Raw genomic sequence first — 72,089 nt, 5'->3', positions numbered from 1 at the left:
CCAGGGTCACGCCAAGGCTCTTTGCACTCTGGGAGGAGGACACAACGGAGTTGTCAACCGTGATGGCGAGATCATGGAACGGGCAGTCCTTCCCTGGGAGGAAGAGCAGCTCCGTCTTGCCGAGGTTCAGCTTGAGGTGGTGATCCGTCATCCACACTGATATGTCTGCCAGACATGCAGAGATGCGATTCGCCACCTGGTTATCAGAAGGGGGAAAGGAGAAGATTAGTTGTGTGTCGTCTGTGTAGCAATGATAGGAGAGGCCATGTGAGGATATGACAGAGCCAAGTGACTTGGTGTATAGCGAGAATAGGAGAGGGCCTAGAACTAAGCCCTGGGGGACACCAGTGGTGAGAGCACGTGGTGCGGAGACAGATTCTCGCCACGCCACTTGGTAGGAGCGACCGGTCAGGTAGGACGCAATCCAAGAGTGAGCCGCGCCGGAGATGCCCAACTTGGAGAGGGTGGAGAGGAGGATCTGATGGTTCACAGTATCAAAGGCAGCAGACAGGTCTAGAAGGACAAGAGCAGAGGAGAGAGAGTTAGCTTTAGCAGTGCGGAGAGCCTCCGTGACACAGAGAAGAGCAGTCTCAGTTGAATGACCAGTCTTGAAACCTGACTGGTTTGGATCAAGAAGGTCATTCTGAGAGAGATAGCAAGACAGTTGGCTAAAGACGGCACGCTCAAGAGTTTTGGAGAGAAAAGAAAGAAGGGATACTGGTCTGTAGTTGTTGACATCGGAGGGATCGAGTGTAGGTTTTTTGAGAAAGGGTGCAACTCTCGCTCTCTTGAAGACGGAAGGGACATAGCCAGCGGTCAAGGATGAGTTGATGAGCAAGGTGAGGTAAGGGAGAAGGTCACCGGAGATGGTCTGGAGAAGAGAGGAGGGGATAGGGTCAAGCGGGCAGGTTATTGGGCGGCCGGCCATCACAAGTCGCAAGATTTCATCTGGAGAGAGAGGGGAGAAAGAAGTCAAAGCATAGGGTAGGGCAGTGTGAGCAGGACCAGCAGTGTCATTTGACTTAACAAACGAGGATCGGATGTCGTCAACCTTCTTTTCAAAATGGTTGACGAAGTCATCCACAGAGAGGGAGGAGGGGGGGAAGGGGAGGAGGATTCAGCAGGGAGAAGGTGGCAAAGAGCTTCCTAGGGTTAGAGGCAGATGCTTGGAATTTAGAGTGGTAGAAAGTGGCTTTAGCAGCAGAAACAGAGGAAGAAAATGTAGAGAGGAGGGAGTGAAAAGATGCCAGGTCCGCAGGGAGTCTAGTTTTCCTCCATTTCCGCTCGGCTGCCCGGAGCCCTTTTCTGTGAGCTCGCAATGAGTCGTCAAGCCACGGAGCATGAGGGGAGGACCGAGCCGGCCGGGAGGATAGGGGACATAGAGATTCAAAGGATGCAGAAGGGAGGAGAGGAGGGTTGAGGAGGCAGAATCAGGAGATTGGAGGGAGAAGGATTGAGCAGAGGGAAGAGATGATAGGATGGAAGAGGAGAGAGTAGCGGGAGAGAGAGAGTGAAGGTTGCGACGGCGCATTACCATCTGAGTAGGGGCAGAGTGAGTAGTGTTGGAGGAGAGCGAGAGAGAAAAGGATACAAAGTAGTGGTCGGAGACATGGAGGGGAGTTGCAGTGAGAATAGTAGAAGAACAGCATCTAGTAAAGATGAGGTCAAGCGTGTTGCCTGCCTTGTGAGTAGGGGGGACGGTGAGAGGGTGAGGTCAAAAGAGGAGAGGAGTGGAAAGAAGGAGGCAGAGAGAAATGAGTCAAAGGTAGACGTAGGGAGGTTAAAGTCACCCAGAACTGTGAGGGGTGAGCCATCCTCAGGAAAGGAACTTATCAAGGCGTCAAGCTCATTGATGAACTCTCCAAGGGAACCTGGAGGGCGATAAATGACAAGGATGTTAAGCTTGAATGGGCTAGTGACTGTGACAGCATGGAATTCAAATGAGGAGATAGACAGGTGGGTCAGGGGGAAAAGAGAGAATGTCCACTTGGGAGAAATGAGGATTCCTGTGCCACCACCCCGCTGACCAGATGCTCTCGGGGTATTCGAGAACACATGGTCAGACGAGGAGAGAGCAGTAGGAGTGTGTTTAACTGTGGGCTGTCTGTATACAAAAGTAATTGTCTTGTTTTGATGTTATTGTTTAGGTAATGAAACTATGCATAGCCAGCAATGTGCCACAATGTTTTCATAAGTTATTACATTTCCACAATAGAACAACAACAGTGCTTATTTGCAGCGCTGCGGAAAGCCAACACAATAAATATATTGGCTACAGTATTCCAGTAGCTGTAGCCTAAGTATGGGTAGCTGTAGCCTAATATGGCGACCGGAGGAGTGGGTGTATGGAAAGCAAATAAGCTAATTGGGAAGATTTGTTGCCACTGATTGCGTTGCTGATTGGGCTGCAAAATGAGTCGATAAGCCTGACACCAGTGCTCCCGTTTCCACTAGATATCACAGCCACAAAGTCAAAATGCCTGCCGACTTCCTACTTGGTATCAGGGTCGTGTAGCTATTTCAAGTAGGATAGCAGCCTACACAAGAAATAACTAATATTGAAAACCATAGATGTCACCTTGATACATACATACAGTCTACTACTCAATGGGGAGGGCATGTACAGCAACAACACTGGGACACAGTGCCTTTCGCTCCCGCTTGGCAAGCACTACTGTTCGGCAACAGCGTGGAAAGTAGCTACCTAGTCGTCAAGATAAGGGTGACAATCACCGTAAGCACACGCATACAACGCATGAAGCAACAGTACACCCATCATCAGTACTTTTATTTGAAAAATAAACAATGGTCAGTTTTACAACTGAAAATGTACAATTATTTGTTTAAAACTAACAGTGAAATACGACACAGACTCATCCTCTGGCTTCAAAACAGAAGTCCAAACTCTCACAGTACGGTAGCTCAATGAACGGTAGTTGCGTGGTAAGAAACTGCAGAAAAAAAACACAGCTTAATCAAAACCATCTAACCTTCGACACACACATTCCTTTCGATACACCCACTCCTTTCCACACGCCCACTATTTCCCTTTCTACACACCCACTCCTTTCCACACGCCCACTGCTTTCATTTAAACACACCCACTTGCCCATACTCCGGTCGCCATATTGGGCTGCAGCTACCCCTTTCTCGTTCTCTGAGATCATTCACTCTTGACAGTAATGAAATAAACGTCATCTGGCTACCACCATAGAGGTACTATATTTAGGGCTACCACCTCTTCACTCCCTCTGTCAAGGGGTGCTGAAGGTGGGTGTGGTGCAGGAATCAAGCGCAGGACGCAGAAGCTCAGTCCAAAAGACTTTAGTGAAATATTCACGTAGTAAATGAGCACAATAAGCCCGGAGGCGAAATAACGGCGCACACAGGCGTCAAACAAACGGCGCACTAACATGTGCGAAAACCTCTCCAAACACTGGAGGGAAGTACGTAGCTCAAACACCAAAACAGAAGAGCAATCACCCACAAACACAGACACACACAACGAGAACTAAATAGGACACTAACGAGGACTAACTAGACACAGGTGTACAACATCAAGACAAAACCAAACGAACATGAAACATAGATCGGTGGCAGCTAGTACTCCGGGGACGACGACCGCCGAAGCCTGCCCGAACCAGGAGGAGGAGCAGCCTCGGCCGAAACCGTGACAGTACCCCCCTTTGACGCGTGGCTCCAGCCGTGCGCCGACCCCGGCCTCGGGGGACGACCAGGAGGACGCGGAGCAGGGCGCGCGGGATGGTCCCGGTGGAACTCCGACAGGAGAGATGGGTCTAGGATGTCCCTCCGCGGCACCCAGCACCGCTCCTCCGGGCCGTACCCCTCCCACTCCACGAGATACTGGAGACCCCCCATCCGGCGTCTTGAGTCCAAGATGGACCGAACGGTGTACGCCGGAGCCCCCTCGATGTCCAGTGGGGGCGGAGGAGTCTCTCCTATCTCACCCTCCTGGAGTGGACCAGCTACCACCGGCCTGAGAAGAGACACATGGAACGAGGGGTTAATTATAATTCTTATATATATAATTCTTATATTCAACAGGTAGATGTAACCTATAACACACCTTGTTCAATCTTCTCAGGACTTTAAAAGGCCCCACAAACCGCCGACCCAGCTTCCGGCAGGGCAGGCGGAGGGGTAGGTTTCTGGTAGAGAGCCAGACTCGATCTCTGGGTGCGTACACCGGCCCCTCACTGCGGTGGAGATCGGCGCTCGCCTTGTGACGACGGATGGCCCGCTGCAGGTGGACGTGGGCAGCGTTCCACGTCTCCTCCGAGCGCCTCATCCAATCATCCACCGCAGGGGCCTCGATCTGGCTCTGCTGCCAAGGTGCCAGAACCGGCTGGTAACCTAACACACATTGGAAGGGGGTTAGGTTGGTAAAGGAGTGGCGGAGAGAGTTCTGGGCCATCTCGGCCCAGGGAATGTACCGAGCCCACTCCTCAGGCCGGTCCTGGCAACACGACCTCAGAAACCTACCCACATCCTGGTTGACACCTTCTACCTGCCGTTACTCTCCGGTTGGTTCCCTGAGGTAAGGCTAACCGAGACCCCCAAACGCTCTTCATACTCGGGAGGTAAACTGGGGGCCTCGATCAGACACTATATCCTCGGGTACCCCGTAATGCCGGAAGACGTGGGTAAATAGGGCCTCTGCGGTTTGTAGGGCAGTAGGCAGACCCGACATAGGGAGAAGACGACAGGCCTTAGAGAACCGGTCCACAACGACCAGGATGGTGGTATTCCCCTGAGAGAGGGGAAGGTCTGTCACAAAATCCACCGAGAGGTGGGACCATGGTCGTTGTGGAACGGGCAGGGGTTGTAACTTACCCCTGGGCAGGTGTCTGGGCGCCTTACACTGGGCGCACACCGAGCAGGAGGAGACATAAACCCTCACATCCCTGGCTAACGTGGGCCACCAGTATTTAGTGCTAAGACAATGCACTGTCCGGCCAATACCCGGATGTCCAGAGGAGGGTGACGTGTGAGCCCAGTAAATGAGTCGATCCCGAATCTCGAGCGGAACGTACTTCCGACCCTCAGGACACTGTGGAGGGCTGGGGTCGGTACGCAACGCTCGCGCGATCTCGGCATCGACCTCCCACACCACCGGTGCCTCAAGACAAGACTCCGGTAGTATGAGAGTAGGGTCAACGGACCTCTCCTCCGTGTCATACCGCCGGGACAGCGCATCTGCCTTACCATTCTGGGACCCAGGGATGTACGTGATTTTAAATACGAACCTGGTGAGAAACATACTCCATCGAGCCTGGCGAGGGTTCAGTCTCCTCGCTGCCCGGATGTACTCCAGGTTCCGATGGTCAGTCAAAATGAGGAAAGGGTGTTGAGCCCCCTCAAGCCAATGCCTCCACACCTTAAGGGCCTGAACTACAGCTAACAGCTCCCTGTCCCCGACGTCATAATTACGCTCCGCCGGGCTGAGCTTTTTTGAGTAAAAAGCACAGGGGCGGAGTTTAGGTGGCGTGCCGGACCGTTGAGAGAGAACGGCCCCTATACCAGCCTCAGACGTGTCCACCTCAACCTGAAAGGGTAATGCGGGATCCGGATGCGCCAGCACCGGAGCCGACGTAAACAGGTCCTTCAGTCTCCTAAAGGCCCTGTCCGCATCAGCTGACCACTGCAGGCGCACCAGACCCCCTTTCAGAAGGGACGTGATGGGAGCTGCCACCTGTCCAAAACCCCGGATAAACCTCCGGTAGTAATTCGCAAAGCCCAAGAACTGCTGCACCTCTTTGACAGTGGTTGGGGTTTGCCAATTACGCACAGCGGACACACGATCCACCTTCATTCTCACCCCTGACGCGGACAACCGATAACCCAAAAAGGAGACCGACTCCTGGAAAAACAGAAATTTCTCTGCCTTGACATATAGGTCGTGCTCCAACAGCCTCCTCAATACACGACGCACCAGGGTTATATGCTCGGCTCGGGTAGACGAGTACACCAGAATGTCATCAATGTACACGACCACCCCTTGCCCCTGCATATCCCGGAAAATGTCATCTACGAAGGATTGGAAGACTGATGGAGCATTCATCAACCCATATGGCATGACGAGATACTCGAAATGACCTGACGTGGTACTAAACGCTGTTTTCCATTCGTCGCCCTCCCTAATGCGCACCAAGTTATACACGCTCCTGAGATCCAGTTTTGTGAAAAACCGCGCTCCATGCAATGACTCCGTCATGGTCGCAATCAGAGGGAGTGGATAACTGTATTTCACAGTAATCTGATTGAGACCACGGTAATCAATGCACGGGCGCAACCCTCCATCTTTTTTCTTCACAAAAAAGAAGCTCGAGGAGGCGGGAGAAGTGGAGGGCCGAATGTATCCCTGTCTCAAAGATTCGGCTATGTAAGTCTCCATAGCTTTTCTCTCCTCTTGAGACAAAGGATACACGTGGCTCCGTGGGAGCGCTGCTCCTGCCTGGAGATCAATCACACAATCCCCCTGTCTATGAGGAGGCAACTGCGTCGCCCTAGTTTTACTAAACACGAGAGCTAAATCCCCATATTCAGGCGGAATGTGCAGTGCGGGCACTTGGTTTGGACTTTCCACCGAAGTCGCCCCCACGGAAACACCCAAACATCGCCCCTCGCACTGAGCAGACCACCCATCGAGAGCCCTCTGTTGCCACGAAATAGCAGGGTTATGGGTGCTTAACCAGGGGAATCCCCAGCACCACTGGGTACGCAGGAGAGTCGATCAGATACAGCTGTATAGTCTCTTCATGACCCCCTGCGCACACATCCTAAGTGTTGCTGTGATCTCCCTAATCAACCCCGACCCCAACGGGCGGCTATCTTAGGCATGAACGGGAAAAGGTTTGTCAACAGGTAGGAGAGGGATCCCTAAATCTAAACAAAACTTTAGATAAACAAAATTCCCAGCTGTGCCTGAATCTACTAGCGCCTTATGCTGGGAATGAGGTGCAACCTGTGGAAAACAAACAGGTATACAAAAGTGCGCAACAGAGAGCTCTGGGTAAGTGGGGCGTCTACTCACCTGGGAGGGCTCCCTAGTGCGTGGCCTGTTGTCTTCTCCCCCGGAGAACCCTCCCCAGCACCTGGCTGCACTGTGCCCTCCACGACCGCACTTGGTGCAGGAGACAGGCCCCCTCGGGCTCCTCCTCCTCCTTTCTCTAGCACCGGCACCCCCGAGCTCCATAGGGCTCGGCTCGGAGGTGCCGGAGGGCGGAATGGACGGACCCCCCTCGGGACGTCCACGAGTGGCCAGCAGGGTGTCCAGACGGATGGACATATCGACCAACTGGTCGAAGGTGAGATTGGTATCCCTGCAGGCCAACTCACGTTGAACGTCCTCCCGTAGGCTACATCGAAAATGGTCGATGAGGGCCCGTTCATTCCACCCTGCGTCCGCCGCTAGAGTCCGGAACTCCAGCGCAAACGCCTGTGCGCTCCTCTTCCCCTGTCTCAGGTGGACTAGATGCTCCCCCGTCGCTTTGCCCTCAGGTGGATGGTCGAACACGGCCTTGAAGCGACGGGAGAACTCGGCGTAGGAGATGATGGTGGCGTCCATCTTCCTCCACTCGGCGTTGGCCCATTCCAACGCCTTGCCCGTGAGACAGGAGATGAGGGCGGAAACGCTCTCGTGTCCCGAGGGCACCGGGTGTACAGTGGCCAGGTAGAGCTCCACCTGCAGGAGGAACCGCTGACACCCGGCAGCTGTTCCGTCATACGCCCTCGGGAGCGAGAGCCGAATCCCCCTGGGTTCCGGACCTGGGACTGGTGGACCGGCCGATGGGGTTGGCAGGGTAGGTGGAGGTGTGGGTACCCCTCTGGCCTCCCATCGGTGCAGGGTGTTGATGACGTCCTGTAGAGCGGTCCCCAGTTGTCGTGTCTGGTCATCCTGGCCGCGGACATGCTCCTCGAGCGACTCAGGCGTGACTGTTGATCCTGCTGATTCCATTCAATTGGTGTGTGATTCTGTCAAGGGGTGCTGAAGGTGGGTGTGGTGCAGGAATCAAGCGCAGGACGCAGAAGCTCAGTCCAAAAGACTTTAGTGAAATATTCACGTAGTAAATGAGCATAATAAGCCCGGAGGCAAAATAACGGCGCACACAGGCGTCAAACAAACGGCGCACTAACATGTGCGAAAACCTCTCCAAACACTGGAGGGAAGTACGTAGCTCAAACACCAAAACAGATAAGCAATCACCCACAAACACAGACACACACAACGAGAACTAAATAGGACACTAACGAGGACTAACTAGACACAGGTGTACAACATCAAGACAAAACCAAACGAACATGAAACATAGATCGGTGGCAGCTAGTACTCCGGGGACGACGACCGCCGAAGCCTTCCCGAACCAGGAGGAGGAGCAGCCTCGGCCGAAACCGTGACACCCTCTTTACACTGTTATTTTTGTTGCCGGTGGAAATCCTACAAACATCCAAAAACTCATCCCTCATTCATTGAATTGTTCCATGCATTAAAAAGGAGTTTGGCGTAGAATTAGAAATAAATGGATTCCTATTAGATAAGATATTGCTTTCTATTGATGATAGCAGGCCTAATAGTGAAGTTGAAATATTCTCATTGGAAACAGTCACATAGGTTGTTATGTAACAAATACTTTATTTCTATTTGTTTAGTTTTCCTACAGAACCACAATGGAACATACAGTTAATTTTCAATAATACTGTACATAATGTCTTTTGAATAATTTTGTCATTTATACTACTACAGTCACCTCCCAAATTATTGGCACCTTTGATAAACATGATCAAAAAAGACTGTATAAAATAAATAACACAAATACTGAGCTACAGTGGGGGAAAAAAAGTATTTAGTCAGCCACCAATTGTGCAAGTTCTCCCACTTAAAAAGATGAGAGAGGCCTGTAATTTTCATCATAGGTACACGTCAACTATGACAGACAAAATGAGAAAAAGAAATCCAGAAAATCACATTGTAGGATTTTTAATGAATATATTTGTAAATTATGGTGGAAAATAACTATTTGGTCAATAACAAAAGTTTCTCAATACTTTGTTATATACCCTTTGTTGGCAATGACACAGGTCAAACGTTTTCTGTAAGTCTTCACAAGGTTTTCACACACTGTTGCTGGTATTTTGGCCCATTCCTCCATGCAGATCTCCTCTAGAGCAGTGATGTTTTGGGGCTGTCGCTGGGCAACACGGACTTTCAACTCCCTCCAAAGATTTTCTATGGGGTTGAGATCTGGAGACTGGCTAGGCCACTCCAGGACATTGAAATGCTTCTTACGAAGCCACTCCTTCGTTGCCCGGGCGGTGTGTTTGGGATCATTGTCATGCTGAAAGACCCAGCCACGTTTCATCTTCAATGCCCTTGCTGATGGAAGGAGGTTTTCACTCAAAATCTCACGATACATGGCCCCATTCATTCTTTCCTTTACACGGAACAGTCGTCCTGGTCCCTTTGCAGAAAAAACAGCCCCAAAGCATGATGTTTCCACCCCCATGCTTCACAGTAGGTATGGTGTTCTTTGGATGCAACTCAGCATTCTTTGTCCTCCAAACACGACGAGTTGAGTTTTTACCAAAAAGTTATATTTTGGTTTCATCTGACCATATGACATTCTCCCAATCCTCTTCTGGATCATCCAAATGCACTCTAGCAAACTTCAGACGGGCCTGGACATGTACTGGCTTAAGCAGGGGGACACGTCTGGCACTGCAGGATTTGAGTCCCTGGCGGCGTAGTGTGTTACTGATGGTAGGCTTTGTTACTTGGGTCCCAGCTCTCTGCAGGTCATTCACTAGGTCCCCCCGTGTGGTTCTGGGATTTTTGCTCACCGTTCTTGTGATCATTTTGACCCCACTGGGTGAGATCCTGCGTGGAGCCACAGATCGAGGGAGATTATCAGTGGTCTTGTATGTCTTCCATTTCCTAATAATTGCTCCCACAGTTGATTTCTTCAAACCAAGCTGCTTACCTATTGCAGATTCAGTCTTCCCAGCCTGGTGCAGGTCTACAATTTTTTTTCTTGTGTCCTTTGACAGCTCTTTGGTCTTGGCCATAGTGGAGTTTGGAGTGTGACTGTTTGAGGTTGTGGACAGGTGTCTTTTATACTGATAACAAGTTCAAACAGGTGCCATTAATACAGGTAACGAGTGGAGGACAGATGAGCCTCTTAAATAAGAAGTTACAGGTCTGTGAGAGCCAGAAATCTTGCTTGTTTGTAGGTGACCAAATACTTATTTTCCACCATAATTTGCAAATAAATTCATAAAAAATCCTACAATGTGATTTTCTGGATTTTCTTTTCTCAATTTGTCTGTCATAGTTGACGTGTACCTATGATGAAAATTACAGGCCTCTCTCATCTTTTTAAGTGGGAGAACTTGCACAATTGGTGGCTGACTAAATACTTTTTTCCCCATTGTATATTGTATGGTACAAAAAAAAGAGACAATTATTGTATTTTATACTAATACAATTGCTTAGAGAAAGAGATTTTGTTTAACAAGTAATATATATTTTTTCTCTCAAAGATGGGTGTCAAAATTGTTTGCACCCATAAACATTATTGTACACTGAGTGTACAAAACATTAGGAACACCTGCTCTTTCAATAAACAGACTGACCAAGTGAATCCAGGTGAAATGTATGATCCCTTATTGATGTCACATGTTAAATCTACTTCAATTAGTGTAGATGATGGGGAGGAGACAGGTTAAAGAAGGATTTTTAAGCCTTGAGACAATTGAGACATGGATTGTGTATGTGTGCCATTCAGAGGGTGAATGGGAAAGACAAAAGATTGAAGTGCCTTTGAACAGAGGGTATGGTAGTAGGTGCCAGGCGCACCGGTTTGAGTGTGTCATTCAGCATTACACTCTGAAGTTTGCTCAGTAAACTGTCAATTTGTCAAACATTTAGTAATAGTGACAGTTAGTTATCTGGCAGTGGAACATCACTCTTTTGTTTTGGCTGCGAAGCCTTCCTCTTCCATGCACATATGACAGTGACATGCTTCCTTGTGTGTTGTGATGAAGTTGATGATTCATGATAGACCTCACCGATCAGTACTATCTGCAACATAACACAACACCAGGCCTGAATTATTCTAAGACATAGTGCATGCAATAGACATCAGCACTATCACATACTTGTCAAAAGGGCTTCAATATTATTTAGTCTGGAGATCAACATCTATTCTGGTAGGAGGACACTGTATTTTGATGTCCACATAGAATAAGAATGACGTGGTATACCAACCCATACGAACACAGAATTAGCTCGCGTGTGAATCCAAAGGCAATATGAACTCCTTGGTTCTGTTTTATTCAGTGCAGCAGTGTAGTATTGTAGCCTACTCGAGCAGTTTAGCAGTATCAGTGTTCTAGAGCCCCAGCCACCATCATTGTCCACGAATAGCTACACAAAACAGGGGAATGCTTGCCTTGCACCGATGTTGCAGCAAATCTATACTTTGTATGCTGATATAATGTAACCTTTCTAACCGTGCACTACACGCACCCAAACAACTTGGCTATAATGTAGCCACCTACTGATTTAATGGTTTGATACACTTACATTGTGAAATGTCTACCAGTACTGTACACTTCCCTTAGCAAGGTTAGCTGCCATTCCTCCCTGTTTGAGTCCCCCTCTGTCATTTCCCCCTGACAATGATCCATATAACCAGTGTTAGCATTCGGTTATTTGAATAGAGAGACCATCAAATGGCTATGCTGATATTTTCAATATGCTACTTATGAACAATTTTGCCCAGACAAACATTGCCAGAAGATACCAACCCTACCATTTAGCTTGTTTACACTGAGCTGCACTGAGGTCAGAACGCAATCATGGTTACATTAAGAGACAGTGGAGTCGGCGTGAGACATGGGTAGGAAAACGTAGGTATGGTATATGTTAGGGGTGTGCTGACATGGCCAACTCGTATTTGTAATCGTATCCGTAAATTGACAGTTGATAGTCATATCAAATGGGATGACAGTCGTGATCGAAAAAAACGAATCTGTTTTAATATGCCTAAGTAGATGTTGGCAAAATACCTCCCTGCACATTCTCACTGCAAAAAACCTGCAGAGTAGGAGCAGCGCGCGGAGGTGTGTGTGTGTGTATCCTCAATTTGCAGCAGGCTGCCAAGTTTGCTGTCACTTAGTCAGAATGTGCATCAGCGCTTTCATCTTCTTTCTCTACCCTTGCCCTGCTTGTTAGATATTATGCACATTGATAGCTTGATAGCAAACGTACTCGCCATGGGATTTATCATAGTAGCAGGCAGATACAATCTAAACAGTGGAGGCTCCTCAGAGGAGGAAGGGGAGGACCATCCTCAGTGAATTAAATAAAAAGAGTGAAACATTAAAGTTAATAGTTTTAGATAAAACTATAATAAATATATTCAAAAGTCACCGAATAATTTATTAAAACATACTGTTTTGCAATTTATGTCTACAGTAGCCTCATCAGCACTCTGTAGTGTAGTACCACGGTGTAGCTGGAGGACAGCTCGCTTCTGTCCTCCTCTGGGTACATTGACTTCAATACAAAACCTAGTTGGTTGTCACCCCCTTCCATAGACTTACACCGTAATTATGACAACTTCCGGAGGACATCCTCCAACCTATCAGAGCACTTGCAGCATGAACTGACATGTTGTCCACTGAATTTGTCACGGTTCAGACAGACGACAAGAGGACCACAATTGCGTCACACCAGAAAGTTTATTTAAACTTAAGGGGAAAGGGATGTAGGGAGTGAGTGAAGGCTCCAGGGGTTATCCCGTCCGATGTGCTGGGTCTGTGCCTCCCCCCAGTGGCAGCGTGCGTCCGATGACGCGGTGGTTGGTGGTCCAGAAGTCCTGGGGGAGGAAACACAGACACAACGGCGGGGAATGAAACCAGGCAGCAGTACAGTTCAAGGGAAATCCAAAATACGTAGTAGCAAGGCAGAAGGCTGGTCAGAGTTACCGGGATTGAAGAGTAGTCAGGAGTCGTAATGGCAGAAGCAGGTCTGGATCTCCTGAGGCAGAAGAGGATCCAAAAACCAGGCAGGTCGGGGTCACAAAACCAGGGTGAGCCAGAAGCGCGAGCAAACAGGTTCGGGTGTGAGCTTTGCAGACGATCTGACAAAGGAGAGCTGAAAGACAGGGCTATAAATACTGGGGAGAGGTTAGTGGGTAATGCAGCGCAGCTGGCAGAGTAATTAGAGCCGAGCAGAGCAGGGACAGGTGGAGCTAGTTAGGCTGAGTAGAGAGAGAGTGGTGAGCAGAGTGGAAACAACTTAAGGTGGTAACCCAGTGGAGTGAGAGGGCTCATGACAGAACCCCCAAGGGACGGCCCCAGAAGTCCCAAGAGCAACACCACGCCGGGCGGGAGGAGGGGAGCCGGAGGAGGGCTAGAACTCCTCCGAATGGTCCGAGTGAACGTCCTCATCCTCGGAGGAAGCCGGAGGGCCGTGGTCGGGGAGATGGGACAGGTCCCGAGACCGGATCAGGCACAGGACAGGAAGCCGAGCGGGCAGGGACGGTTAGAGACCCCTCTGGGGCGGCCCCTACGGATTGCAGGTTGATCAGGATGCCGTTGGTGGAAAGCGGTGATGAGAGTCCTATCCACAATCCGACTAGCTGGCACCCAGGTCCTTTCCTCAGGTCCATAGCCCTCCCAGTCAATGAGGTACTGGAGACCCCTACCCCTCCGTCTGGACCGAAGCAGGCGGCGGACGGTGTAAACCAGACCACCATCGACGAGCCGTGGAGGAGGAGGGACAAGGCGCAGCAGGGACCAGCGGACTCCTGGGCACAGGCAGGGGCTGCAGCAATCCGGCTGGGGGCTGGCAGGACGACTTGTGTTGGTTGCAGATGGGGCAGGCTTGGGCGAATTCCCGTACATCCTTCCTCAGAGAGGGCCACCAGAACCTCTGGGCGAGCAGGTTGTAAGTGCGGGTGGAGCCAGGGTGACAAGCTAGGCGGGAGTCATGTCCCCCACTGAACGACCTGGGACCTCAGGTCTTCGGGGACAAAAAGGCGGTCAGCTGGGCAAGTGCTGGGACCTGGCTGGTTACGGAGAGCCTCCAGCACCTGTTCCTCAACAGCCCAGGTCAGAGCTGCAACGATGCAGGGACTTGGCAGAATCGACACAGGGTCCTTGGAGGGGTCAGGAGCGGAGTTAGTAGGTACTGGCCGAGGGGGTAGTGCGGCGGCAAGCAGGCAGGTTCGGTGGCAGTCCTCTCCCCACTCCCTGATCACCCGGTCACCCAGTCGAGCTGAGGGTTGTGCCGGCGGAGCCATGGGTAACCCAGGATGAGGGGTTGGCCTGGAGAGGGGGAGCAGGTGAAACTGGATAGTTTCTTGATGGTTTCCGGACAGACCCATCGAGACCGGGGCCGTGACATGAGTGACCGATCCGAGTAAGTGTCCGTCCAGTGCCCGGGCAGGAATAGGAGGTGTCAAACGGAGGTTCTCCAGTCCCAGTTGGCGTGCCAGCTTGATGTCCATTATGTTGGCTTCGGCGCCAGAATCCACCAGAGCAGCCAGGGTGTGAGTTGAGTCAGGGAGGCGGAGGTGAACTTGCAGCAGGGGTTTGCGGTCGGAGGACTGGATGGTCATTGAACTCAACCGGACTCCCCCTATGCCCGGTGAGCTTCGGCCCTTTAAAGGGCAGGTTACCACACGATGTCCATCACCTCCACAATAGAGGCAGAGGTTTGAGGTGAGCGTCGCTGGCGCTCTGCAGGAGTGAGAGAGGCTCGCCCAATCTCCATAGGCACAGACTGATCAAGCTGAACTGGGTGAGTGGCAGTAGATGACAGGGAGCCCAGTCGGATCTCTCCGAATGCCGGTAGTAGGTGGACCTTGGCGCCCCCTCTCACGGCGACGGGTCTGTATCCCTCTGTCGATCCTGACAGTCAGTGCGATGGCTTCATCAAGAGTGGAAGGCAGTTCATGGGAGACCAACTCGTCCTTGATATAGTCAGCCAAACTATGGAAGAACGCGTCCACCAACGATGGTGTGTTCCAAGAACTTCGTCTAGCCAGGGTTCGGAAGTCGATGGAATGGTCTGCGACTGTACGTCTGCCTTGTCGAATACTGAACAGTTCACGAGACGCCTCTGCGGTTGGTGAATCCAGGTCAAACACCTTCAGCATCTCCTCGGCAAACCGGTCGAAGGTTGCACATGCGGGGGTTTGACGTTCGAACTCTGCTGTTCCCCAGAGTCGAGCTCGGCCCGTCAGGTGAGTGATGGCATACCCAACCTTAGCCCCCTCCGTGGCGAAGGTCCTTGGCTGCAAGGAGAACTGAAGTCGGCAGCTAGTCAGGAATGGCCGGACCTGGGTAGAATCGCCGTTGAACCGCTCGGGGGTTTCCAATCTTGGGTTCGGAGCAGCGGCTGCAATGACCGGGGCAGGTAACTCGGGGGGCAGGGGCTGGTGGGCAGACTGGCTGGGGTCAGGTTGGTGAGGAGTTGAATGATCATGGCGAGTTGTTGTTGCTGCTGCTGGGACTGCTGCTGGTGCTGCTGGAACTGCTGATGCTGTTGGTAGCCGGCCTGAAGCAGAGAGGTGATGTCGCCGCTCATGCGGCCTAGCTCTCTCTCTCAGTGTGTTCCAGGCGTAGCATGGCGGTGGGTTGCTCAGGTTCTTCGGTTTCCATGTCGGGGAAGTGTGCGCTGAGTCCATAATGGTCAGATCGTACTGTCACGGTTCAGACAGACGACAAGAGGACCACAATTACGTCACACCAGAAAGTTTATTTAAACTTAAGGGGGAAAGGGATGTAGGGAGTGAGTGAAGGCTCCAGGGGTTATCCCGTCCGATGTGCTGGGTCTGTGCCTCCCCCAGTGGCAGCGATGCGTCCGATGACGCCGGTGGTTGGTGGTCCAGAAGTCCTGGGGGAGGAAACACAGACACAACGGGGCGGAATGAAACCAGGCAGCAGTACAGTTCAAGGGAAATCCAAAATACGTAGTAGCAAGGCAGAAGGCTGGTCAGAGTTACCGGGATTGAAGAGTAGTCAGGAGTCGTAATGGCAGAAGCAGGTCTGGATCTCCTGAGGCAGAAGAGGATCCAAAAACCAGGCAGGTCCGGGGTCACAAAACCAGGGTGAGCCAGAAGCGCGAGCAAACAGGTTCCGGGTGTGAGCTTTGCAGACGATCTGACAAAGGAGAGCTGAAAGACAGGGCTATAAATACTGGGAGAGGTTAGTGGGTAATGCAGCGCAGCTGGCAGAGTAATTAGAGCCGAGCAGAGCAGGGACAGGTGGAGCTAGTTAGGCTGAGTAGAGAGAGAGTGGTGAGCAGAGTGGAAACAACTTAAGGTGGTAACCCAGTGGAGTGAGAGGGCTCATGACAGAATTAAAGGATCAGAGAATGAATCTAGTACTGAAAGCATAAGCTATAGGTAGCTAGCACTGTTATGCATAAAATGTGGTGAGTAGTTGACTCAAAGAGAGAGAAAGAAAATAGTTCAACAGTTTTGAACAAATTAATTTATTCCAAAATGAATAGAGAGATATATTTGGTTGTATTTTTTAAAACTTTCACTTAGCTAGCGAATGCAGCTAGCTAGTTTAGCCTACTCAAACACTCGGCTCAAACAGAGAGGGATGCTATGTTAGCTAGCTGGCTATGGCTATCCAACACTGGAACTCTTCCATGTCAAGGTAAGCTTTTGGTTTTATAAATGTATTGCCACCGGGGCCCGCCGGTGTAACTGCAAAATTGCTTTCTGACTGTACATTGTACTGCATGATTTTAGCGGGTTTACTAACACGTTAGTTCTAGATGTTCTCGTTGACTATGACATGACAACGATGTAGGCTGTTTTTAGCGGTCATGATATGAAGGTTTGGCTTGGAACGTTTTTTTCCGCCTGTACACAGACACCTGATGTTTTGTGCACTGAAGTCCACAAGCAAACGGTAAAGGTCAGAGGAGGAGAGTGCGTAGATAGTTGCGAGAAGGAATTATGCTGTTTTTATGTGGCTGTTATGAAAGTGAACTGTGTTTGAGTGTAATCAGGGGTGCACCAACGTTGTAAACTGTTATTCATAGGCTAGGTTGTAGCAACCTCATGATGGGTACAGTGAAAATGTTAGTATCATGTTGTAGCCTAAACCTATTGACGTTACATTGAGCTGGGGAAATGGAATATGATTGACAGTCATCCAATATGCTGCCATGCTCATAAAACAAAATAATCATCCTCCCTCATCTTAAATGGCACCGACTGCCATTAAATCTAAATGATCAGACTGAAAACATGCGAGGAAAACTGATCGGGTGAAATTGTGAAGCAAGTGGCTGGAGAAATACAGCTTCACTGTCACGCCCTGGCTCTGGGGACTCTCGTATGTTGAGCCAGGGTGTTTATTTTGTTTAGGTTCTAATCGTTGTCTATCTATGTTGGCCTGAGTGACTCAAAATCAGAGGCAAAGAGTGTCAGCTGGTTGTCTCTGATTGGGAGCCATATTTAACTGTCTGTCTTTCACTTTGTGTTTGTGGTTTCTTGTTCTTATTTGGTTTGTTTATGTAACCAGAGACATCTCGTTTTCGTCTGTTATTTTGATCGTGTGATCATTCTAATAAATATAATGTTCGCATTCAACGCTGCGCTTTGGTCTCTCCCTGACGATCGTGACAGAAGAAACCACCAAAACCAGACCAAGCAGCGTGTCCAGGAGCCATCGCTAGCTGATCTCCGTGGCAACCTCGACTGGGTCAAGCCTAGTGAGGAGCAGAGAGGGTGGACTTGGGACCAGTTGAGGAAGAGCTTCGACTGGGTCAAGCCCATTAAGGAGCTGAATGGCGGTAGTTGGAGACAGAGGAGCAAGAGTTGGGCGAGAACGATGGAGGCCTGGCCCACGGGGAGGAGAGACCCCCAGAAAATGTTTAGGGGGGGGCTCACGACGTCGGGGCAGCAGGAGGCCGCGATAGAGCGGTCCAGCGGGTTGGCAGAGGAGGCCGCCAGGTTACGGGAGTCACTGGTCACCAGGGGGAAGGAGGTTGTAGAGGCACGGCGAGAGGTACTGGCGTGTGTTGCCAGTCCGGTCCGGCCTGTTCCTGATCCCCACGTAGGGCCAGTGGTGTGTGTTCCCAGTACGGTCCGGCCTGTTCCTGCCACTCCCACCAAGTCAGTGGTGCGTTTCGTCAGCCCGGTCCGGCCCATTCCTGCTCCCCGCACCAAGTCAGTGGTGCGCGTCGTCAGCCCGGTCCGGCCCATTCCTGCTCCCCGCACCAAGTCAGTGGTGCGCCGTCGTCAGCCGGCGCGGCCCGTTCCTGCTCCCCGCACCAAGTCAGTGGTGCGGCGTCGTCAGCCCGGTCCGGCCCATTCCTGCTCCCCGCACCAAGTCAGTGGTGCGCGTCGTCAGCCCGGTCCGGCCCATTCCTGCTCCCCGCACCAAGTCAGGGGTGCGCCCGTCAGCCCGGTCCGGCCCATTCCTGCTCCCCGCACCAAGGCAGTGGTGCGCTTCGTCAGCCCGGCTCGGCCCGTTCCTGCTCCCCGCACCAAGTCAGGGGTGTGCTTCGTCAGCCCAGTCCGGCCTGTCCCTGCTCCACGCACCAAGCCTACGGTGTGCGTCGTCAGCCTGGTAAGGCCCATTCCTCCTCCACGCACCAGGCCAGGGGTGCGCGTCGTCAGTCCAGCACAACCCGTGCCTGGGTCATGTCCGGAGCCGGATCCGCCGCCGAGGCGGAGTGCCCACCCGGTCCCTCCCCTGTTGTGGTTGGTTGGCGCGGTCGGAGTCCGCGCCTTTGGGGGGGGGGTACTGTCACGCCCTGGCTCTGGGGACTCTCGTATGTTGAGCCAGGGTGTTTATTTTGTTTAGGTTCTAGTCGTTGTCTATCTATGTTGGCCTGAGTGACTCCCAATCAGAGGCAACGAGTGTCAGCTGGTTGTCTCTGATTGGGAGCCATATTTAACTGTCTGTCTTTCACTTTGTGTTTGTGGTTTCTTGTTCTTATTTGGTTTGTTTATGTAACCAGAGACATCACGTTTTCGTCTGTTATTTTGATCGTGTGATCATTCTAATAAATATAATGTTCGCATTCAACGCTGCGCCTTGGTCTCTCCCTGACGATCGTGACATTCACTCTATCCAATCAGAGCAGCAGGATCAATGTGCAGCCCACCCTTCTCTTTACAGACAGCCAGTTGAGTTATTTAGACCACGTAGAACCTTGCACATGACTGACTGACATGAGAACGATGCGTGCTGGCACCTGTTTATTTTATTTTTTATTACGGATAATTATAAAAAATTGTCTGTTCTTAATCATATCCAGAAAATGTCCCATATCCATTACGATAGTCATTTTGTCAGACTATTTGGCACACCCGTAGTATATACCTGTGATGAGGTGGTGTTGAAGGAGTCAGGCGTAGGAGGGTAAATCACAGAATAACAGGCTTTAATCCGCAAAATACAGCTTTACGCAGAAATGCATCGAACACACTCCAGGGCACAAAACAGGCGCACTGGAAAATACAAGGCTCACGGGAAATTCTCCCGTCGATACAAAATACACGAGCTCCACCGAGCTTCACTAAAATCTACAATAAACAATCACCCACACAGACAAGGAAGCAGAGGGAACACTTATACAATGACTAATGAGGGATAAGGACCAGGTGTGTGTGATTGAAGAAAAGAAAAATGGAGTTATGGTAAATGGATCGGCAGTAGCTAGTAAGCAGGTGACGCGGAAGGCCGAAACCTGCCCGAACAAGGAGGGGAGGCAGCCTCGGCGGAAGTCGTGACAGTACCCCCCCCCTTGACGCGCAGCTCCAGCAGCGCGCCGATCCCGACCTCGGGGACGGCCAGGAGGACGCGGAGCAGGGCGAGCCGGATGGCGACGGTGGAAATCCCGTAACATGGAGGGATCGAGGATATCCGTCATCGGGACCCAGCACCGTTCCTCCGGACCGTACCCCTCCCACTCCACGAGGTACTGAAGGCCCCCCACCCGACGCCTCGAATCCAGGATGGAATGGACAGAGTACGCCGGGGCCCCCTCGATGTCCAGAGGAGGTGGAGGGACCTCACGCACCTCAGACTCCTGAAGCGGACCAGCTACCACCGGCCTGAGGAGAGACACATGAAACGAGGGGTTAATACGGTAATCAGGGGGAAGTAATAACCTATAAGTGACCTCGTTGACTCTCCTCAGGACTTTAAACGGCCCCACAAACCGCGGGCTCAGCTTCCGGCAGGGCAGGCGGAGGGGCAGATTCCGGGTCGAGAGCCAGACCGATCCTCCGGTACAAAGACGATGGCCTCACTGCGGTGGCGGTCAGCGTTGGCCTTCTGACGACGCACGGCGCGTTGGAGGTGAACATGGGCAGCATCCCACGTCTCCTCTGCGCGCCGAAACCAGTCATCCACCGCAGGAGCCTCGGTCTGGCTCTGGTGCCACGGTGCCAGAACCGGTTGGTAACCTAGAACACACTGGAAAGGCGTTAGGTTAGTGGAGGAGTGGCGGAGAGAGTTCTGGGCATATTCTGCCCATGGCAAAAACACCGACCACTCCCCCTGCCGGTCCTAGCAGTAGGACCGCAGGAACCTACCCACGTCCTGATTTACCCGTTCCACCTGCCCATTACTCTCGGGGTGGAACCCAGAGGTCAGGCTGACCGAGACCCCCAGACGTTCCATGAACGCCTTCCAGACTTGGACATGAACTGGGGACCTCGGTCAGACACTATATCCTCTGGTACCCCGTAGTGCCGGAAGACATGTGTAAACAGGGCCTCCGCAGTTTGCAGAGCCGTGGGGAGACCGGGCAGAGGAAGGAGGCGGCAAGCTTTAGAAAAGCGGTCCACAACGATCAGGGTGGGGGTGTTAGCTTGGGAGAGGGGAAGATCAGTTAGAAAATCAACACTTAGGTGAGACCATTTTCGTTGTGGAACTGGTAAAAGTTATAACTTACCAGCTGGGAGGTGCCTAGGTGCCTTAATCTGGGCGCACACTGAGCAGGAGGAGACATACACCCTCACGTCCTTAGCCAAGGTAGGCCACCAATATTTTCCGGTCAGGCAGCGCACTGTACGGCCGATAAAGCTGAACGCCGAAACCTGCCCGAACAAGGAGGGGAGGCAGCCTCGACGGAAGTCGTGACAATGCCACTGTACTCAAAGTTTTGTCTTTTCCACACTGATATATTGAGACGAATGAAATACTGCAAGTTTTATGGAAAACTGCACTTTTCTACCTCATGCTAGGTAGCAGAAGCCACTCAGCCATATTGGAATGGCAGTGTCAACCAATCAGCTCCGTTGTTGTTCAACGCTACGTGCCATTCCATAATGGCTGCTGTGGCTACTGGTAGCTAGCATGAGGACGAAAAGGGACGTTTTCTGGGAAAACTAGCAGTATTTCAATCTTCTCGATGGAGCAATGTGGATAAAGGTAACATTTGGAGTACAGTGGCATATCCCATCACTGCACTGAGGTACATTTTCTGATCAATATCTGCCGCCGGCTCCACGGTGTCTTGATGTAACCATGATTGCATTCTGACCTCAGTGCAGCTAGTGTAAACAAGGGCAGCTGTACTCTGTATCTTCTGGCAAAGAGAAACAATACAGTATCAATTCTCCATATTGCATACCCTCTTTGAGATTACTTAATTCCTGAAACGCCCTCTTTGCGGAGACAACAAATGAGATTCTCATCTCATTCACCACAACAGTAAAAGGGGCAGCTTCTTGCGGCCAACCAGTAGGAACAGGTTTTGTGTTGAGCAGACGCAAAACAGGTACCAGATCAGCTGCTTCTACCATACACGCATTCCCCCACATGGCCCACAAGCCTTATAGCTTGTCCAGAGACAGTATCTAATTAACAATACTGGATGTGATTTCTGTATGAATAATACTCATAGCGTTGGTGACAAGTTATATCCCCTTTTCTTTTTTACTTTTACAATGAATGTTAAAGAGGCTTTTTAGGTTGTTTTAGAGGCTAATGGTTCACTATGGCATACCAGTCTTTAACCAAATGCAAGGTAAAAAAACTGGTGATGCTGCAGTTTTAAAAGCCTACTATAGTGTCTCTTCAACGTGAAAGTGAAAGTGTTTCTGATAAAACCATCTCTCCTCCCCTTTACCCTCAAACTGTGTATTTCATTTTCCTCTGGGCATCGAAGACGGTAGTCAGATTGTCTTTCAGTAGTCATCTTCCAAAGAAATTCACACGGCATTATGGTTCAGTAAGTACATTTTCCTCTTTACATTTAGCACTAACTTACACATGATAGAGTTAAAGGCGGATCTGATCTGTGTATTGTTTGTTCAATTGATATCCGGACTCTAACAATGAAGACAGATAATCATTTCTGAATTGATAGGCACACAGAATAAGTCATGGCATCATTGAATGCATTTACACAGGCATTCCAATACTAATCTTTTTCCCACTAATTGGTCTTTTGAACAATCACATCAGCTCTTTTGTCAATAATTGGTCAAAACTTCAGAATTGGCCTGTGTAAATGCAGCCATTATGTTGCAGATTAGTTGTTCTTAGGGGTGCACCTGTCTAAACTCATGCATTGCTCAATGTTCATCCTTCATTGAGTTATCTTTATTAACACTACTTTGTGTTTAAGTAAAGTTGATGTGGTATGTATAGGCTACTGGTGCAGACATGAAAATAGAATGGGTTTTATGATGCTAATTATATGGGTGTATAATATGAACAATTAACTTTCACTTTCTTGTTTCCAGTAGATCACGTGGTCAAATAAAGGCAAGAGGGTTCCAAGTAGGGAGGTGGGTGGGAGACCGCATAGCTTATCTCAGAAGGATCTGTCATAATCAGAATGAAAGTGAAAGATTACTTGAAATATTTACATTGTCTGCACACTGGTTGTTATATTATATATATATTTACATTAACATTTTAGTCATTTAGCAGACACTCTTATCCAGAGCGACTTACAGTTAATCGAACCCACAACCCTGGCGTTGCAAACACCATGCTCTACCAACTGAGCTACATCCCTGCCGGCCATTCCCTCCCCTACCCTGGACGACGCTGGGCCAATTGTGCGCCGCCCCATGGGTCTCCCGGTCGCGGCCGGCTACGACAGAGCCTGGATTCGAACCAGGATCTCTAGTGGCACAGCTAGCACTGCGATGCAGTGCCTTAGACCACTGTGCCACAGTAAGATATGTATTTTATTGTCTGTTACATGATTAATAATTATATTTTCCCTGTTCACTCCCCTTACAGATCCACAATGGAACACGGAGGTAATTATTTTAACAGGACACAGGCCTTCCACTTATTTAAATAATGTTTAAGGCCAGATCTTAGGTTAGGCTTATATCTGTCTGGGCGGTGATCTAAACCAAAACATTTCTACTTTTAGTTTTAGGGTCAATACTTGACTTTTCTCTTTTTTGTCCATTACAAAACAGAGGTGCCAAGGTTGATTAAATACTACACCATCACCACTGGCAATACTATGGGTTCTCATATCCAGTTTACGAGACAACTTGGAGGAGGCTTCACTGAAGTGATGTCACCAGAGCAGAGTGATGTCATCATGGCTTTCTGTCCCATTGTCTCTCGTGCTGGTACTGATATTGAGGCAGCACTGCAGCAGATTCCAGGTAGCCAACCCCCAAAGTATCCTCAAACTATATTACTGTCTCTTCTATATATTCTATCTCCACATCAGTGTTGATCTAGATAGAACATGTATCAAGAGGCTAATGACATTAATAAATGCTTTGTTTGTCCCTCATTCCTTTGACAGATGATAAACATGTCATTCTGGTAGTCCTGCATCACTTTTTTAATCCGGAGTGCACTGTACCTGACAGCAGCCGACTAGTGACCAGAGGTGATATAAAACTCACAGTGGACTGTCTGTTCCATGAGAGTCAGGGAGGGCTACTGAACTGTCCTCGCAACAAAGCAGCAGTTGGTAACATTCTGATCCAGCTGAACATGAAGCCAAAGGTAGTTCACCCATGTTGTATGTGTATATTCGTCATTCATTCATGATCATTCATGAATTGGACACACAAACCAAACACATTTGGTTAGCAAAATGAGTTCATGCAAAAGCAGATATTTTAATTTAAGGGTCCAAGAGTGTAAATAATGTTTTTTCATTTAAATATTAGTATTTGTTATTTGTAATCAAAGTATATAGAACTACTTTATTCAGTGTATTGAAATACTGTATTCATAGGTGACAGATGTCGTCATGGACATCCCTGATCACAGGAACAGGCCAGTATGTATATTTTCATTTTAGGAGTTGCCACTTAACTCAACAGCTGACAAAATACCCAACAATTGTATACCACTATATGATGTCATATAGAGCTTTTATACAAAGTTTATATACATTTTGTATGTAATTTGCAATCTTTCTCTCTGCTGCAGCGCACATTTCTTGGAGGTAAGTACCAGCTATAAATCATACATTAATATGATATGTATGTACAATATCTACATTCACTTGTCATTTAAGAAAACTGCTATTGGGGGATCAATGTTGATGCCTGTAAGAAAAACTGACTGTAAACAGATCATGTGGAAGCAGTGTTTGACTTCAGTTGCAAAACCACATCCACCACTTTCTGATTTCAAAAACCATTATGAAGGAAGTGCCTCCTGTCTCGTTTCAAAGAGATAGCTCATCTTGATAACTGGATTGCCTCATTTCCAAATAAGCATAATGGATTACAGTGTATTTTTCCCCTTGAACTACTTTTGATGTAATGCAATTAAAAATATAAAGCATTCTATCTAGATAGTGTGAATTATTTCTACATTTGCTTCATATTTTCTGTATCTCTATAGGGATGTCAGGGATGGTGAGATTCTTCATATTTGTGTATGGCAATACCTTGGGTGCTCATGTGGATTTGACAAGACATCTCGTCATCAGAGGAGGCTGTACTGAAGTGATGTCACTAGAAGAGAGTGATGTCGTCATGGCTTTTTGTCCCATCGTCTCTCGTGCTGGTACTGATATTGAGGCAGCACTGCAGCAGATTCCAGGTAATTTAGTCAGGGCAGAATCAATCCCTCCAAAATGAATGGGAAAATAGGCAAACAAAATAAAATGGTAATGAGGTGATGTGTATTTTGTTTTCTTTTTGACAGCTGGTAAACCTGTCATTCTGGTAGTGCTGCATCACACCTTCATCCCAGACTACACCGTACCTGAGAGCAGCAGACTAGTGACCAGAGGTGATGTAAAACTTACAGTGGACTGTCTCTTCCATGAGAGCAAGGGACTATTGGAGTGTCATCGCAATGAAGCAGCAGTCAAAGAGATACTGAGGAAGCTTAATATACATCCTGAGGTATTTACTCATCACCACCATTTTGAATTTCACTTTGTTAATGATGTACTATGAGAACTAAAGATAACATTTTAATCTTTCTTTCTTTTACAGACTGAATCTGGATCTGCAGTCAGTCGTTGTAAGTCCACCATTAATTCAAACTAAATTCTACAACATAACACTTTATTTATAACTAATAACTATATAATCCATATACATAGTTGTTGGTAATTATGACACGTTTTTATACAGAGGTTATTTTGTTTGCATTTCAGAAACATTGACTCTTGTGATAATTGTACTTTACTGTAGCTAACTAACATTTACTACCATCTTACAGGTCGCCAGACACCACCATTTGCATTTGCTGTTGGTCTTATTTTTCTTGTTCTTTTGTGTTTGACTATATTTTTTAGTGTTTCTAGCTAGAAACAATGAGGTTTATCAAAATAACCTAATGGAAATAGAGCAAGTAGTTCTAAACTGCAATAGAGGAATAAACTGTAGAAATTACATAGACAACACAGATAGACTGACTTAATTGTACATTAAAAGTAATGAATAAAGCCTAATAAAGCACCTACTCTACCTAGCTCTATCTATCAGGATAGTGTGTTAGTTTAAGATGGCACGATGCTCATGTAATATTGTAGGCCTACTCTGATTGTATATTCTGTGTTGTCACTTTATTCTGCTTCGACTGCCCTTCTTTTAAATATTAAAGTCATTGAATTTCAGTTGCTATATGAGTGTGAGTCATTGATGAAGCACAAATAGTCATCATTACACTTTGACATTAAAAACATGACACCTGTATTGGGGTAGGTGTGATGCTGCGTTGTTAACCAAGTGGGAAGGTGGTATTTACCAGTTGTGAAGTCGTAAATACCAGTTTGCACTTGTTGAGAAACGCTAATTGGCTAATGGCCAACAAGCTGTGTCAACCATAAACTAAAACTACAGCTATCCACAGCCGCTGGAAGTAGGGGTGCTGGGGGTGCTGCAGCCCCCACTGAAAAATCAGAATAAAAAAATATATATTTAGCATTTTAAACAATTGCCCCCACCCCCAAACTACTTCCCGTGGCTATGCAGCTATCATGTTCATAGATTATATATAAAAAACAATGTTTTGTTGTTGGATTTAACTGCCGAAAATGCTGTTATCGAGGTAATTTCCTTAGTAGGTGACGTCAGAGGTCAGCATGTGGGAGAACACAGCCCTTAGCTGTGGTATATTGGCCATATCACAAACCCCTAAGGTGCCTTATTGCTATTATAAACTGGTTACCAACGTAATTAGAGCAGTAAAAATAAATGTTTTGTCATATCCGTGGTATATGGTCTGATATACCACGGCTGTCAGCCAATCAGCATTCAGGGCTCAAACAACCCAGTTTATAATTACATTTACATTTACGTCATTTAGCAGACGCTCTTATCCAGAGGGACTTACAAATTGGTGCATTCACCTTATAGCCAGTGGGATAACCACTTTACAATATGTTTTTTTTTTTTCTTCTTTCTTTGGGGTGGGATAAGGGGGAGTAGAAGGATTACTTCATCCTATCCCAGGTATTCCTTAAAGAGGTGGGGTTTCAAGTGTCTCCGGAAGGTGGTGAGTGACTCCGCTGTCCTGGCGTCGTGAGGGAGCTTGTTCCACCATTGGGGTGCCAGAGCAGCGAACAGTTTTGAATGGGCTGAGCGGGAACTGTGCTTCCGCAGAGGTAGGGGGGCCAGCAGGCCAGAGGTGGATGAACGCCATACCCTCGTTTGGGTTTAGGGACTGATCAGAGCCTGAAGGTACGGAGGTGCCGTTCCCCTCACAGCTCCGTAGGCAAGCACCATGGTCTTGTAGCAGATGCGAGCTTCAACTGGAAGCCAGTGGAGTGTGCAGAGGAGCGGGGTGACGTGAGAGAACTTGGGAAGGTTGAACACCAGACTGGCTGCGGCATTCTGGATGAGTTGTAGGGGTTTAATGGCACAGGCAGGGAGCCCAGCCAACAGCGAGTTGCAGTAATCCAGACGGGAGATGACAAGTTCCTGGATTAGGACCTGTGCCGCTTCCTGTGTAAGGCAGGGTCGTACTCTCCGAATGTTGTAGAGCATGAACCTACAGGATCGGGTCACCGCCTTGATGTTAGTGGAGAATGACAGGGTGTTGTCCAGGGTCACGCCAAGGCTCTTCGCACTCTGGGAGGAGGACACAACGGAGTTGTCAACCGTGATGGCGAGATCATGGAACGGGCAGTCCTTCCCTGGGAGGAAGAGCAGCTCCGTCTTGCCGAGGTTCAGCTTGAGGTGGTGATCCGTCATCCACACTGATATGTCTGCCAGACATGTAGAGATGCGATTCGCCACCTGGTTATCAGAAGGGGGAAAGGAGAAGATTAGTTGTGTGTCGTCTGTGTAGCAATGACAGGAGAGGCCATGTGAGGATATGACAGAGCCAAGTGACTTGGTGTATAGCGAGAATAGGAGAGGGCCTAGAACTAAGCCCTGGGGGACACCAGTGGTGAGAGCACGTGGTGCGTAGACAGATTCTCGCCACGCCACTTGGTAGGAGCGACCGGTCAGGTAGGACGCAATCCAAGAGTGAGCCGCGCCGGAGATGCCCAACTTGGAGAGGGTGGAGAGGAGGATCTGATGGTTCACAGTATCAAAGGCAGCAGACAGGTCTAGAAGGACAAGAGCAGAGGAGAGAGAGTTAGCTTTAGCAGTGCGGAGAGCCTCCGTGACACAGAGAAGAGCAGTCTCAGTTGAATGACCAGTCTTGAAACCTGACTGGTTTGGATCAAGAAGGTCATTCTGAGAGAGATAGCAAGACAGTTGGCTAAAGACGGCACGCTCATGAGTTTTGGAGAGAAAAGAAAGAAGGGATACTGGTCTGTAGTTGTTGACATCGGAGGGATCGAGTGTAGGTTTTTTGAGAAAGGGTGCAACTCTCGCTCTCTTGAAGACGGAAGGGACATAGCCAGCGGTCAAGGATGAGTTGATGAGCAAGGTGAGGTAAGGGAGAAGGTCACCGGAGATGGTCTGGAGAAGAGAGGAGGGGATAGGGTCAAGCGGGCAGGTTATTGGGCGGCCGGCCGTCACAAGTCGCAAGATTTCATCTGGAGAGAGAGGGGAGAAAGAAGTCAAAGCATAGGGTAGGGCAGTGTGAGCAGGACCAGCAGTGTCATTTGACTTAACAAACGAGGATCGGATGTCGTCAACCTTCTTTTCAAAATGGTTGACGAAGTCATCCACAGAGAGGGAGGAGGGGGGAAGGGGAGGAGGATTCAGCAGGGAGGAGAAGGTGGCAAAGAGCTTCCCTAGGGTTAGAGGCAGATGCTTGGAATTTAGAGTGGTAGAAAGTGGCTTTAGCAGCAGAAACAGAGGAAGAAAATGTAGAGAGGAGGGAGTGAAAAGATGCCAGGTCCGCAGGGGAGTCTAGTTTTCCTCCATTTCCGCTCGGCTGCCCGGAGCCCCTTTTCTGTGAGCTCGCAATGAGTCGTCAAGCCACGGAGCATGAGGGGAGGACCGAGCCGGCCGGGAGGATAGGGGACATAGAGATTCAAAGGATGCAGAAGGGAGGAGAGGAGGGTTGAGGAGGCAGAATCAGGAGATTGGAGGGAGAAGGATTGAGCAGAGGGAAGAGATGATAGGATGGAAGAGGAGAGAGTAGCGGGAGAGAGAGAGTGAAGGTTGCGACGGCGCATTACCATCTGAGTAGGGGCAGAGTGAGTAGTGTTGGAGGAGAGCGAGAGAGAAAAGGATACAAAGTAGTGGTCGGAGACATGGAGGGGAGTTGCAGTGAGAATAGTAGAAGAACAGCATCTAGTAAAGATGAGGTCAAGCGTGTTGCCTGCCTTGTGAGTAGGGGGGGACGGTGAGAGGGTGAGGTCAAAAGAGGAGAGGAGTGGAAAGAAGGAGGCATAGAGAAATGAGTCAAAGGTAGACGTAGGGAGGTTAAAGTCACCCAGAACTGTGAGGGGTGAGCCATCCTCAGGAAAGGAACTTATCAAGGCGTCAAGCTCATTGATGAACTCTCCAAGGGAACCTGGAGGGCGATAAATGACAAGGATGTTAAGCTTGAATGGGCTAGTGACTGTGACAGCATGGAATTCAAATGAGGAGATAGACGGATGGGTCAGGGGGAAAAGAGAGAATGTCCACTTGGGAGAAATTAGGATTCCTGTGCCACCACCCCGCTGACCAGATGCTCTCGGGGTTTTCGAGAACACATGGTCAGACGAGGAGAGAGCAGTATGAGTGTGTTTAACTGTGGGCTGTCTGTATACAAAAGTAATTGTCTTGATTTGGTGTTATTGTTTAGGTAATGAAACTATGCATAGCCAGCAATGTGCCACAATGTTTCATAAGTTATTACATTTCCACAATAGAACAACAACAGTGCTTATTTGCAGCGCTGCGGAAAGCCAACACAATAAATATATTGGCTACAGTATTCCAGTAGCTGTAGCCTAAGTATGGGTAGCTGTAGCCTAATATGGCGACCGGAGGAGTGGGTGTATGGAAAGCAAATAAGCTAATTGGGAAGATTTGTTGCCACTGATTGCGTTGCTGATTGGGCTGCAAGATGAGTCGATAAGCCTGACACCAGTGCTCCCGTTTCCACTAGATATCACAGCCACAAAGTCAAAATGCCTGCCGACTTCCTACTTGGTATCAGGGTCGTGTAGCTATTTCAAGTAGGATAGCAGCCTACACAAGAAATAACTAATATTGAAAACCATAGATGTCACCTTGATACATACATACAGTCTACTACTCAATGGGGAGGGCATGTACAGCAACAACACTGGGACACAGTGCCTTTCGCTCCCGCTTGGCAAGCACTACTGTTCGGCAACAGCGTGGAAAGTAGCTACCTAGTCGTCAAGATAAGGGTGACAATCACCGTAAGCACACGCATACAACGCATGAAGCAACAGTACACCCATCATCAGTACTTTTATTTGAAAAATAAACAATTGTCAGTTTTACAACTGAAAATGTACAATTATTTGTTTAAAACTAACAGTGAAATACGACACAGACTCATCCTCTGGCTTCAAAACAGAAGTCCAATGAACGGTAGTTGCGTGGTAAGAAACTGCAGAAAAAAAACACAGCTTAATCAAAACCATCTAACCTTCGACACACACATTCCTTTCGATACACCCACTCCTTTCCACACGCCCACTATTTCCCTTTCTACACACCCACTCCTTTCCACACGCCCACTGCTTTCATTTAAACACACCCACTTGCCCATACTCCGGTCGCCATATTGGGCTGCAGCTACCCCTTTCTCGTTCTCTGAGATCATTCACTCTTGACAGTAATTAAATAAACGTCATCTGGCTACCACCATAGAGGTACTATATTTAGGTCTACCACCTCTTCACTCCCTCTGTCAAGGGGTGCTGAAGGTGGGTGTGGTGCAGGAATCAAGCGCAGGATGCAGAAGCTCAGTCCAAAAGACTTTAGTGAAATATTCACGTAGTAAATGAGCACAATAAGCCCGGAGGCGAAATAACGGCGCACACAGGCGTCAAACAAACGGCGCACTAACATGTGCGAAAACCTCTCCAAACACTGGAGGGAAGTACGTAGCTCAAACACCAAAACAGAAGAGCAATCACCCACAAACACAGACACACACAACGAGAACTAAATAGGACACTAACGAGGACTAACTAGACACAGGTGTACAACATCAAGACAAAACCAAACGAACATGAAACATAGATCGGTGGCAGCTAGTACTCCGGGGACGACGACCGCCGAAGCCTGCCCGAACCAGGAGGAGGAGCAGCCTCGGCCGAAACCGTGACAGAACCCCCCCCTTGACGCGCGGCTCCAGCCGTGCGCCGACCCCGGCCTCGGGGACGACCAGGAGGACGCGGAGCAGGGCGCGCGGGATGGTCCCGGTGGAACTCCGACAGGAGAGATGGGTCTAGGATGTCCCTCCGCGGCACCCAGCACCGCTCCTCCGGGCCGTACCCCTCCCACTCCACGAGATACTGGAGACCCCCCATCCGGCGTCTTGAGTCCAAGATGGATCGAACGGTGTACGCCGGAGCCCCCTCGATGTCCAGTGGGGGCGGAGGAGTCTCTCCTATCTCACCCTCCTGGAGTGGACCAGCTACCACCGGCCTGAGAAGAGACACATGGAACGAGGGGTTAATTATAATTCTTATATATATAATTCTTATATTCAACAGGTAGATGTAACCTATAACACACCTTGTTCAATCTTCTCAGGACTTTAAAAGGCCCCACAAACCGCCGACCCAGCTTCCGGCAGGGCAGGCGGAGGGGTAGGTTTCTGGTAGAGAGCCAGACTCGATCTCCGGCCCCTCACTGCGGTGGAGATCGGCGCTCGCCTTGTGACGACGGATGGCCCGCTGCAGGTGGACGTGGGCAGCGTTCCACGTCTCCTCCGAGCGCCTCATCCAATCATCCACCGCAGGGGCCTCGATCTGGCTCTGCTGCCAAGGTGCCAGAACCGGCTGGTAACCTAACACACATTGGAAGGGGGTTAGGTTGGTAAAGGAGTGGCGGAGAGAGTTCTGGGCCATCTCGGCCCAGGGAATGTACCGAGCCCACTCCTCAGGCCGGTCCTGGCAATACGACCTCAGAAACCTACCCACATCCTGGTTGACACGTTCTACCTGCCCGTTACTCTCCGGTTGGTTCCCTGAGGTAAGGCTAACCGAGACCCCCAAACGCTCTCCATACTCGGGAGGCAAACTGGGGGCCTCGATCAGACACTATATCCTCGGGTACCCCGTAATGCCGGAAGACGTGGGTAAATAGGGCCTCTGCGGTTTGTAGGGCAGTAGGCAGACCCGACATAGGGAGAAGACGACAGGCCTTAGAGAACCGGTCCACAACGACCAGGATGGTGGTATTCCCCTGAGAGAGGGGAAGGTCTGTCACAAAATCCACCGAGAGGTGGGACCATGGTCGTTGTGGAACGGGCAGGGGTTGTAACTTACCCCTGGGCAGGTGTCTGGGCGCCTTACACTGGGCGCACACCGAGCAGGAGGAGACATAAACCCTCACATCCCTGGCTAACGTGGGCCACCAGTATTTAGTGCTAAGACAATGCACTGTCCGGCCAATACCCGGATGTCCAGAGGAGGGTGACATGTGAGCCCAGTAAATGAGTCGATCCCGAATCTCGAGCGGAACGTACTTCCGACCCTCAGGACACTGTGGTGGGCTGGGGTCGGTACGCAACGCTCGCTCGATCTCGGCATCGACCTCCCACACCACCGGTGCCACAAGACAAGACTCCGGTAGTATGGGAGTAGGGTCAACGGACCTCTCCTCCGTGTCATACCGCCGGGACAGCGCATCTGCCTTACAATTCTGGGACCCAGGGATGTACGTGATTTTAAATACGAACCTGGTGAGAAACATACTCCATCGAGCCTGGCGAGGGTTCAGTCTCCTCGCTGCCCGGATGTACTCCAGGTTCCGATGGTCAGTCAAAATGAGGAAAGGGTGTTGAGCCCCCTCAAGCCAATGCCTCCACACCTTAAGGGCCTGAACTACAGCTAACAGCTCCCTGTCCCCGACGTCATAATTACGCTCCGCCGGGCTGAGCTTTTTTGAGTAAAAAGCACAGGGGCGGAGTTTAGGTGGCGTGCCGGACCGTTGAGAGAGAACGGCCCCTATACCAGCCTCAGACGCGTCCACCTCAACCTGAAAGGGTAATGCGGGATCCGGGTTGCGCCAGCACCGGAGCCGACGTAAACAGGTCCTTCAGTCTCCTAAAGGCCCTGTCCGCATCAGCTGACCACTGCAGGCGCACCGGACCCCCTTTCAGAAGGGACGTGATGGGAGCTGCCACCTGTCCAAAACCCCCGGATAAACCTCCGGTAGTAATTCGCAAAGCCCAAGAACTGCTGCACCTCTTTGACAGTGGTTGGGGTTTGCCAATTACGCACAGCGGACACACGATCCACCTCCATTCTCACCCCCTGACGTGGACAACCGATAACCCAAAAAAGGAGACCGACTCCTGGAAAAACAGACATTTCTCTGCCTTGACATATAGGTCGTGCTCCAACAGCCTCCTCAATACACGACGCACCAGGGTTATATGCTCGGCTCGGGTAGACGAGTACACCAGAATGTCATCAATGTACACGACCACCCCTTGCCCCTGCATATCCCGGAAAATGTCATCTATGAAGGATTGGAAGACTGATGGAGCATTCATCAACCCATATGGCATGACGAGATACTCGAAATGACCTGACGTGGTACTAAACGCGGTTTTCCATTCGTCGCCCTCCCTAATGCGCACCAAGTTATACGCGCTCCTGAGATCCAGTTTTGTGAAAAACCGTGCTCCATGCAATGACTCCGTCATGGTCGCAATCAGAGGGAGTGGATAACTGTATTTCACAGTAATCTGATTGAGACCACGGTAATCAATGCACGGGCGCAACCCTCCATCTTTTTTCTTCACAAAAAAGAAGCTCGAGGAGGCGGGAGAAGTGGAGGGCCGAATGTATCCCTGTCTCAAAGATTCGGCTATGTAAGTCTCCATAGCTTTTCTCTCCTCTTGAGACAAAGGATACACGTGGCTCCGTGGGAGCGCTGCTCCTGCCTGGAGATCAATCACACAATCCCCCTGTCTATGAGGAGGCAACTGCGTCGCCCTAGTTTTACTAAACACGAGAGCTAAATCCCCATATTCAGGCGGAATGTGCAGTGCGGGCACTTGGTTTGGACTTTCCACCGAAGTCGCCCCCACGGAAACACCCAGACATCGCCCCTCGCACTGAGCAGACCACCCATCGAGAGCCCTCTGTTGCCACGAAATAGCAGGGTTATGGGTGCTTAACCAGGGAATCCCCAGCACCACTGGGTACGCAGGAGAGTCGATCAGATACAGCTGTATAGTCTCTTCATGACCCCCCTGCGCACACATCCTAAGTGTTGCTGTGATCTCCCTAATCAACCCCGACCCCAACGGGCGGCTATCTTAGGCATGAACGGGAAAAGGTTTGTCAACAGGTAGGAGAGGGATCCCTAAATCTAAACAAAACTTTAGATCAACAAAATTCCCAGCTGCGCCTGAATCTACTTGCGCCTTATGCTGGGAATGAGGTGCAACCTGTGGAAAACAAACAGGTATACAAAAGTGCGCAACAGAGAGCTCTGGGTAAGTGGGGCGTCTACTCACCTGGGAGGGCTCCCTAGTGCGTGGCCTGTTGTCTTCTCCCCCGGAGAACCCTCCCCAGCACCTGGCTGCACTGTGCCCTCCACGACCGCACTTGGTGCAGGAGACAGGCCCCCTCGGGCTCCTCCTCCTCCTTTCTCTAGCACCGGCACCCCCGAGCTCCATAGGGCTCGGCTCGGAGGTGCCGGAGGGCGGAATGGACGGACCCCCCTCGGGACGTCCACGGGTGGCCAGCAGGGTGTCCAGACGGATGGACATATCGACCAACTGGTCGAAGGTGATATTGGTATCCCTGCAGGCCAACTCACGTTGAACGTCCTCCCGTAGGCTACATCGAAAATGGTCGATGAGGGCCCGTTCATTCCACCCTGCGTCCGCCGCTAGAGTCCGGAACTCCAGCGCAAACGCCTGTGCGCTCCTCCTCCCCTGTCTCAGGTGGACTAGATGCTCCCCCGTCGCTTTGCCCTCAGGTGGATGGTCGAACACGGCCTTGAAGCGACGGGAGAACTCGGCGTAGGAGATGGTGGTGGCGTCCATCTTCCTCCACTCGGCGTTGGCCCATTCCAACGCCTTGCCCGTGAGACAGGAGATGAGGGCGGAAACGCTCTCGTATCCCGAGGGCACCGGGTGTACAGTGGCCAGGTAGAGCTCCACCTGCAGGAGGAACCCCTGACACCCGGCAGCTGTTCCGTCATACGCCCTCGGGAGCGAGAGCCGAATCCCCCTGGGTTCCGGACCTGGGACTGGTGGACCGGCCGATGGGGTTGGCAGGGTAGGTGGAGGTGTGGGTACCCCTCTGGCCTCCCATCGGTGCAGGGTGTTGATGACGTCCTGTAGAGCGGTCCCCAGTTGTCATGTCTGGTCATCCTGGCCGCGGACATGCTCCTCGAGCGACTCAGGCGTGACTGTTGATCCTGCTGATTCCATTCAATTGGTGTGTGATTCTGTCAAGGGGTGCTGAAGGTGGGTGTGGTGCAGGAATCAAGCGCAGGACGCAGAAGCTCAGTCCAAAAGACTTTAGTGAAATATTCACGTAGTAAATGAGCACAATAAGCCCGGAGGCGAAATAACGGCGCACACAGGCATCAAACAAACGGCGCACTAACATGTGCGAAAACCTCTCCAAACACTGGAGGGAAGTACGTAGCTCAAACACCAAAACAGAAGAGCAATCACCCACAAACACAGACACACACAACGAGAACTAAATAGGACACTAACGAGGACTAACTAGACACAGGTGTACAACATCAAGACAAAACCAAACGAACATGAAACATAGATCGGTGGCAGCTAGTACTCCGGGGACGACGACCGCCGAAGCCTTCCCGAACCAGGAGGAGGAGCAGCCTCGGCCGAAACCGTGACACCCTCTTTACACTGTTATTTTTGTTGCCGGTGGAAATCCTACAAACATCCAAAAACTCATCCCTCATTCATTGAATTGTTCCATGCATTAAAAAGGAGTTTGTCGTAGAATTAGAAATAAATGGATTCCTATTAGATAAGATATTGCTTTCTATTGATGATAGCAGGCCTAATAGTGAAGGTGAAAGATTCTCATTGGAAACAGTCACATAGGTTGTTATATAACAAATACTTTATTTCTATTTGTTTAGTTTACCTACAGAACCACAATGGAACATACAGGTAATTTTCAATAATACTGTACATAATGTCTTTTGAATAATTTTGTCATTTATACTACTACAGTCACCTCCCAAATTATTGGCACCTTTGATAAACATGATCAAAAAAGACTGTATAAAATAAATAACACAAATACTGAGCTACAGTGGGGGAAAAAAAGTATTTAGTCAGCCACCAATTGTGCAAGTTCTCCCACTTAAAAAGATGAGAGAGGCCTGTAATTTTCATCATAGGTACACGTCAACTATGACAGACAAAATGAGAAAAAGAAATCCAGAAAATCACATTGTAGGATTTTTAATGAATATATTTGCAAATTATGGTGGAAAATAACTATTTGGTCAATAACAAAAGTTTCTCAATACTTTGTTATATACCCTTTGTTGGCAATGACACAGGTCAAACGTTTTCTGTAAGTCTTCACAAGGTTTTCACACACTGTTGCTGGTATTTTGGCCCATTCCTCCATGCAGATCTCCTCTAGAGCAGTGATGTTTTGGGGCTGTCGCTGGGCAACACGGACTTTCAACTCCCTCCAAAGATTTTCTATGGGGTTGAGATCTGGAGACTGGCTAGGCCACTCCAGGACCTTGAAATGCTTCTTACGAAGCCACTCCTTCGTTGCCCGGGCGGTGTGTTTGGGATCATTGTCATGCTGAAAGACCCAGCCACGTTTCATCTTCAATGCCCTTGCTGATGGAAGGAGGTTTTCACTCAAAATCTCACGATACATGGCCCCATTCATTATTTCCTTTACACGGAACAGTCGTCCTGGTCCCTTTGCAGAAAAACAGCCCCAAAGCATGATGTTTCCACCCCCATGCTTCACAGTAGGTATGGTGTTCTTTGGATGCAACTCAGCATTCTTTGTCCTCCAAACACGACGAGTTGAGTTTTTACCAAAAAGTTATATTTTGGTTTCATCTGACCATATGACATTCTCCCAATCCTCTTCTGGATCATCCAAATGCACTCTAGCAAACTTCAGACGGGCCTGGACATGTACTGGCTTAAGCAGGGGGACACGTCTGGCACTGCAGGATTTGAGTCCCTGGCGGCGTAGTGTGTTACTGATGGTAGGGTTTGTTACTTGGGTCCCAGCTCTCTGCAGGTCATTCACTAGGTCCCCCCGTGTGGTTCTGGGATTTTTGCTCACCGTTCTTGTGATCATTTTGACCCCACGGGGTGAGATCTTGCGTGGAGCCCCAGATCGAGGGAGATTATCAGTGGTCTTGTATGTCTTTCATTTCCTAATAATTGCTCCCACATTTGATTTCTTTAAACCAAGCTGCTTACCTATTGCAGATTCAGTCTTCCCAGCCTGGTGCAGGTCTACAATTTTGTTTCTGGTGTCCTTTGACAGCTCTTTGGTCTTGGCCATAGTGGAGTTTGGAGTGTGACTGTTTGAGGTTGTGGACAGGTGTCTTTTATACTGATAACAAGTTCAAACAGGTGCCATTAATACAGGTAACGAGTGGAGGACAGAGGAGCCTCTTAAAGAAGAAGTTACAGGTCTGTGAGTGCCAGAAATCTTGCTTGTTTGTAGGTGACCAAATACTTATTTTCCACCATAATTTGCAAATAAATTCATTAAAAATCCTACAATGTGATTTTCTGGATTTTCTTTTCTCAATTTGTCTGTCATAGTTGACGTGTACCTATGATGAAAATTACAGGCCTCTCTCATCTTTTTAAGTGGGAGAACTTGCACAATTGGTGGCTGACTAAATACTTTTTTCCCCACTGTATATTGTATGGTCCAAAAAAAAGAGACAATTATTGTATTTTATACTAATACAATTGCTTAGAGAAAGAGATTTTGTTTAACAAGTAATATATATTTTTTCTCTCAAAGATGGGTGTCAAAATTGTTTGCACCCATAAAGATTATTGTACACTGAGTGTACAAAACATTAGGAACACCTGCTCTTTCAATAAACAGACTGACCAAGTGAATCCAGGTGAAAAGTATGATCCCTTATTGATGTCACATGTTAAATCTACTTCAATTAGTGTAGATGATGGGGAGGAGACACGTTAAAGAATGATTTTTAAGCCTTGAGACAATTGAGACATGGATTGTGTATGTGTGCCATTCAGAGGGTGAATGGGAAAGACAAAAGATTGAAGTGCCTTTGAACAGAGGGTATGGTAGTAGGTGCCAGGCGCACCGGTTTGAGTGTGTCATTCAGCATTACACTCTGAAGTTTGCTCAGTAAACTGACAATTTGTCAAACATTTAGTAATAGTGACAGTTAGTTATCTGGCAGTGGAACATCACTCTTTTGTTTTGGCTGCGAAGCCTTCCTCTTCCATGCACATATGACAGTGACATGCTTCCTTGTGTGTTGTGATGAAGTTGATGATTCATGATAGACCTCACCGATCAGTACTATCTGCAACATAACACAACACCAGGCCTGAATTATTCTAAGACATAGTGCATGCAATAGACATCAGCACTATCACATACTTGTCAAAAGGGCTTCAATATTATTTAGTCTGGAGATCAACATCTATTCTGGTAGTAGGACACTGTATTTTGATGTCCACATAGAATAAGAATGACGTGGTATACCAACCCATACGAACACAGGATTAGCTCGCGTGTGAATCCAAAGGCAATATGAACTCCTTGGTTCTGTTTTATTCAGTGCAGCAGTATAGTATTGTAGCCTACTCGAGCAGTTTAGCAGTATCAGTGTTTCTAGAGCCCCAGCCACCATCATTGTCCACGAATAGCTACACAAAACAGGGGAATGCTTGCCTTGCACCGATGTTGCAGCAAATCTATACTTTGGATGCTGATATACTGTGGGGAAAAAAAGTATTTAGTCAGCCACCAATTGTGCATGTTCTCCCACTTAAAAAGATGAGAGAGGCCTGTAATTTTCATCATAGGTACACGTCAACTATGACAGACAAAATGAGAAAATAAAATCCAGAAAATCACATTGTAGGATTTTTTATGAATTTATTTGCAAATTATGGTGGAAAATAAGTATTTGGTCAATAACAAAAGTTTCTCAATACTTTGTTATATACCCTTTGTTGGCAATGACACAGGTCAAACGTTTTCTGTAAGTCTTCACAAGGTTTTCACACACTGTTGCTGGTATTTTGGCCCATTCCTCCATGCAGATCTCCTCTAGAGCAGTGATGTTTTGGGGCTGTCGCTGGGCAACACGGACTTTCAACTCACTCCAAAGATCTTCTATGGGGTTGAGATCTGGAGACTGGCTAGGCCACTCCAGGACCTTGAAATGCTTCTTACGAAGCCACTCCTTCGTTGCCCGGGCGGTGTGTTTGGGATCATTGTCATGCTGAAAGACCCAGCCACGTTTCATCTTCAATGCCCTTGCTGATGGAAAGAGGTTTTCACTCAAAATCTTACGATACATGGCCCCATTCATTCTTTCCTTTACACGGATCAGTCGTCCTGGTCCCTTTGCAGAAAAACAGCCCCAAAGCATGATGTTTCCACCCCCATGCTTCACAGTAGGTATGGTGTTCTTTGGATGCAACTCAGCATTCTTTGTCCTCCAAACATGACGAGTTGAGTTTTTACCAAAAAGTTCTATTTTGGTTTCATCTGACCATATGACATTCTCCCAATCCTCTTCTGGATCATCCAAATGCACTCTAGCAAACTTCAGACGGGCCTGGACATGTACTGGCTTAAGCAGGGGGACACGTCTGGCACTGCAGGATTTGAGTCCCTGGCGGCGTAGTGTGTTACTGATGGTAGGCTTTGTTACTTGGGTCCCAGCTCTCTGCAGGTCATTCACTAGGTCCCCCCGTGTGGTTCTGGGATTTTTTCTCACCGTTTTTGTGATCATTTTGACCCCACTGGGTGAGATCCTGCGTGGAGCCACAGATCAAGGGAGATTATCAGTGGTCTTGTATGTCTTCCATTTCCTAATAATTGCTCCCACAGTTGATTTCTTCAAACCAAGCTGCTTACCTATTGCAGATTCAGTCTTCCCAGCCTGGTGCAGGTCTACAATTTTGTTTCTGGTGTCCTTTGACAGCTCTTTGGTCTTGGCCATAGTGGAGTTTGGAGTGTGACTGTTTGAGGTTGTGGACAGGTGTCTTTTATACTGATAACAAGTTCAAACAGGTGCCATTAATACAGGTAACGAGTGGAGGACAGAGGAGCCTCTTAAAGAAGAAGTTACAGGTCTGTGAGTGCCAGAAATCTTGCTTGTTTGTAGGTGACCAAATACTTATTTTCCACCATAATTTGCAAATAAATTCATAAAAAATCCTACAATGTGATTTTCTGGATTTTCTTTTCTCAATTTGTCTGTCATAGTTGACGTGTACCTATGATGAAAATTACAGGCCTCTCTCATCTTTTTAAGTGGGAGAACTTGCACAATTGGTGGCTGACTAAATACTTTTTTCCCCACTGTATATTGTATGGTCCAAAAAAAAGAGACAATTATTGTATTTTATACTAATACAATTGCTTAGAGAAAGAGATTTTGTTTAACAAGTAATATATATTTTTTCTCTCAAAGATGGGTGTCAAAATTGTTTGCACCCATAAAGATTATTGTACACTGAGTGTACAAAACATTAGGAACAACTGCTCTTTCAATAAACAGACTGACCAAGTGAATCCAGGTGAAAAGTATAATCCCTTATTGATGTCACATGTTAAATCTACTTCAATTAGTGTAGATGATGGGGAGGAGACAGGTTAAAGAATGATTTTTAAGCCTTGAGACAATTGAGACATGGATTGTGTATGTGTGCCATTCAGAGGGTGAATGGGAAAGACAAAAGATTGAAGTGCCTTTGAACAGAGGGTATGGTAGTAGGTGCCAGGCGCACCGGTTTGAGTGTGTCATTCAGCATTACACTCTGAAGTTTGCTCAGTAAACTGACAATTTGTCAAACATTTAGTAATAGTGACAGTTAGTTATCTGGCAGTGGAACATCACTCTTTTGTTTTGGCTGCGAAGCCTTCCTCTTCCATGCACATATGACAGTGACATGCTTCCTTGTGTGTTGTGATGAAGTTGATGATTCATGATAGACCTCACCCGATCAGTACTATCTGCAACATAACACAACACCAGGCCTGAATTATTCTAAGACATAGTGCATGCAATAGACATCAGCACTATCACATACTTGTCAAAAGGGCTTCAATATTATTTAGTCTGGAGATCAACATCTATTCTGGTAGTAGGACACTGTATTTTGATGTCCACATAGAATAAGAATGACGTGGTATACCAACCCATACGAACACAGAATTAGCTCGAGTGTGAATCCAAAGGCAATATGAACTCCTTGGTTCTGTTTTATTCAGTGCAGCAGTGTAGTATTGTAGCCTACTCGAGCAGTTTAGCAGTATCAGTGTTTCTAGAGCCCCAGCCTCCATCATTGTCCACGAATAGCTACACAAAACAGGGGAATGCTTGCCTTGCACCGATGTTGCAGCAAATCTATACTTTGTATGCTGATATAATGTAACCTTTCTAACCGTGCACTACACACACCCAAACAACTTGGCTATAATGTAGCCACCTACTGATTTAATGGTTTGATACACTTACATTGTGAAATGTCTACCAGTACTGTACACTTCCCTTAGCAAGGTTAGCTGCCATTCCTCCCTGTTTGAGTCCCCCTCTGTCATTTCCCCCTGACAATGATCCATATAACCAGTGTTAGCATTCGGTTATTTGAATAGAGAGACCATCAAATGGCTATGCTGATATTTTCAATATGCTACTTATGAACAATTTTGCCCAGACAAACATTGCCAGAAGATACCAACCCTACCATTTAGCTTGTTTACACTGAGCTGCACTGAGGTCAGAACGCAATCATGGTTACATTAAGAGACAGTGGAGTCGGCGTGAGACATGGGTAGGAAAACGTAGGTATGGTATATGTTAGGGGTGTGCTGACATGGCCAACTCGTATTTGTAATCGTATCCGTAAATTGACAGTTGATAGTCATATCAAATGCGATGACAGTCGTGATCGAAAAAAACGAATCTGTTTTAATATGCCTGAGTAGATGTTGGCAAAATACCTCCCTGCACATTCTCACTGCAAAAAACCTGCAGAGTAGGAGCAGCGCGCGGAGGTGTGTGTATCCTCAATTTGCAGCAGGCTGCCAAGTTTGCTGTCACTTAGTCAGAATGTGCATCAGCGCTTTCATCTTCTTTCTCTACCCTTGCCCTGCTTGTTAGATATTATGCACATTGATAGCTTGATAGCAAACGTACTCGCCATGGGATTTATCATAGTAGCAGGCAGATACAATCTAAACAGTGGAGGCTCCTCAGAGGAGGAAGGGGAGGACCATCCTCAGTGAATTAAATAAAAAGAGTGAAATATTAAAGTTAATAGTTTTAGATAAAACTATAATAAATATATTCAAAAGTCACCGAATAATTTATTAAAACATACTGTTTTGCAATTTATGTCTACAGTAGCCTCATCAGCACTCTGTAGTGTAGTACCACGGTGTAGCTGGAGGACAGCTCGCTTCTGTCCTCCTCTGGGTACATTGACTTCAATACAAAACCTAGTTGGTTGTCACCCCCTTCCATAGACTTACACAGTAATTATGACAACTTCCGGAGGACATCCTCCAACCTATCAGAGCACTTGCAGCATGAACTGACATGTTGTCCACTGAATTAAAGGATCAGAGAATGAATCTAGTACTGAAAGCATAAGCTATAGGTAGCTAGCACTGTTATGCATAAAATGTGGTGAGTAGTTGACTCAAAGAGAGAGAAAGAAAATAGTTCAACAGTTTTGAACAAATTAATTTCTTCCAAAATGAATAGAGAGATATATTTGGTTGTATTTTTTAAAACTTTCACTTAGCTAGCGAATGCAGCTAGCTAGTTTAGCCTACTCAAACACTCGGCTCAAACAGAGAGGGATGCTATGTTAGCTAGCTGGCAATGGCTATCCAACACTGGAACTCTTCCATGTCAAGGTAAGCTTTTGGTTTTATAAATGTATTGCCACCGGGGCCCGCCGGTGTAACTGCAAAATTGCTTTCTGACTGTACATTGTACTGCATGATTTTAGCGGTTTTGGCTTGGAACGTTTTTTTCCGCCTGTACACAGACACCTGATGTTTTGTGCACTGAAGTCCACAAGCAAACGGTAAAGGTCAGAGGAGGAGAGTGCGTAGATAGTTGCGAGAAGGAATTATATATACAATGAGCAAAGTGATCATGCTGTTTTTATGTGGCTGTTATGAAAGTGAACTGTGTTTGCGTGTAATCAGGGGTGCACCAACGTTGTAAACTGTTATTCATAGGCTAGGTTGTAGCAACCTCATGATGGGTACAGTGAAAATGTTAGTATCATGTTGTAGCCTAAACCTATTGACGTTACATTGAGCTGGGGAAATGGAATATGATTGACAGTCATCCAAAATGCTGCCATGCTCATAAAACAAAATAATCATCCTCCCTCATCTTAAATGGCACCGACTGCCATTAAATCTAAATGATCAGACTGAAAACATGCGAGGAAAACTGATCGGGTGAAATTGTGAAGCACGTGGCTGGAGAAATACAGCTTCACTCTATCCAATCAGAGCAGCAGGATCAATGTGCAGCCCACCCTTCTCTTTACAGACAGCCAGTTGAGTTATTTAGACCACGTAGAACCTTGCACATGACTGACTGACATGAGAACGTTTTTTTTATTTTTTATTACGGATAATTATAAAAAATTGTCTGTTCTTAATCATATCCAGACAATGTCCCATATCCATTACGATACTCATTTTGTCAGACTATTTGGCACACCCGTAGTATATACCTGTGATGAGGTGGTGTTGAAGGAGTCAGGCGTAGGAGGGTAAATCACAGAATAACAGGCTTTAATCCGCAAAATACAGCTTTACGCAGAAATGCATCAAACACACTCCAGGGCACAAAACAGGCGCACTGGAAAATACAAGGCTCACGGGAAATTCTCCCGTCGATACAAAATACACGAGCTCCACCGAGCTTCACTAAAATCTACAATAAACAATCACCCACACAGACAAGGAAGCAGAGGGAACACTTATACAATGACTAATGAGGGATAAGGACCAGGTGTGTGTGATTGAAGAAAATAAAAATGGAGTTATGGTAAATGCATCGGCAGTAGCTAGTAAGCAGGTGACGCGGAAGGCCGAAACATGCCCGAACAAGGAGGGGAGGCAGCCTCGGCGGAAGTCGTGACAGTACCCCCCCCTTGACGCGCAGCTCCAGCAGCGTGCCGATCCCGAACTCGGGGACGGCCAGGAGGACGCGGAGCAGGGCGAGCCGGATGGCGACGGTGGAAATCCCGTAACATGGAGGGATCGAGGATATCCGTCACCGGGACCCAGCACCGTTCCTCCGGACCGTACCCCTCCCACTCCACGAGGTACTGAAGGCCCCCCACCCGACGCCTCGAATCCAGGATGGAATGGACAGAGTACGCCGGAGCCCCCTCGATGTCCAGAGGAGGTGGAGGGACCTCCCGCACCTCAGACTCCTGAAGCGGACCAGCTACCACCGGCCTGAGGAGAGACACATGAAACGAGGGTTTAATACGATAATCAGGGGGAAGTAATAACCTATAAGTGACTTCGTTGACTCTCCTCAGGACTTTAAACGGCCCCACAAACCGTGGGCTCAGCTTCCGGCAGAGCAGGCGGAGGGGCAGATTCCGGGTCGAGAGCCAGACCCGATCCTCCGGTACAAAGACGATGGCCTCACTGCGGTGGCGGTCAGCATTGGCCTTCTGACGACGCACGGCGCGTTGGAGGTGAACATGGGCAGCATCCCACGTCTCCTCTGCGCGCCGAAACCAGTCATCCACCGCAGGAGCCTCGGTCTGGCTCTGGTGCCACGGTGCCAGAACCGGTTGGTAACCTAGAACACACTGGAAAGGCGTTAGGTTAGTGGAGGAGTGGCGGAGAGAGTTCTGGGCATATTCTGCCCATGGCAAGAACACCGACCACTCCCCCTGCCGGTCCTAGCAGTAGGACCGCAGGAACCTACCCACGTCCTGATTTACCCGTTCCACCTGCCCATTACTCTCGGGGTGGAACCCAGAGATCAGGCTGACCGAGACCCCCAGACGTTCCATGAACGCCTTCCAGACCTTGGACGTGAACTGGGGACCTCGGTCAGACACTATATCCTCTGGTACCCCGTAGTGCCGGAAGACATGTGTAAACAGGGCCTCCGCAGTTTGCAGAGCCGTGGGGAGACCGGGCAGAGGAAGGAGGCGGCAAGCTTTAGAAAAGCGGTCCACAACGATCAGGGTGGGGGTGTTAACTTGGGAGAGGGGAAGATCAGTTAGAAAATCAACACTTAGGTGAGACCATTTTCGTTGTGGAACTGGTAAAAGTTATAACTTACCAGCTGGGAGGTGCCTAGGTGCCTTAATCTGGGCGCACACTGAGCAGGAGGAGACATACACCCTCACGTCCTTAGCCAAGGTAGGCCACCAGTATTTTCCGGTCAGGCAGCGCACTGTACGGCCGATAAAGCTGAACGCCGAAACCTGCCCGAACAAGGAGGGGAGGCAGCCTCGACGGAAGTCGTGACAATGCCACTGTACTCAAAGTTTTGTCTTTTCCACACTGATATATTGAGACGATTGAAATACTGCAAGTTTTATGGAAAACTGCACTTTTCTACCTCATGCTAGGTAGCAGAAGCCACTCAGCCATATTGGAATGGCAGTGTCAACCAATCAGCTCCGTTGTTGTTCAACGCTACGTGCCATTCCATAATGGCTGCTGTGGCTACTGGTAGCTAGCATGAGGACGAAAAGGGACGTTTTCTGGGAAAACTAGCAGTATTTCAATCTTCTCGATGGAGCAATGTGGATAAAGGTAACATTTGGAGTACAGTGGCATATCCCATCACTGCACTGAGGTACATTTTCTGATCAATATCTGCCGCCGGCTCCACGGTGTCTTGATGTAACCATGATTGTATTCTGACCTCAGTGCAGCTAGTGTAAACAAGGGCAGCTGTACTCTGTATCTTCTGGCAAAGAGAAACAATACAGTATCAATTCTCCATATTGCATACCCTCTTTGAGATGACTTAATTCCTGAAACGCCCTCTTTGCGGAGACAACAAATGAGATTCTCATCTCATTCACCACAACAGTAAAAGGGGCAGCTTCTTGCGGCCAACCAGTAGGAACAGGTTTTGTGTTGAGGAGACGCAAAACAGGTACCAGATCAGCTGCTTCTACCATACACGCATTCCCCCACATGGCCCACAAGCCTTATAGCTTGTCCAGAGACAGTATCTAATTAACAATACTGGATGTGATTTCTGTATGAATAATACTCATAGCGTTGGTGACAAGTTATATCCCCTTTTCTTTTTTACTTTTACAATGAATGTTATAGAGGCTTTTTAGGTTGTTTTAGAGGCTAATGGTTCACTATGGCATACCAGTCTTTAACCAAATGCAAGGTAAAAAAACTGGTGATGCTGCAGTTTTAAAAGCCTACTATAGTGTCTCTTCAATGTGAAAGTGAAAGTGTTTCTGATAAAACCATCTCTCCTCCCCTTTACCCTCAAACTGTGTATTTCATTTTCCTCTGGGCATCGAAGACGGTAGTCAGATTGTCTTTCAGTAGTCATCTTCCAAAGAAATTCACACGGCATTATGGTTCAGTAAGTACATTTTCCTCTTTACATTTAGCACTAACTTACACATGATAGAGTTAAAGGCGGATCTGATCTGTGTATTGTTTGTTCAATTGATATCCGGACTTGAACAATGAAGACAGATAATCATTTCTGAATTGATAGGCACACAGAATAAGTCATGGCATCATTGAATGCATTTACACAGGCATTCCAATACTAATCTTTTCCCCACTATAATTGCTCTTTTGAACAATCACATCAGCTCTTTTGTCAATAATTGGTCAAAACTTCAGAATTGGCCTGTGTAAATGCAGCCATTATGTTGCAGATGAGTTGTTCTTAGGGGTGCACCTGTCTAAACTCATGCATTGCTCAATGTTCATCCTTCATTGAGTTATCTTTATTAACACTACTTTGTGTTTAAGTAAAGTTGATGTGGTATGTATAGGCTTCTGGTGCAGACATGAAAATAGAATGGGTTTTATGATGCTAATTATATGGGTGTATAATGTGAACAATTCACTTTCACTTTCTTGTTTCCAGTAGATCACGTGGTCAAATAAAGGCAAGAGGGTTCCAAGTAGGGAGGTGGGTGGGAGACCGCATAGCTTATCTCAGAAGGATCTGTCATAATCAGAATGAAAGTGAAAGATTACTTGAAATATTTACATTGTCTGCACACTGGTTGTTATATTATATTTATATTTACATTAACATTTTAGTCATTTAGCAGACACTCTTATCCAGAGCGACTTACAGTTAATCGAACCCACAACCCTGGCGTTGCAAACGCCATGCTCTACCAACTGAGCTACATCCCTGCCGGCCATTCCCTCCCCTACCCTGGACGACGCTGGGCCAATTGTGCGCCGCCCCATGGGTCTCCCGGTCGCGGCCGGCTACGACAGAGCCTGGATTCGAACCAGGATCTCTAGTGGCACAGCTAGCACTGCGATGCAGTGCCTTAGACCACTGTGCCACAGTAAGATATGTATTTTATTGTCTGTTACATGATTAATAATTATATTTTCCCTGTTCACTCCCCTTACAGATCCACAATGGAACACGTAGGTAATTATTTTAACAGGACACAGGCCTTCCACTTATTTAAATAATGTTTAAGGCCAGATCTTAGGTTAGGCTTATATCTGTCTGGGCGGTGATCTAAACCAAAACATTTCTACTTTTAGTTTTAGGGTCAATACTTGACTTTTCTCTTTTTTGTCCATTACAAAACAGAGGTGCCAAGGTTGATTAAATACTACACCATCACCACTGGCAATATTATGGGTTCTCATATCCAGTTTACGAGACAACTTGGAGGAGGCTTCACTGAAGTGATGTCACCAGAGCAGAGTGATGTCATCATGGCTTTCTGTCCCATTGTCTCTCGTGCTGGTACTGATATTGAGGCAGCACTGCAGCAGATTCCAGGTAGCCAACCCCAAAGTATCCTCAAACTATATTACTGTCTCTTCTATATATTCTATCTCCACATCAGTGTTGATCTAGATAGAACATGTATCAAGAGGCTAATGACATTAATAAATGCTTTGTTTGTCCCTCATTCCTTTGACAGATGATAAACATGTCATTCTGGTAGTCCTGCATCACTTTTTTAATCCGGAGTGCACTGTACCTGACAGCAGCCGACTAGTGACCAGAGGTGATATAAAACTCACAGTGGACTGTCTGTTTCATGAGAGTCAGGGAGGACTACTGAACTGTCCTCGCAACAAAGCAGCAGTTGGTAACATTCTGATCCAGCTGAACATGAAGCCAAAGGTAGTTTACCCATGTTGTATGTGTATATTCGTCATTCATTCATGATCATTCATGAATTGGACACACAAACCAAACACATTTGGTTAGCAAAATGAGTTCATGCAAAAGCAGATATTTTAATTTAAGGGTCCAAGAGTGTAAATAATGTTTTTTCATTTAAATATTAGTATTTGTTATTTGTAATCAAAGTATATAGAACTACTTTATTCAGTGTATTGAAATACTGTATTCATAGGTTGTCAGCTTCCTGCCTCCTGTTTGTCTCCGGGCCTCTAGAGGTCATCTGTGTTCCCCTCTGCCTTAGTTCTTCCTCGTGTGTCCTTATTAGCTTGATCCAGGTCACCTGTGCCTTGTTTCACCTAGAGTATTTTAGCTGTGTTTTTTCCCCTGTTCCTCACTTGGTTTTTGAGTCCTGGCTATGTGTCTCCTGCTTTGTCCCACCGTGTCTTTCCAAGTAAGCTTTTCTAAGTTATCTTTAGTTTGTTTTTCTCCCCTCGTGGAGTTATTTTGTTTTGCCTCCTGTTTTGTTACTCTACCTCTGTTAATATACCTCTTTCTGAGAAGAACTTTCGTTGGACTATTTTTGAAGTGCAAAGAACCTTTTTTTGTTACATTAAATCTACTTACCTGGAGTATTGCCTTGGGTGTTTCATTTGGGTCCAACTATACCTCCTCTGTGGCTAAGGGGTAGAACCCCCAGCTCCCCACATCTGAGACCGGAGTTCTAGCCCAGCTTGTGACATAGGTGACAGATGTCGTCATGGACATCCCTGATCACAGGAACAGGCCAGTATGTATATTTTCATTTTAGGAGTTGCCACTTAACTCAACAGCTGACAAAATACCCAACAATTGTATACCACTATATGATGTCACATAGAGCTTTTATACAAAGTTTATATACATTTTGTATGTAATTTGCAATCTTTCTCTCTGCTGCAGCGCACATTTCTTGGAGGTAAGTACCAGCTATAAATCATACATTAATATGATATGTATGTACAATATCTACATTCACTTGTCATTTAAGAAAACTGCTATTGGGGGATCAATGTTGATGCCTGTAAGAAACTGACTGTAAACAGATCATGTGGAAGCAGTGTTTAACTTCAGTTGCAAAACCACATCCACCACTTTCTGATTTCAAAAACTATTATGAAGGAAGTGCCTCCTGTCTCGTTTCAAAGAGATAGCTCATCTTGATAACTGGATTGCCTCATTTCCAAATAAGCATAATGGATTACAGTGTATTTTTCCCCTTGAACTACTTTTGATGTAATGCAATTAAAAAGATAAAGCATTCTATCTAGATAGTGTGAATTATTTCTACATTTGCTTCATATTGTCTGTATCTCTATAGGGATGTCAGGGATGGTGAGATTCTTCATATTTGTGCATGGTAATACCTTGGGTGCTCATGTGGATTTGACAAGACATCTCGTCATCAGAGGAGGCTGTACTGAAGTGATGTCACTAGAAGAGAGTGATGTCGTCATGGCTTTTTGTCCCATCGTCTCTCGTGCTGGTACTGATATTGAGGCAGCACTGCAGCAGATTCCTGGTAATTTAGTCAGGGCAGAATCAATGCCTCCAAAATGAATGGGAAAATAGGCAAACAAAATAAAATGGTAATGAGGTGATGTGTATTTTGTTTCCTTTTGACAGTTGGTAAACCTGTCATTCTGGTAGTGCTGCGTCACACCTTCAACCCAGACTACACCGTACCTGACAGCAGCAGACTAGTGACCAGAGGTGATGTAATACTCACAGTGGACTGTCTCTTCCATGAGACCCAGGGACTACTGGAGTGTCCTCAAAATGAAGAAGTTGTCAAAGAGATACTGAAGAAGCTTAATATACATCCTGAGGTATTTACTCATCACCACCATTTTGAATTTCACTCTGCTAATGATGTACTGTGAGAGATAAAGATATTGTTTTAATCTTTCTTTCTTTTACAGACTGAATCTGGATCTCACTGTATGGGCCCGTGCATGGTATGGAAAACCAATGCAAATGCCAAAATACATCAGCAATATACTGCATTGTACCCTCTCAACCAAATTCATATTGGGATCTTTTTTTTCATGATGTCTTCAGCTTTTGTATTGATGGTCAAAGTCATATTCAGAGGTCTACTTGTAGCTAGTTATTTAGTAAATATTCAGTACAACATCCATACTATTCTGAAGCCAATGTGTCTTTTTCCAATTGTTTTAATTTCCAGATGGCGTGTTCCTGGGTCCTTGGTTGGATCATGGCAGTCAGGCGTTGTAAGTCCATCATTAATTAAAACTAAATTCTACGACATTACACTATTTACAGTTACTTATATACACGTTATATTCATAACTAATAACTATATAATCCATATACATAGTTGTTGGTAATTATGACACGTTTTTATACAGAGGTTATTTTGTTTGCATTTCAGAAACATTGACTCTTGTGATAATTGTACTTTACTGTAGCTATCTAACATTTACTACTATCTTACAGGTTGCCAAACATCACCATTTGCATTTGTTGTTGGGCTTGTTATTTTTCTTGTTATTTTGTGTTTGGCTATATTTTTTATTGTTTCTAGCAAGAAACAAAGAGGTTTATCAAAATAACCTAATGGAAATAGAGCAAGTAGTTCTAAACTGCAATAGAGGAATAAAATGTAGAAATTACATAGACAACACAGATAGACTGACTTAATTGTACATTAAAAGTAATGAATAAAGCCTAATAAAGCACCTACTCTACCTACCTTTATCTATCAGGATAGTGTGTTAGTTTAAGATGGCACGATGCTCATGTAATATTGTAGGCCTACTCTGATTGTATATTCTGTATTGTCACTTTATTCTGCTTCGACTGCCCTTCTTTTAAATATTAAAGTCATTGAATTTCAGTTGCTGTATGAGTGTGAGTCAATTATGAAGCACAAATAGTCATCATTACACTTTGACATTAAAAACATGACACCTGTATTGGGGTAGGAGTAATGCTGCATTGTTAACCAAGTGGGAAGGTGGTATTTACCAGTTGTGAAGTCGTAAATACCAGTTTGCACTCATTGAGAAACGCTGATTGGCTAATGGCCAACAAGCTGTGTCAACCATAAACTAAAACTACAGCTATCCATAGCTGTCATGTCTCCTCCCGTTGCTCCCCTCCGGCGCTCTGATTCGCCGGTCTACTGAGCCACTGGTCTGAGCGCATCACCTCGGCAACACCGGAATGGAAACACAATGCACCCTAATCACCTCCAGCGCACCTGCACCTCATCTCATCACAACCCCTATTTAGCCCTGGACTGTTCTGGATGATGTTGTGTGTGTGATTGTTTAGCATCGTGTCGTTTACTCTATCTTTGTTATTTGTCTTTGTCATTGTTTAGTTAATCTTGACCTTGTTAATTCCTGCGTCTGCGTTCTGCCTCTTCGTATACTCAGTACGCGTCACAGAATCACACACCAAACGAAAATGGATTTAGCAGGAGTTTCCCAGTGCCTCGACCAGCACCAGCAGCAGATTGCCCAGTTGAACACCGCCATGCAGGAAGTGCTCCAAACTCTGCATAATCTGCCCAGCGCTCCGGTTCCACCTCAGGGAGCGGCGAGTGCCCCCAATCCACCTGTTCCCGTGCTATCACCCACTCCTGCGGGAACCCTCGCCCTACCGGAGCGCTATGACGGTAAAACTACTAAATGTAGCGGCTTCCTGCTACAGGTTTCCCTTTATCTGGCGCGTTAGCCTGGGGCATATCCATCTGACCAAGCCAGGATAGGGCTGGTGATTTCACTTCTTAAAGGAAAGGTGCTGGATTGGGCCAGTCTGGGAAGGAGAGGAGGCAGTGGCACTTCTCTATCCCACCTTCCTCGTTAGGTTTAGGGCGGTGTTTGATCATCCCACGGAGGGAAAGGACGGCGTGAGCGTCTCCTCCATCTACAACAGAGAGAGGGGCCCGCGTCCGAGTACGCTCTGAGCTTCCGCATGGAGGCGGCGTCTTCCGGCTGGAATGAGCGTGCTCTGCGCACAGCCTTCAGGAGAGGCTTATGGGAGGACATCAAGACGGAACTCGCATGTCGGGATGACGAGATGGACCTAGATACCCTCATCACCACGTCCATCCGAGAGAGAGAGACGGCGTTCCCAACACCTCCCGTAGCCTCGACGCTCACCTCATCTGAGCTATGGAAGCCGCCCTGCTTCCGAGTCTTCACCGATGGAGGTGGGCAGCACCCCCTACACCACCACGGACCACAGATTTCCTGGCGGCTCCCTATCTAGGCGGTATGACTCCCGTCGCCGCTCTGTGAGTGTTACGTCAGCTCTTATCACAAAACCATTGTTTTTAATTCCATAACAGTGACTGGTTATTCCTTCTCTTCCATTTCTACCGCAATGGTAGATTCCGGATCAGCGCGGAACCTTATAGATAGGGAGCTGGTCTCTGAATGGGGGTTGCCCACCGTGCCACTGCCATCTCCTCTACACGTCCCATCACTGGACAATAAACCCCTTGTATCAGGCACCATTACGCACATCACTCTCCCCATCACCATCGCCATTCCCACACTACCGGAGCACCATTGTCACGTCACCCCTTCACCGGATCGTCTTGGGATTGCCCTGGCTCAGACTACACAACCCCACCATCAATTGGAGCACCAAGAGGATCACAGCCTGGTCCACCTCATGCCGGAAGACCTGCCTGCCAGTGGTTTGTTGTTCGACGTCAGCGGAGAGTCCGGAGTCCGCCCTCCAGCCCAACATTCCACGTGAGTATGCAGATCTCTCCGATGTCTTCTCTTCATTAAAGGCTACGTGTCTCCCTCCTCACAGGCCCTGGGACTGCACCATTGACCTGCTGGAGGGACAACACCCATTTACCCCCTTTCCATGGCAGAGACTGAGACCATGGAGAAGTATGTGGCGGAGACCCTCAAACTGGGGTTCATCAGACGCTCTACCTCTCATGCCTCCGCCAGCTTCTTCTTCGTGGCCAAAAAAGACGGAGGACTGAGACCATGCATTGACTACAGGGGGCTGAATGCAGTCATCACCAAGTACCGGTACTCCCTCCCTCTGGTTCCGTCGGCCATCGAGCAGCTATGAAGGGCCCAGTACTTTACCAAGTTGGACCTGAGGAGTGCCTACAACCTGATCCGAATCCGGGAAGGAGACATGTGGAAGACGGCATTCAGCACCACATCAGGCCACTATGAATACTGCGTCATGCCCTACGGTCTTGCCAACACACCCTCTGTGTTCCAGTCCTTCGTCAGGGACGTCCGTGCTGTCCTACTCCACCTCCGGGAACACAGCCTGTTGGTGAAGGGGGAGAAATGCGAATCCCACCAACAGTCCATCTCCTTCCTGGGATATTGGATCCGTCCTCAGGGGGTGTTCATGCAAGGAGTGAAGACGGACGCCGTCAGGTCATGGCCAGTTCCCACCACCATCAAGGGCCTACAGAGCTTCCTGGGCTTCGCTAATTTCTACCGGCATTTCATCAGGTCCTTCAGCTCCATCTCCTTAAGGGTGGGCCTCAGAAGCTGGCCTGGAACCCTGAGGCTGAAGCTGCTTTCAAGAGGCTGAAGGAGAGGTTCACCACAGCCCCCATCCTAAAACACCCAGACCATCTCGTCCTTTCATCCTGGAGGTGGACGCATCAGAGGAGGGCGTGGGTGCGGTCCTCTCCCAGCAGCACGGTAAGCCAGAGAAAATGTATCCCTGTGCCTTTTTCTCTAAAAAGCTTACCCCCGCAGAGAGGAACTATGGAGTTGGAGACAGGGAGCAGTTGACGGTGGTCCTCGCTCTGGAGGAATGGAGACACTGGTTGGAGGGCGCTGTCCATCCATTCCAGATTCTTACTGACCACCGGAATTTGGAGCACATACGGGCAGCGAAACAGATGAACTCTCGTCAAGCCAGGTGGGCCCAATTTCTCACTCGCTTCCAATTCATTCTGTCCTACTGTCCAGGATCCCAGAATGTGAAGGCCGACGCACTCTCCAGGATGCACCATAACGGAAAAATGAAGGATCTGGGCAGTCCTATCCTGCATTCGTCTCTCATCGCTGCTCCGGTCGTTTGGGATGTGGATGAAGACATCCACCTGGCGGCTCAGGAGGACCCAGCACCTGCCAACGCCCCTCCGGGGCGCGTATATGTACCCACCAGTGTCCGTGACCTGCTGATCTGGGTGCACGCCACACTTACAGCAGGGCACTCTGGTATTACGCGCACCCTGCATTCTCTAGGCCAAAAATACTGTCAAATGGGCAGGTGGAGCGCATGAACCAGGAGCTGGACAGGTCTGGGACGCCACCCATGTCCATCTCCAGAGGGCCATTCGTCGGCAGAAGGACCAAGCCAACCAGCCTAGGGATCGTGTCTGGCGTCCACAAAAAATCTCCCTCTCCGCCTGCCCTGCAAGAAACTGAGCCCCCGGTTTGTGGGGCCATTTAAGGTCCTCCGGCGGATAAATGACGTATCATACCGGCTGCTCCTTCCCCCTCACTACCATGTCTCACCCACTTTTCATGTGTCTCTCCTCAGGCCGGTAGTTCCTGGTCCTCTGGCGGATGCCGTCCCCCGAGGCACGCCTCCTCCGCCCCTGGACATTGACGGGAGTCCGGCGTATGCGATGAGGGACCTGCTGGATTCCAGGTTCCGTGGGGAACGGCTCCATTACCTGGTGGACTGGGAGGGGTATGGTCCTGAGGAGAGGAGCTGGGTTCCGGCTGGGGACGTTCTGGACCCCATCCTAATTCGGGACTTTCGCCGCCCTGACCGGCCTGCTTCTCATCCTCGGGGTCGTCCTCCTGGCCCCTGGGGGGGGTGGGGGGGTACTGTCACCTCTCCTCCCGTTGCTCCCCTCCGGCGCTCTGATTCGCCGGTCTACTGAGCCACCGGTCTGAGCGCACCATCTCGGCAACACCGGAATGGAAACCCAACGCACCCTAATCACCACCAGCGCACCTGCACCTCATCATCTCATCACCACCCCTATTTAGCCCTGGACTGTTCTGGATGATGTTGTGTGATTGTTTAGCTTCGTGTCGTTTACTCTATCTTTGTCATTGTTTAGTAAACCTTGACCTTGTTAATTCCTGCGTCTGCGTCCTGCCTCTTCGTATAGTCAGTATGCGTCAGAATAGCCGCAGGAAGTAGGGATGCTGGGTGTGCTGCAGCACCCCCTGAAAAATCGGAATAAAATAATATATATATTTTGGATTTTAAAAATGTGCCCCCACCCCCCAAACGACTTCCCGTGGCTATGCAGCTATCATGCTTGTAAACAAATCATAGTGTTCAAAAACCATGTTAATAGATTATTTATAAAAAACAATGTTTTGTTGTTGGATTTAACTGCCAAAAATGCTGTTATTGAGGTAATTTCCTTAGTAGGTGACGTCAGAGGTCAGCATGTGGTAGAACACAGCCCTTAGCCGTGGTATATTGGCCATATATCACAAACCCCTGAGGTGCCTTATTGCTATTATAAACTTGTTACCAACGTAATTAGAGCAGTAAAAATAAATGTTTTGTCATATCAGTGGTATTTGGTCTGATATACCAAGGCTGTCAGCCAATCAGCAAATGGGCTCGAACCACCCAGTTTATAATCTGTGTTTAACTGTGGGCTCTCTGTATACAAAAGTAATTGTCTTGATGTGGTGTTATTGTTTAGGTAATTAAACTATGTATAGCCAACAATGTGCCACAATGTTTTCATACGTTTTTTCATTTCCACAATAGAAAAACAACAGTGTTTATTTGTAGCGCTGCACAAAGCAAACACCATAAATATATTGGCTACATTATTCCAGTTCTCTGCAAGTATGGGTATCTGTAGCCTAATATGGCGACCGGAGGAGTGGGTGTATGGAAAGCAAATAAGCTAATTGGGCAGATTTGTTGCCACTGATTGTGTGGCTGATTTGGCTGCACAATGAGTCGATAAGTCTGCGACCAGTGTGTAATATTCATATGTGTCAGCATACTGAAATGTAATTGGATGCATTCTACCGTCGTATCATACTGCGCTATGATTGGTTAAGACCACCCAGGTGGTGAGGTCATCTTCAGATGTTCATGGCCGGAGACACATGAACATGCCAGTTATAGCTAGCTAATAAAGAGCTACGTTTTAAAGATCCTGTCGTGCTGCATTTTATTATTATGTACAAAGAATTCAAAACAAGACATGGTGTCAGAGTAAAAGGACTAAAAGATGGATTTTGTTGGAGTTTTTTCACCTCGAATGGATTGGGGGTCTACAAATCCACCCGATGCATGGCGTAAGTTCAAAGAGCATGTGGAGCTAATGTTCACGGGTCCTCTGAAGGAAAGAGGAGAAGTGCAGCTACCTGCTCCTCTGGATCGACGAAAAAGGGAGAGACATTTACAACACATGGAAACTTACCGAGGCTGAATCAAAGGTACTGAAAACATACTACGATCGTTTTGAAGCATATGTAGTGTCAAAGACCAATACAATTTTTGCTAGGTACAAATTCCATGAGAAAGTACAGGGAGCTAGCGAATCATTTGAACAGTTTGTCACTGAGCTGCGTCTGCTTGTGAAAGACTGTGATTATGCAAACAAGGATGAGATGGTCAGGGACCGTATTGTATTTGGAATACACTCACCGCGAGTGAGAGAGAAACTTTTGAATGTTGGGTCTGAGCTAACGCTGGACAAAGCTATCGACATAGCCAGATCTCACGAGCTAGCAGAGGTTCAGATGAAAACAATTTCGGGCGGCAGCACGAGCGCATCACATGAACAAGCAGTGCACGCAGTCAGGCAGACATCCAAGGACAACTCCGGTGCCCAGAGAGCATTTTTCAGAACGGAGAGAGACAGAACTCCTTAACAGAGTGACACAGATTCCAAACGCCCCAAAACATGTGGATATTGTGAATACAAAGTGCATGGCGAACAGGGAAATTGCCCAGCTGAAGGCAAACAGTGTACTAAATGTGGAAAATGGAATCACTTTGCTAAAGTGTGCAGAGCTTACCGTGGAAAAACAGTATATAGAGTGAGTGAAGATGAAATGTCAATCAAAGAGTCAAATGCTGATGAGCTCTATTGATTCAGTGACACAGAAAAATCAGATATCAGAGACAGAGCAAGCCTTTGCTGACATTGAGATAGGAACACAAGGTACAGAGCTAAAGTTCAAACTAGACACTGGTGCACAAGTAAACATAATTCCTCTGAATAAGTACCGAAGCTTGACATCTGAGTGCGAGCTACAGCCCACCACGCGCAGACTGACTGGTTATGGTGGTGAACAGCTCCCAGTAAAAGGAACATGCACTTTCAAATGCAAATACAAGGAAAGTGACATGATGTTGGACTTTTACATTGTTCACACACTAGCACCTGCAGTGCTAGGTCTTAAAGCATCTTTAGACATGGACCTAATCAAGCTAGTTTTATCAGTGACAGCACCAGTAGAGATAGAGAATGTCATGGAGGAGTTTGCTGATGTCTTTACAGGAATAGGACTATTCCCAGGAGAATGTACCATTCACCTTGACCCAGACGCAACCCCTGTGGTCTCCCACCGACAAAGATTCCTCTTGCTCTCCTCGCCCGTCTAAAGAAAGAGTTGGAGAGCATGGAGCAATCTGACATTGTCACCAAGGTTACAGAACTGACGGATTGGGTCAACGCGTTAGTGGTGATGGAGAAACCACGCACAGGCAAGCTCAGAGTATGTCTCGACCCAAGAGACTTGAACAAGGCTATCAAACGCCCCCATTACCCCTTACCGACGCTAGATGGCATCACACACAAGCTAGCGGGTGCACGCTACTTCAGTGTCATGGCTACTGGGCTATCAAGCTCACAGAAGAGTCATCTAAGCTCACAACGTTCAACACACCGTTTGGACGCTACAGGTTTCGTCGCCTGTCTTTTGGGATTGTCTCAGTCCAAGACGAGTTTCAGTGAAAGATCGACGAGGTTTACGAAGGCCTCGACGGAGTTGTGGCAATTGTGGACTACATCCTTGTCTATGGTCGAACCAAAGAGGAACACGACAGAAACCTCAGTGCGATGCTGCAAAGCTCCCGCGAGAGAGGAGTCTGGCTCAAGAGGTCAGCTACTTCGGACATCTTCTCAAAGCGAATGGAATCAAGCCAGATCCGCAGAAGATCCCAGCCATAAAGGAAATGGAGCCACCAAAGAACCATGCAGAGCTGGAAACAGTGCTTGGCATGGTCAACTACTTAGCCAAGTTCGCACCCAGCCTCTTCAATGCTAATGCACCCCTGCGTCAGCTGCTAAAGCGGTCCAGTGAGTTCCTCTGGGACAAGCAACACAACATCGCTTTCCAGAAAGTGAAAGACTTGATCACGAGAGAACTAGGACCAATCCCTGCCTACTACGACCCCAACAAAGAGCTCAGACTCCAGGTGGACGCGTGGAAGTATGGACTAGGTGCAGTGCTACTGCAAGAAGGAAAACCCATCGGCTACGCTTCCAAATCTCTCACAGACTGTGAAATCAACTACGCTCAAATCGAAAAGAAGCTGTACGCCATTCTGTTCGGATGTAAGCGTTTCCATCAGTATGTCTATGGACGACAAGTCATTTGGAATCCGACCACAAGCCCCTCGAGTCAATCATGAGGAAACCGTTAGCTGCAGCCCTGCCAAGGCTACAGAGAATGATCCTTCAACTACAAAAATACGACTTCACAATCACTCACCGTCCAGGCAAAGACATCCCTGTCGCAGACACACTCTCCAGGAAGTTTCTTCTTACGTACAAGGACAGCAGCCTCAGTGAAGGCATGGACATGCAGGTGCACAACTTACCAGTTAGTGACACAAAACTGAAGGAGATCCGAGCAGAAACAGAAAAAGACACACAACTCTCACAGCTGAGGAAAGTCATACAGTCAGGATGGCCTGAGGAGAGGAGAAAATGCCCTCAGAGCGTCTCAGAGTTCTGGAATCATCGTGACGAACTATCACAGATCAACAGAATCATTTTCAAAGGAGAGAAAGTCATCATTCCTACCAGTCTCAGAGAAGAGATTTAGACAAAGATCCATGCTGGACACATGGGCATGGAAAAGTGCAAACAGAGAGCACGGGACATTTTGTTTTGGCCCGGAATGTGCAAACAAATAGAAGACATGGTTGGTAAATGACCCAGCTGTCTTGAACGACGCCCCTCAAACACCAAAGAGCCAATGTTACCTCACCGTATCCCAGACCGAACCTGGCAGGTCGTGGCAACCGATCCGTTCACCTGGAACAACGAGGACTACATTATAACAGTGGACTACTACAGCAGATACTTTGAACTCGACAAGCTTCACAGCACCACATCTGCAGCTGTGATACACAAGCTGAAAGCAGCCTTTGCCAGGCATGGCATTGTAGAGACTTTAATATCTGACAATGGCCCCTGTTACAAATCAAATGAGTTTGAATCCTTCACAAAAGCATGGGAGTTCACACACGTCACCACAAGCCCACATTACCCTCAAAGTAATGGCCTTGCTGAAAAATCTGTGCAGATTGCTAAATCACTCATGGACAAAGCAAAAGCAGACAAGAGAGACCCCTACCTCAGTCTCCTTGAATACCGCAACACTCCAGTTGACAACTTCAAATCACCAGCCCAGCTGTTGATGAGCCGCAGACTTCGCTCAATTCTTCCCAGCACCAACCAGCAGCTGCAAACTGAGGTCGTCAGCTACAAGGAAATGCATACAAAATGTGCACAGAGACAATAACACCAAAAGCGATACTACGACAGGTCAGCTAGACCACTGCCACCACTGAATGACAAAGAGTCAGTTAGAATCCAGGAGCATGGCTACTGGAAGCCAGCAGTCGTCATCCAACCAGCTGACACTGAACGTTCATATCACGTTCGCACCGCAGAAGGAGCGGTGTACCGCCGCAATCGTCGTCACCTACTGAACACAAAAGAACAACACACTGACGAGATGAACTGTTCCCCTGAAAGAGAACGGGATGGACTAAACACAGACACAACACAACATACACCATTCTTACCTGAAACACCACAAGAACTGTTGACTGACACAGAAGCATGCTCAGCTTCATATCACACAAGGTCAGGAAGAGAGGTCAAGCCTAGAGCTGTCCTAGACCTGTGAAATGCCAAAGGGTCTAGGCGGATCGCTGCCCTAAAAGAGTTCCGGACTGTAAACGTGTTATTGAAAAGTTAACTTGAAATGCTTTGGTATTGTATTTGTTTGAAATGTTGAGATGTCATTGCTACAGTGAAAAGCTGAGTTGCTGAGAAATATTTGTTCTAAAAGTAACAGTATACTGAATCATTGTTTCAGAGTCTGTTATGTTGATGCAGTTGGTGCAGTATACAGTGGGGGAAAAAAGTATTTAGTCAGCCACCAATTGTGCAAGTTCTCCCACTTAAAAAGATGAGAGAGGCCTGTAATTTCCATCATAGGTACACGTCAACTATGACAGACAAAATGAGAAAAGAAAATCCAGAAAATCACATTGTAGGATTTTTAATGAATTTATTTGCAAATGATGGTAGAAAATAAGTATTTTGTCAATAACAAAAGTTTCTCAATACTTTGTTATATACCCTTTGTTGGCAATGACACAGGTCAAACGTTTTCTGTAAGTCTTCACAAGGTTTTCACACACTGTTGCTGGTATTTTGGCCCATTCCTCCATGCAGATCTGTTTTGGGGCTGTTTTGGGGCTGTCGCTGGGCAACACGGACTTTCAACTCCCTCCAAAGATTTTCTATGGGGTTGAGATCTGGAGACTGGCTAGGCCACTCCAGGACCTTGAAATGCTTCTTACGAAGCCACTCCTTCGTTGCCCGGGCGGTGTGTTTGGGATCATTGTCATGCTGAAAGACCCAGCCACGTTTCATCTTCAATGCCCTTGCTGATGGAAGGAGGTTTTCACTCAAAATCTCACGATACATGGCCCCATTCATTCTTTCCTTTACACGGATCAGTCATCCTGGTCCCTTTGCAGAAAAACAGCCCCAAAGCATGATGTTTCCACCCCCATGCTTCACAGTAGGTATGGTGTTCTTTGGATGCAACTCAGCATTCTTTGTCCTCCAAACACGACGAGTTGAGTTTTTACCAAAAAGTTATATTTTGGTTTCATCTGACCATATGACATTCTCCCAATCCTCTTCTGGATCATCCAAATGCACTCTAGCAAACTTCAGACGGGCCTGGACATGTACTGGCTTAAGCAGGGGGACACGTCTGGCACTACAGGATTTGAGTCCCCCCCTCCTCTCTCTCTGTGGATGACTTCGTCAACCACTTTGAAAAGAAGGTTGACGACATCCGATCCTCGTTTGTTAAGTCTAATGACACTGCTGGTCCTACTCACACTGCCCTACCCTATGCTTTGACTTCTTTCTCCCCTCTCTCTCCAGATAAAATCCTGCGACTTGTGACTGCAGGCCGCCCAACAACCTGCCCGCTTGACCCCATCCCCTCCTCTCTTCTCCAGACCATCTCCGGTGACCTTCTCCCCTACCTCACCTCGCTGATCAACTCATCCTTGACCGCTGGCCATGTCCCTTCCGTCTTCAAGAGAGCGAGAGTTGCTCCCCTTCTCAAAAAACCAACACTCGATCCCACTGATGTCAACAACTACAGACCAGTATCCCTTCTTTCTTTTCTTTCCAAAACTATTGAGCGTGCCGTCTTTAGCCAACTCTCTTGCTATCTCTCTCAGAATGACCTTCTTGATCCAAACCAGTCAGGTTTCAGGACTGGTCATTCAACTGAGACTGCTCTTCTCTGTGTCACGGAGGCTCTCCGCACTGCTAAAGCTAACTCTCTCTCCTCTGCTCTTGTCCTTCTAGACCTGTCTGCTGCCTTTGATACTGTGAACCATCAGATCCTCCTCTCCACCCTCTCCGAGCTGGGCATCTCCGGCGCGGCTCACTCCTGGATTGCGTCCTACCTGACCGGTCGCTCCTACCAAGTGGCGTGGCGAGAAGCTGTCTCCGCACCATGTTCTCTCACCACTGGTGTCCCCCAGGGCTCAGTTCTAGGCCCTCTCCTTTTCTCCCTATACACCAAGTCACTTGGCTCTGTCATATCCTCACATGGCCTCTCCTATCATTGCTATGCTGACGATACACAACTAATCTTCTCCTTTCCCCCTTCTGATAACCAGGTGGCGAATCGCATCTCTGCATGTCTGGCAGACATATCAGTATGGATGACGGATCACCACCTCAAGCTGAACCCTGGCAAGACGGAGCTGCTCTTCCTCCCGGGGAAGGACTGCCCGTTCCATGATCTCGCCATCACGGTTGACAACTCCGTTGTGTCCTCCTCCCAGAGTGCGAAGAGCCTTGGCGTGACCCTGGACAACACCCTGTCGTTTCTCCGCTAACATCAAGGCGGTGACCCGCTCCTGCAGGTTCATGCTCTACAACATTCGGAGAGTACGACCCTGCCTTACACAGGAAGCGGCACAGGTCCTAATCCAGGCACTTGTCATCTCCCGTCTGGATTACTGCAACTCGCTGTTGGCTGGCCTCCCTGCCTGTGCCATTAAACCCCTACAACTCATCCAGAACGCCGCAGCCCGTCTGGTGTTCAACCTTCCCAAGTTCTCTCACGTCACCCCCTCCTCCGCACACTCCACTGGCTTCCAGTTGAAGCTCGCATCCGTTACAAGACCATGGTGCTTGCCTATGGAGCAGTGAGGGGAACGGCACCTCTGTACCTTCGGGCTCTGATCAGTCCCTACACCCAAACGAGGGCATTGCGTTCATCCACCTCTGGCCTGCTGGCTCCACTTCCTCTGCGGAAGCATAGTTCCCGCTCAGCCCAGTCAAAACTGTTCGCTGCTCTGGCACCCCAATGGTGGAACAAGCTCCCTCACGACGCCAGGACAGCGGAGTCACTCACCACCTTCCGGAGACATTTGAAACCCCACCTCTTTAAGGAATACCTGGGATAGGATAAAGTAATCCTTCTACCCCCCCAAAATTGTAAAGTGGTTATCCCACTGGCTATAGGGTGAATGCACCAATTTGTGAGTCGCTCTGGATAAGAGCGTCTGCTAAATGACGTAAATGTGCCCTTGAGCAAGGCACTTAACCCTAATTGCTCCTGTAAGTCGCTCTGGATAAGAGCGTCTGCTAAATGACTAAAATGTAAATGTAAATGGTAGGCTTTGTTACTTTGGTCCCATCTCTCTGCAGGTAATTCACTAAGTCCCCCCGTGTGGTTCTGGGATTTTTGCTCACCGTTCTTGTGATCATTTTGACCCCACGGGGTGAGATCTTGCGTGGAGCCCCAGATCGAGGGAGATTATCAGTGGTCTTGTATGTCTTCTATTTCCTAATAATTGCTCCCACAGTTGATTTCTTCAAACCAAGCTGCTTACCTATTGCAGATTCAGTCTTCCCAGCCTGGTGCAGGTCTACAATTTTGTTTCTGGTGTCCTTTGACAGCCCTTTGGTCTTGGCCATAGTGGAGTTTGGAATGTGACTGTTTGAGGTTGTGGACAGATGTCTTTTATACTGATAACAAGTTCAAACAGGTGCCATTTATACAGGTAACGAGTGGAGGACAGAGGAGCCTCTTAAAGAAGAAGTTACAGGTCTGTGAGAGCCAGAAATCTTGCTTGTTTGTAGGTGACCAAATACTTATTTTCCACCATAATTTGCAAATAAATTCATTAAAAATCCTACAATGTGATTTTCAGGATTTTTTCTCCTCAATTTGTCTGTCATAGTTGACGTGTACCTATGATGAAAATTACAGGCCTCTTTTTAAGTGGGAGAACTTGCACAATTGGTGGCTGACTAAATACTTTTTTTCCCCACTGTAAATGGTTACTTACCTCGAGTTCAAACTACAGAGCATGTATTCAAAAGAAAAGCTTAAAATATGTAGAACATTTTTCTTTTTTTTAAAGAAGGGGGATGTAATATTCATATGTGTCAGCATACTGAATTGTAATTGGATGCATTGTCCCATCGTATCATACTGCGCTATGATTCGTTATGATCACCCAGGTGGTGAGGTCATCTTCAGATGATCATGGCCTGAGACACATGAACATACCAGTTCTAGCTAGCTAATAAAGAGCTACGTTTATAAAGATCCTGTCGTGCTGCATTTTATTATTTTGTACAAAGCATACAAAACAAGACACAGTGCTCCCGTTTCCACTAGATAGCACAGCCACAAAGTCAAAATGCATGCTGACATACTACTGTGTTTCAGGGTCGTGTCGCAGGTGCGGTAGCTAACGTGGCCATTTTTTTCCCTCCCATGATTTTATTTCAAGTAGGATAGCAGCCTACACAACAAGTAACTAATATTGAAAACCATAGATGTCACCTTGACACAAACATACATACAGTCTACTACTCAATGGGGGGGCATATAGAGCAACAACACCGGGACACTGTGACTTTTGATCCCACTTGACAAACACTACTGTCCGGTGCCAGAATTAAGCCTAGGCAACCGTATGACTGTGTGGCTGTCTCCTACCATTGAATGACATGACACCAACGCCTTACCCTTCGTGTACACTAGCACGCGGTGCCGTGCAGTGAAAAACTGCTTCCCATTCATTTTCAATGGAAGGAAAGCGGTGAGAAGCGAAGGTGGCATGGGAGGCGATGAAAAAGTTCAACATTTCACAAAGTTATGCAAATCACCAGCGGCGACGCCTGGGTGATGACCAATCATATCGAGTGGTTCCCATGACGAATTTCACGCTATGCGACCCAAGGCTGGAGCAGTGTTGCCAACTTAGCGACTTTGTTGCTATATTTAGAGAGTATTCAGACCCCTCTAGCGACAAATTTTTTAAAAAGCGACTAGCGACAAATCTAGCGACTTTTTCTGTTGTTATTTGAGACTGACGTGAAAGCACGTATCGTTCTTACTCTTCTCAACGAGCTGCGGATGCTACCGTGGGGTTGTGTGGGGGATTGTGTTAGGCCTACTGCTGCTAGGTAGCTCTCTCTCTGCTTTTCCCCTCCCCTCTGTCTGTCCTTGATTGCAGGAGTGAAGTCTGGTGTGCGGGAGTCAGGGTTCCAGCTGCAGCTCATTCACCATAATCACCTCAGCCTTTAAGACCCGGTCAAACTTGCCACTCATCGTCAGATCATAGTCAAGACGGCCATGTTAGTTTCGCTGTTGACTCAACCTGCTTGTTTTCGCCCTTTGGGTTTTTGGCCTGTTCTAGTTACTTTTCTCCTGTGCCACAGATTATTGGAACCTGACTCCTGCCTCCGCTTCACTCCTGCCACCACCATCCTGCTTTCCACTACCGGACCTCCCTTTTGGACTCACCACGGACACTAGGACATTACGGTACCACACCTGCTCTGAACCTGGATCTGTTACCCTCCCTGTAAACCTGGACTTGCTCTTCCCCTATTATTGGAAACCTGGACAAATTGAACTTTGTAAATAAACCTGTTAAACCTTCTCTGGCTCGGTGTAGTGGTCTGCATTTGGGTTCAAATCCAGTTAAATCATGACAGATTGTCTCTCCCACGACATTATTCCTTTCTCCTACAGCGTCCATCACAATTGCATGCACATGGCCAATTATGCAAATTAGGCGATGACGTCATTTAGCTACTTCTAGCGACTTTTAGGACAGCCAATAGCTACTTTCCTTACTGAGGAGTTGGCAACACTGGGCTGGAGACTTTCTTCAGCAAAGCTGGCTGACAAAATACTACGATGGAAGCAAATGTAAGTAATTATAACGTCAAAACAAATCATGCAAAAAATGTACAGTTGAGAGGAATATGTTTGTTAAAATCGCTATTTAGAAAGCTAGCTGGCTAAAGCATTTACTGCAAATTGAATGTACCATTTTGTAAGCATGTCTTGCTCATATTTGCTATGCAAGGCAGCTGAAGTAACGTAGCTAGCTAACTATTTTCTTGCTTATTGTGCAGTGGAGGATAAAAATACCTGTATGCCTATGGATATGTAGCTAGCTATGTGGCCGATCTGTGTATGGACCCTAAAATGTTTGGTATAAATATTAGTTCAGAACCTGGCTATGAACCTCAGCTATCATAGCCGGTTGTATCAACTTCAAAACAGTCTGAATTACATTAATTAAGCCTATGGATTGAGTAGAATATAATATAACTTTGTGCCAAGAATGCAAGTCGTAAATACATGTAGTTATTACCAAGCATTAGATTCCCACATTGTAGCCTGTACATTGAATATCTTAACTGATCATGTACTCTTCCTTGGCAAATAAAGGTGCAGTTCAGGTATGAATGTCTGTGAGACATTCTTTTTCAATCATATCCAATTCCAGGAGTATCAAACTCCAGTCTTTGAATGATGCTGTGTCTGCATGATGTATTACAATTATACACTTCAACAGTGTTTACCAATCCTGGTCCTGGGACATCAATGGTTACACATTGTAACTATGTAATAGACTAGAAACATGATTTAACTAGTTAAAGGCTGATTTGTAACTCATATATACAGAAACAGAATTTAAACTGTACACTACACCTCCTATGCATCATGTAAACACTCTAAAACCGGTTATTCTCAATATTTAATTTCCTTCATCTGCACTGATCTGAGGACACAGGATAGGTGTAGTATTTCATCAAATGAGAGACTTACTTTCAACCAGTAGAGAATGTGAAAAGATTTATTGAAAGAAGTTCATTATCCAAGTGTTATAAACACATAATACATGCATTATAAATATCATTGAAATATTATATTATAAATACAAGTTCAATCTGTACTTCAATGCACATCTGTTGTCCATTATAAAAACAGGAAGAAAGAGGTGGGAAGAGATGTGTGAGAGTGTAAAAGACAGAAAGGGAAAGAGGTAAGAACAGAGGAGCAGGGAAGAGAGCATATGATTAATGAACTACAGTGCTACTAAACTTAATATTCTCTCAGTTCATCACAATTACATAATAGTGTCGCTAGCTGTGTCTCCTAACAAGCCTTGGGCCCCCAGTTGGCCCGAAGGTTATCTTAAGAGTGGGTGAGGTTGCGATGACAGGACTGGGGGTTGGCATCCTCTCTCACATCAAAACATACCTGCAGACGAGAGACAGATGGAGAGAGAGATAGCATGATTAAGCCTTGTGTTTTTTTTATTCTAACACTGTCAGTCATCTTAATCATGATGACTGACAGTGCAAAACTGACCTTGGATCATTAACTCTGGGACTACTACATCTCTATCTGTATTTCAATGTAAAGCATCTCTTTAATAATACTTCCTGTTGACCCGACCAAGTGACCTCTCACCTCTGATCATGCTGTGCCCTCTATGTAGCCAGTTCAGATGCGGGAGGGGTTGACCGACACAGCTGATATAACCTAGAGGATTTAGGGAGAACGGGGGAGAGGGATAAATTGAGACTTATTGAGAAAATCAGGTAGTTAAAGAGACAGTGTTCAACAGGAATCTGTGTGTGTGGCCTCACCTGGTGTCCACACGAAGTGGCTGCAGAGTACTTTATACTGAAAAACATACACAGACGCCCGAGGACAAACAATATAGCGTACTTATAGAAATAATGAAGTGTCTTACTATTCTCCATGGTTGGTCCTCTGGCCTATTCTTTGAAGGTGGAAGGAGCCACAGTAATACACCTGAGCCTGCTTACTGCACAACAAAATCCATCAATCAGATTGATACACGAGGGTGTAGGTGTGGGTTATAGGGTGTCTAATTGTTTCACATTTGTTCAATATGGGTGACTCTTAAAAGAGCCTGTTTTCTTTTTGTACAGACATCACCCTTACCTAAACAGCACCCTCACCTGAGAAGTAGAAATCAAAGGGAGAGAAACTGGGAATTGAATATTAACATAGCTAAGTAAATGGAAGAATACTCTTATTGCAATGTGCGTGGCTCTTAAAAGAGCCTTTGGTTGTGTATAGTGTAGTCTATGGTGTTGCCAGGGTAGAGCACCCTCTTTGAAGAAGTAGGAGGTGAAGATCTCCTGCACATGGATTGCCTCCTGTGCTGCGATGTTGGCCCCCATCCTTGAAACATCCTGCAGAGCAGCAGACCTCTCCTCTGGCACACCGTGGTGAGCTGCAGATCCCCTCCTGGTCCTCATGTCCATTCTCATGAAGTTATGCAGGACACAGGTAGCCTTCACATGCCTGAATTCCCCAAGGAGGCAATCCCAGATGGCCCTGGTCACCCAACCTTGTAGTGCCCTACACGGTAACTGTAGGCAATCGTTTTCAAGGAATCTCCAGTTGCAAGGTATCTGTAGGAATATGGAAGATAATGTCATTATTAGACTTTTACAACACCAGGTCATTGTGGATTATTGAAGTATAATATATCCTATAACAAATCATGATAACATTGGATAGATGGATGCATGTGCACACACGTGCATATGTTGCATGTGACAACAGCAGGATCATATCAAGGATCACAAATGAATACATAAATACCACTTGAAGCTTGATGAGTTGATCCTTTGAATCAGCTGTGTAGTGCTAAGGCAAAAACTAAAATGTGCACCCCTTTGAGTCCCCAGGACCTTTGAGTCCCCAGGACCAGGACTGAGAACCACTGCTCTTCATTGGGACCTCTTCATCTGCAGACAGGCTTTCAAAGCTCTCTATCTGAGGACATCACAAGAAACAGACTTCATTATACTCAAATTAGACAGCACTGAATATTATATTACTATTATCTCTGTCCTCACTTCTAGGGACTGGACCTACACAAAAGTACCTGCCCTATCCAGAATAGCCTACTCTCTCACTTTGACAGTTGGGGCTGCTATCCTTTCACCCTCCTCCATGGCTGTTAGCTAGCTACCTACAAATGCAAGATAGCTAGCTAATATGAAGTTAGGTAGCTGGTGATATTTAATTCACTTAGCTAGCTAGCTATACAGTATGTAAAGTTAGCTAGATAGCTACGTTAGCAGCTCATTTGAGTTAGCCTGCACTGTAGCTAGTTAGCTAATAATTGTTGGGTTTTATTGTTTAATTGGATCTGTATGTGATGAATAGCTTGGAAGGAATGCATTAATGAGGAGCACTGTGCTGATATGGATTGTTTCACATGGCGGGCTGTTATTCATGTGGGGAATGTTGGGGGTGGGACAGATAAGACTTGTATTTCTTACAGATAAGAACACTCTCTCTTTCTTGTCTGTGAAACTGTCCTTGAACATGGCTACAGTGGATTTGTGTATTTTCGGTGCTGACTCCGCAGGTTATTATCATAGCAACTATGCCTGGCAACAAATGGAACGGATTGGCTGAAATGGAGTCTGGACCACACTCAGTCCTTTGCTCTGGTTGGCCAACAGAAGAGGTGGATGCTTTCTGTCAGAGTATTTGAAGAAGAGCTTAGAACAATGGATCAGTTCTCTGTCGGCCCTGCGTGGTTTTTCAGTGAGCCCGTATACGAACCTTCATACATACATACATTTTGCATATAATAAATTAAGCTTGGATTGAAGATCTCTTGATTCTTATTCCAATACCATATTTGAATTACGCAATTTCTAACAATTGGTGACCTCCGACTGTGATCTGGTGGCGGAACTTCGCTGGAATTCACCCAGCCTATTGGACATCACTGTCATCGAACCGTGTTTCACAAATTGCCCGGGCTTCTATAAAGGTAAGCAAAACACCTATTGTAATATAACTGAAGTTTTGCACATTGGCTTTATCCAAAGTAATTTTGTGAAGCACCTGTTTGATGTAAGTGAACCCTATTGTACTATAAATAACAATTACAGTATACTATTTCGATTTCATAATATACTATGCAAATGTTTGATAATTGTGATGGTTAAACCCATGGGAGTGCAAACTATGACTAGAGGTTCATAGGTGGCACTTTAAAGCAAATAAACAGTGTGACCTATGGTTAGAGGGTGTGACTCCCATAGGATGTATTTTAAATAAACATTGTGACCTATGGTTAGAGGGTGTGACTCCCATAGGATGTATTTTAAATAAACAGTGTGACCTATGGTTAGAGGGTGTGACTCCCATAGGATGTATTTTAAATTAACAGTGTGACCTATGGTTAGAGGGTGTGACTCCCATAGGATGTATTTTAAATTAACAGTGTGACCTATGGTTAGAGGGTGTGACTCCCATAGGATGTATTTTAAATTAACAGTGTGACCTATGGTTAGAGGGTGTGACTCCCATAGGATGTATTTTAAATTAACAGTGTGACCTATGGTTAGAGGTGTGACTCCCATAGGATGTATTTTAAATAAATGGTGTGACCTATGGTTAGAGGTGTGACTCCCATAGGAGGTGTTTTAAATAAGTAGTGAACTATGGTTAGAGGGGTCTGACTCCCCATAGAAGATATTCTACACAAGTGGTGTGACAGTACGGTTTATGACTTAAAAATCATAGGAAGCATGATAAAAGGTTAGACAGTGTGAGTGTGGTCGTATGAATGAGAGTGTGAATGATAAACCAGTATACCTTGATAGAAAACTAATTGGGAATCAAAGACGTCTGTGCCTGTCCAAACTGTATACATTTGGGGATAACTGTTGGGTTTGTGGTTGCTTAAAACCGTATAACCTGTTATTGATGTTTGACATAGCATAATACTGGTTTTGAATAGTTGTGTTGAAGCAATTCGGTTTATTATTTGATTTAACATTTGATGTTTGACCCTGCAAAATACTGGTTAAACAATTAGACTGAAATAATTTGGTTTATCGTTTCAATATAAACATGCACCAACTTTAACTAATTAGGTGGGAATGATTTGATTTAAATAAATAGACTAAAATACTTTAAATAACCACAGAATATTGGAAACACTAACACAGCTCCTCGAAAGAGCCTGCTCCCAGAGGAGAGGGAGAGAAAGTTGCGAGGGGAGGGGCTGGAGAGAGCGAAACTGTGGCTTTTGGAGCGAGGGAAAGACTGGGAGTTGGCTGGGAACACCACGGGGTGATTATTTGAGAGGTGCCTGTGGGTTTCTGACGAGGGATGAGATGGGTGAGAAAGTAGAGAATATTTACATTTGCATTTTTGGTGATTTGGCAGACGCTCTTGTCCAGAGCGACTTGCAGGGAGCGATTGGGGTTGAGTGCCTTGCTCGAGGGCACATCGGCAGATTTTCGCCTGGTCGGCTCGGGGATTGGAACCGCGACCTCTCGGTTGTTGGCGCGGCGCTATTGATCACTAAGCTGCCTGCCGCCCCATATGAGTTTAAGGTTGTGGCGTTGTTTGATCATGTGATAAGGTTTAATTTGTAATCGGACCATAACTAAAGTGGTTATAGAAGTAATGTATAGGTAGGGGAGAGCCAATAGGGGGCTCCATTGAACTATTATGGTTTATTTGGCATTTCAATGGCATAAGGTGAAATCTGTATGCATGAGGAGAATTCGATTATGTATTATTATAGTATTATGGACACTCCGTAATAAATCAACTG

General features: G+C 47.2%; 1 protein-coding gene across 4 annotated transcripts; it reads left to right on the top strand.

Moving 5' to 3' along the window:
- The first annotated feature begins 22,160 nt into the window (after window positions 1-22,160).
- LOC121552793 lies at window positions 22,161-51,522 on the top strand. Of its 4 annotated transcripts, none has more exons than XM_041865831.1 (11): window positions 22,161-22,243; window positions 23,269-23,288; window positions 23,457-23,651; window positions 23,798-24,003; window positions 24,239-24,283; window positions 24,436-24,451; window positions 24,856-25,056; window positions 25,162-25,364; window positions 50,585-50,620; window positions 50,851-50,896; window positions 51,123-51,522. In XM_041865831.1, the coding sequence occupies exons 1-11, from the start codon at window positions 22,236-22,238 to the stop codon at window positions 51,236-51,238; spliced, it is 1,092 nt and encodes a 363-aa protein (XP_041721765.1). In that variant the 5' UTR covers window positions 22,161-22,235; the 3' UTR covers window positions 51,239-51,522. The 4 variants fall into 4 exon arrangements, with proteins under 4 accessions (XP_041721765.1, XP_041721766.1, XP_041721764.2 ...); XM_041865830.2 differs by lacking the exons at window positions 22,161-22,243; window positions 23,269-23,288; window positions 23,457-23,651; ... (3 more) ...; window positions 24,856-25,056; window positions 25,162-25,364 and adding exons at window positions 46,793-46,862; window positions 47,890-47,909; window positions 48,078-48,272; ... (3 more) ...; window positions 49,984-50,184; window positions 50,289-50,491; XM_041865829.2 differs by lacking the exons at window positions 22,161-22,243; window positions 23,269-23,288; window positions 23,457-23,651; ... (3 more) ...; window positions 24,856-25,056; window positions 25,162-25,364 and adding exons at window positions 47,756-47,909; window positions 48,078-48,272; window positions 48,418-48,623; ... (2 more) ...; window positions 49,984-50,184; window positions 50,289-50,491.
- The last annotated feature ends 20,567 nt before the right edge of the window (window positions 51,523-72,089 follow it).

This window comes from Coregonus clupeaformis, chromosome 36, assembly GCF_020615455.1.
Source record: "Coregonus clupeaformis isolate EN_2021a chromosome 36, ASM2061545v1, whole genome shotgun sequence".
Classification (NCBI taxonomy): domain Eukaryota; kingdom Metazoa; phylum Chordata; class Actinopteri; order Salmoniformes; family Salmonidae; genus Coregonus; species Coregonus clupeaformis.
This window is presented reverse-complemented; position numbering and strand designations above follow the sequence as displayed.

Excerpts from the sequence above, each read along its gene's own strand:
- LOC121552793 (XM_041865829.2), top strand. The coding sequence starts at position 47,828 with ATGTATTTTATTGTCTGTTACATGATTAATAATTATATTTTCCCTGTT. Across the intron at positions 50,492-50,584 it reads AGCTTAATATACATCCTGAG|ACTGAATCTGGATCTCACTG; the intron begins GTATTTACTCAT and ends TTTCTTTTACAG. Across the intron at positions 50,621-50,850 it reads ACTGTATGGGCCCGTGCATG|ATGGCGTGTTCCTGGGTCCT; the intron begins GTATGGAAAACC and ends TTTAATTTCCAG.